This window comes from Muscardinus avellanarius (genome assembly GCF_963383645.1).
Source record: "Muscardinus avellanarius genome assembly, chromosome: X".
Taxonomy (NCBI): domain Eukaryota; kingdom Metazoa; phylum Chordata; class Mammalia; order Rodentia; family Gliridae; genus Muscardinus; species Muscardinus avellanarius.
Window position 1 is genome coordinate 93,281,420 of NC_137792.1, and position 72,089 is coordinate 93,353,508.

Genomic DNA, 72,089 nt, shown 5'->3' on the forward strand with positions numbered 1-72,089 from the left:
ATATTTTTTGTTTCCAATATAAAATATTTTGTTGCTATTAACCCTTTCTGGCCTGGAACAAATTGCGCTCTCTCTCTCTCTCTCTCTCTCTCTCTCTCTCTCTCTCTCTCTCTCTAAGAAATCCTATTATCCTTACTCTTCTCTCCTGGTTTCAAATGCTGACATGGGATTTCACCAATGGTCTGACATGGCTGAGAGATTCTCAAGCTTTTATAGCAAACAAAAGTGTTATTTTCCTTAATATCCTTATATCATTATAATCCTCCTTGGTAAAGCCTAAAAGTAGTGAAGTAGGAGATTTAGATTATATAAGTTATGGGCATGGTAAGGCACTTTGATGCTAAGGTAGAGAATGGACTCATAAGTTCCACTTTCTTGGCCCAAACTATGTTCTTTGTCGCATCTCCGTGAAGTGTACAAAGAGAGACACAAAGCGATAGCAGCGATAGCCTGTGACTTTAGAAACTGATAGTATAGCTGGGCGTGGTGGCGCACGCTTGTAATCCCCGTGCTTGGGAGGCTAAGACAGGAGAATCGCGCAGGTTCGGAGACAGCCTCACTGGCTTTAGAGAGCCTGTTTCCAAATAAAAATATAAAATTTGTCTGGGAGTGTAGCCCAGAGGTAGAAGAGTTTCCAGGAACCCCAGTACCACCAAGAAAAAGAAAAAAAGAAGAAACTGATAGTATACCAAGTGGTTATTGAGCTGTTTTGGAGGCAGCCACAAGGGATTATTTAGAAACATGATCATCTAAAGTGGGTAGAGTATGGTAGAAGAGCAAAAAAAGGCCATTTCTGGGTGTTAGTAACTAACCAGTGCTGGTCCAGCACCAAGGCTCCATTGTTTACTCTGCATTGTGGGGAGGATGACATGAGTTCCTATCTTTCTTCATCATGTGGCTACTGGAGCACTTATGTCAATCTATTTTCTTTACTCCACACACATCAAGTTCATTCCATCATCTGTGTCTATGGTTTGCTTTATTTTGAATGTCTCCTTCCTCGTTTCCTCTCTGCTAATCATAATTGTAGTTTGGTTCAAAATCAAGTCAGAAGCCAGGCATGATGGCACAAATCTGTAATCCCAGTACTTGGCAGGCTGACACAGAAAGACCACAGGTTGGAGGCCAGCCTATTCAACTTAGCAGGGCCTTCCACAAATTATCCAGATTCTGTTTCAAAACAAAAATAAAATAGGGCTGGGATGTAGCTTCATTGTAGAATGTTTCTGAGTTCAACCTCAAATATCCCCTTAAAAAATCAAATCAGAGTCCTCTCTCTTCTATATTGCACTATTGTCCTAGTATATGATAATTACCCTTTGCAAAAAGCTCACTTAAGTTCAATATTGCATAGTTATTTAAAATGTATGTTCTTTTTTTTGTGGTATTGGGGATTAAACCCAAGGTCATTCTACTTCCAATCTACACCATCAGCCCTATTTTTATTCTTAATTTTTGAAACAGGGTCTCACTAATTTGTGGAAGGCCTCACTAAGCAGCTGAGGCCATCCAGGGACTGCAATCCTACTGTCTCAGCCTCCCATGTACTACGATTACAAGCATGTACCACCATGCCCAGCTTTCTCTCTGTGTTTTGATGAGGAAATGTAAAACAACCATCCATCTCTCTAGTTTCTAGTGGGGATTAAATAAAATAACACAGGTAAAGTGTAAAGTTTAGGTTAGTACCTGAAATATACTAACTGCTCAATAAGTTATATCTGTTATTAACATGGGCATTGTAAAGCCCCAAGTTAAGACCAGAACACATTGCTTTTTTGGTACATAGCAATGATATCAAAGCAAACAAGCAGATGATCTGTCTCTTACAATATGTAAGGAATAATATTACTTTTTGTTGAGTTATAATTATGATTCAGGTGATGTTCTACTTGTTTTATTTAGTATGAAGTTGTTGAGTTCTCATGCATTGAAAAGATAAGGGTTACTGTTATTATCCCCATTGCTCAGATGAAGAAAGATACCCAGAGATGTTCAATAAGTGGCCAAAGGCCACATTATTAGCTATCAGACTTGGTTCTGAACCTAGGCATTGTGGCTCCAGAACCTGAAATCTACCACTCTGTTTACCCTATTGCAAACTGGAAGATTAAACCTTAGGGGAGGCTTTATGGAGCCAAGGGGCATTGGAAAAAAAGCAGATGGGAGATTAACTAGAAAGTGTCTAGACTTTTTGGAGAACCAGGACTTCAGGGTAGCCTACCTTTGTGGAGAAGGAGCAAGCCTTGCATGTAAATGGAGTGGGTTTGTGCTCTGCCTGCTCTATCTCCCAAACCAGTTTCAGCTGCACTCAAGAAGCACAGCCTGAGAATCTGTGGCTGTTTTAATGACTCAACTGTGAGGAAGGAGACCAAAGATAAGGAAAAGGGAGAGTGACATTTCCAAACTGGGGCACCAGAAGGGCCCCTGGCAAGTCCTGAGGCAGTAGCAGGAAAGCTGGGAGGGAGAAGCCTGCCAGCTGTTGCCTGGCCACTGAGGGCTCCCAGCATTTTCCAAAACTCAGCTACATAAATCAAGCCTTGAGGTCTTATCTCTTACTTCTTTCTTGGCTCCCTTTTGGCCACCCTCCTGCTTATCTGGAAGGAATTTCAAGTGCTACAGAAAACTGAAAGGGAACATAAATACTTGGTTTTCATGAAATAGTACTCAGAGAGGGATTGGCAAACCCCTACAAGCCAGAGCTGGTAAGAGCTTTTGCCAGGGCTCTCAGGCCTGAAGCTGAAGAGCTGGGGGCTAGGAAGCCTATCCTACCTCACTGTTCATAGTTCCATGGGGATCTTTAATTAACTGGCCCTTTGCTTCATGCTATTCTCAAATCTCTGGCAATTTCACCCGTATTTTAAGAGATTCAGTACCATCAGAAGAACTGCTTCCCAGGCTAATCTTTTTTTTTTTTTCTTTTTTTCTTTTCAGTACTAGGGATTGAATCCAGAGGAATTCTACCTCCACGTTACACCCTAAGCCCAATTTTTTTATTGTTCATTTTGAAACAGTCTCACTAAGTGATGGAGGGCCTCACTAAGTAGCTGAGGCTGTATGAGAACCTGCAATCCTCCTGTCTCAGCCCCTCCCAAATACTGGATACAGCACAACACCCAGCTAGGCTATTCTTATGGAGGGAAATTCACAGGTTTTTCAGTCCCCGGGGCTACTAGGCAAAGCTGTATTCATAAATATTGGCCTTCCTGACACTTATCATCTCATTATTGGCATCCAATGTCTTTGAATCTTGACCTCTTTTCCCCACCTTTAAGAATGCTCGCTTAATAACTAAAAGAACAAAAAAGGCACCTGAAGCTCATCTGATCCCCCCCCATCTAATTTCTATTAAAGTGTGAATGTCCTTTGATGCAGGCAGCATTTTTCAAATTAAACTGAGAATTATGGGCAAAGTCTATGCCAATTTTTATGTGAATGTCCTAATGTGGATGAATTTTTTACCCATTCCAAAGCACTAACCAGGGCAAATGTTAATACTTGGGAGCCAGGATGGAGCAGTGGAAGGCATGGGAGTGTAGAAAATCCTGGCTTTAGATTTGGGCTCTATCTCTTAGTATGTAGGTATATTTGAACAACGTGCTCATTCACTGTGAGCAACATCTATAAATTGGTGAAACTATAACAGTGTCCAACTTGAGATGGTATTGTGAAAATTCAATAAAATGAGGTAAGCAAAGTGCAAGGTGTTCAGTACTTATTAAGTAATTATTTTAACAAATCTTTTTTGAGTACCTAATCTATGCCATTCACTCTTCTATGTCTCAGAGATATGAACAGTGAGGGGAAAAATCTGTGCTCTCACAGAGCTTACATTCAAGTGCGTCATACTGTATGAATATTACTCCGTCCTGTACTAGTCATAAACCCATCCATTCATTCAACACATTTCTATTAAGTACCTGTTATATGTGAGTCACTGGGCTGGCAATGAGGTTAAGATGGAGATCAAGGCAGATGTGGCCTCTTTCCTCACACTTTGGTAGGAAAGACAGAACAACAACAACAAAAGCTAAAAAGTCAAATGAGCAAAATAATTAAAATTATAATAAATGACATGAAAGGAACAATGGAGACTGACAGAAAGAATAATGAGGATGGGGGATAAGGTATTTATTTTTAGCAAGATGGTGAGGGTAGGACCCTGGGAAATATTGACATTTAAGCTGAGACCTAAAACATGGAAAGGAGATAATGATGGAAAGGGAAGGATGGTATACAAGTTCTCTATTGCTGCTATAATATATTCACTATAAACTCTGTGAATTAAAAAAACACTAATTTATTATGTCACAGTTTCCATAGGGTAGCAGTCCAGGAAGAGTGTGCCTGAGGTAGGTTTTTTTGTTTAGGGTCTCCAGGGCCAAAACAAAAGTGAAGGCTTGGATTCATTCCTTACTGGAGTCTCTAGAGAAGAATCTACTTCCAAGTGTATTTCCTTTTTGCATTTTCCACGTGGCCTCTTCCGTTTTCAAGCCAGCAAAGAGTGTCTGGAGACCTTCACATGCTTCAAATCTCTCGGACTTATTTTTTTTCTGCCTAGCTCTGCTTTTAGGGACTCATGCAATTACACTGAACCTACATGGATAATCTAGGACAACCTTTCAATATTTAAGAAAGTTTATTAGCAACTTTCATTGCACCTGCACAGTTCCCTTTGCCATGTGATGTAATGTGGCACCAGGGGATAGAAAATAAGGGGCACAAATTTTGCCTAGCATAAAAACCTTTCAGGCAGAGGAAGTAGCAGAATGAATGAGTATACTGAGAAGGATTTGGATTGGCATATTTCAGAAGCTGAGAGGCCAGTGTACTGGAATGGTATGAGCAAGGTGGACCACAGAACAAGATGAGATTAGAAAGGTAGACTGGGGTCAGCACATGCAGGGCTCTTGGGTCATGGTCAAGAGCAAAAGGGCAATGGGAAGCCATTAGTGAGGTTAAAGCTGAGAAATGGCGTGATCTGGTTGACAGAGTTGAGTGATCTTGCTTGCTACTGTGTGGAGAATTATTTGGAAGTGTCAAAACTGGAAGTGAGCCGGGCATGGTGGCGCACGCTTTTCATCCCAGCATTCGGGATTCTGAGACTGGAGGATCGTGGTTCGCGGGCAGCCTCAGGTACTTAGTGAGGCTCTTTGCAACTCAGTGAGACCTTGTTTCAAAATAAAGAATAAAAAAATAGGGCAAGGGGTGTAGCTCGGAGGTTGAATGCCCCTGGATTCCATCTCCAGTACTGAAAAACAAAACAAAACAAAACAAAAAACAACAACAAAAATAAAGCTGGAAGTGAGAAAAAGCATCATGCAGAACAAAGATAACAATCCTAATCCTAATTCCAGAGCTTCTAAATTTGTTCCAGTGACACAGCACTGGAACTCATAGAGCTCTTTATGAAATCTCATGAAATATTCATATTTAAATCATAAAATATCTGCAAACATAATCGTATGCTAAGTCAGATGCTAACTTTTATATTCTAGTATGGGTGTATAGGAGCACGGAGCCAGGGGTTCTACAGAATTGGTGAGAGCACATTCTACCCGTTCACTTATTGCTTTTCCTTGGAAATTCTGAGAGAAAGAACTTTCATTTCATTATTTTATTTACTTTTTTGTGGCCAAATACTTGGCCACAGTATTCTGTGTTCACAGAACACAGTATTCTCTGAAAGGTCATTTGGAAAACTTTGTTAAGAGGAGAGAAATCTATGAGGGCATAGACACTGTTGTCAACTAGTTGCAAGACCAAGGTTCTCCCCATGTCCTTTCTGTCTTTTCTGCTCCTCTTTGCTGTGATATCCAGCCAGCTGTTTGAAACACATTGTTAGAGTGGGAAGAAAGTCAAAGTCCAAAGGCTACATAGAAGGGAAAATCCCAGGTACATGGTATACACTGAGTTATCAGTGGGAGGCAAGATCTTTTTGGCCTAAGTCCTAGGTAGGGCCCTCTGGTCCCACCTCGAAACTGTTCTGAGTCTACCTGGCAGAATTAGCAGACAAGGCTCTCAATCTGCCCTCCTAAAGCTCTTTGAGTACAGAGCCCCCATCCTCAGCTCCTAGCCCCCAGCCCCCAGAAATTTTCAACTCACCCTCCTCCTCTCACACTTTCCAGCTTTCAAGAATTCTTAATCCATGCTCCTTGTTGGCACTTAGACTTCGCTCTATTACTTTCTCATGTTGCCCCTCCGTTTACACACCTTTCATTGCATTTTCAATGTCCTTCTTTTCTAAATAACCCTTGTGTTTCCTTTCATTGTTTTTAGGTCCCCTCTTCCGAGCATTGCACATCTGGGACGCCAATGGCACTTGTACACTCCTGCCCTTCACATCCACTTTGTTCAGCTCATCCATGCTCAGGACATACATTTGCATATCTAAAGTCCCATTACTATTATGCTTATGCCTTCTCTATTCATCCTACAGTTTTCTCAACATCACATACATTGAGAAGAGGGAAAGAGTTTCTATAGGAGCCAGGATACAGTTGTCAGAATTGTGAGAGAGGCCTTAAAGGTGCCTCTGTTGGAGTCCAGAGAGTGTGAGCTGAAGTAGCTAGGAGTGGACTGAAGAGGCGCTGGAATGTCCACTTCAGGATTTGTGGGGGATTGTAGTATCTGAGAAACAAAAGCAACATTGTCATCTGCTTTGGACAACTCGACCCCACCTCAAGTGGAGCGGGGGCCTGGGTACTGCTGCATCTTTTTTTTATCTATTTGGTACATTGCATCGTTTTATCTTTTGGTAGTGGTGGGGGAGGAGGGGTGAGGGGAGAGGGATAGAGCGTGAGAGAGATTCAGAGGGCACTAAGGCAAGAGTGACATGAATGAAAGAAAATTCTTTTCAGTATTTAAAAATTATTTACTTAGTGCATTGCAATTTTACTTCAATGTGATACAAACATACATGCACATAGCTCTTGGTGTACTTTCTCTCCAAATCCCACCCTGCTCCCCTTCCTCCCTCTTTGTACTGGTTAATGAAATTTGTTGTGATACCTTTGTATATGAACATAGCATTATCTTAACTGCTTCCTTCCCTCGTTGTCCCTCTTCCCCTCCCTAACTCTCTCCCCTAACTCTCTTCAACTACTCTACAAATTTCTCTCTCTACATTATTTAAAGTACCGTACGTTTCCTATTTCCTTTTTAGCTTCCACATATGACAGAAAACATACCACCCTTGACTTTCTGGGACTGACTAATCTCACTTAACATAATATTCTCCAATTCCATCCATCAGTATTTTGAAAATGCTTTTGAAAAAGTGTAGTGTATGTACTAATCTCGTTCCAGCAATTAATCTGAATGATACACAACATTTCAGTAAAATGTAGCACAGTGGGTAGCTTTTTCTTCTACCAAATTATTACAGTAAGGTCTAACATTTATTGAGTGTCTTTTGCTAGGTGTTGGGCCCTGTGCCTGGCTGTAATTTACCTTAACTCATTTAATCCTCACAATAACATTACGAGATGGAAGCTATTATTCTGTTTGCATTACTAGTGAGAAATGTGAGTCATAGAAAAAGGAAGCAAGTAGTTCAAGGTCACATGTCTGGTGACAGAATCAGGAATGAAGGCCAGGTCTGGTCAAGTATAGTGTTTGTGTTCATGACCACTATGCTTTGTCAGCATTATTGCGGAGTTAGTAAATCATGGTGGAGGCTAGGAAGTTCCCTCTTACCCAACTCACGCTCTCCCCATTTTTTCTCCTTTCCCCTAGGGCTTCCTTTCTGGGGAAGCCAAAAACTTAAGGAATGGGTAATTTGTTTATTTTGGTACTGTGGATTATACCCAGGGGCATTCTACCTTTGAGCTACACCCCTAGCTCTTTTTATTTTTGAAATAGGGTCTTGCTAACTTGTTGAGACAGGCCTCAAACTTGCAATCCTCTTGACTCAACCTCCCAAGTACTAGGATTACAGGCATGTAGCCCAGTTGGGAATGGTGAAGATATGAAATGGGAATGTATTTAGTTCACAAAAGAAAAATACCCTTTGGTGTTTGTACTAAGGCATGCATGATGACTAAAGAATGCAAGCTTTTTTTTCACGTGAGCCAAATGCTCATTTTGTCTTTTTCACAGAGGAAATTAGAAATCTGTGCATTCCTCCCATGTCTACTCCAGGGTCAAGCATCTGCTAGATGTGTTAAAGCTCAACACTGTGTGCTGGATTTCTTCAGCTCAGTGTCCTTCACCCTGCCTTGCTCTCTTTGTCTCTGCTCAGTCTCCTGCCTTTTCTGTTCCTTTATCTATTTTTACTTCCCACTTACTCCCTTTTCATATTTACTTGCTAAGCCACAATCAGAGAGAGAGTTACATTTTTGCTTTCAGTGTGATTTGCTGGCTGTTCACATTCTCTTCTAGTGACTATTATATTATCTCAAAGCCACCCATATATGCAAGATTTAGAAAGGGAAACAGACCCACTCCTGCTCAGTACGGACAAAGCTGAAATAGAGTACCACCATCAAGAAACAATCCAATATGCCAATAAAAAATGCATGTATCTACATAAGCTTTTTATTCCATTTAGATGTATGACTACAATGAACCAATAAAAATTAATTTAACAAAAAAAGAAGAAGTAATAGACTCCAAAAAAATTACTAATGTCATTTGGTTAAATTATAACTTTTAGTTTCTTAGAATGTATTTTATTTTTCTTTTTTGGTACTGGGGTTCCTGAAAACCCTTCTACCTCCGGGCTACACTCCCAGACCTATATTATATTATTTTTTTCTGGAAACAGGGTCTCTTAAGCCAGAGAGTCTGTCTTCGAACCTGCGCGATCCTCCTGTCTCCGCCTCCCAAGAACGGGGATTACAAGTGTGCGCCATCACGCCTGGCTATTTTTCTCATTTTTTGATGTAACAAACCATAGTCAAGGTGTAGCCTGTGTAATGGAAAATTCAATTTTATTTTAATCTGTCTCTCTGTCTCTGTCTCTCTTCCTCCCTTTCTCCATCCCTTTACTCTGTTGGACTACAAATGTGAGGGGCAGACTATGCAAGTATGATTTATTCTAATTACCAATAGGCAAGTGACTTATAGTCATACTGCTTGAGAGAGACAAGGGTATAAGTCAAACTCAGTCATTCCATACTTAGTTCTAGATATATTTTCAATGGACTATACACAGGACACTGCTCCTCCCATCATGTGCTCTTAGACTACAGTTGGATGCAGATAGTGGATGGCATTCTTGTGTGATAGGAGATAAGATTTAGAGGCATAATGAAAGAATATGGCAGTAAAGGCATTACTACAGCCAGGCACAGTGGCACATGCCTCCAGTGACTCTGGAGGCTGAGGCAAGAGGATAGATACAAGTTTGAAGCTAGCTCAGGCAGCTTAGGAGGACCCTGCTTAAAATAAAAAAATAATAGTGATTGGGGATGTAGCTTTTAGTGGTAAGGCACCTTTGGTTTCAATTTTCAGAGAGAGAGAAAGAGAGAGAGAGAGAGAGAGAGAGAGAGAGAGAGAGAGAGAGAGAGAGAGAGAGAAGATGAAGGAGGAGGAGGAGGAGGAGATAAGAGAACAAGGAGGAAGAGAAGATGAAGAAGGAAGAAGAAGAAGGCAAAGAAGGAGAAATCAAATATGCAAACTCCTTCATTTTCAAGAGTACACATTTGGGCTAAATGCATTTGCAAGTTGTTGCTGATACTGCCAGCCTAGGGTGTCTAAGCCTCTGAGGTCTCCCTCTTGAATCAGCTTGGTCTTAGTAAATGTGCTGAAAGAAAGTTTAAAAGGCCATCTTATGCTGGGTGTGGTGGCACACGGTTGTAATACCAGTACTTGGGAGGCTGAGATAGGAGGATCACCGGTTCAAAACCAGTCTCAGCAACTTAGCAAGGCTTTCAGAAACTTAGTGAGCCCCTGTTACCAATTAAAGAAATAAAAAATTGGGCTGGAGGTTATAGCTTGTAGATAGAAGGCTTCTAGTTTCAATTACCAATACCAAACAAGAAGAACAACAACAAAAATAAAGCTTGTAGATAGAAGGCTTCTAGTTTCAATTACTAATAGCAAACAACAACAACAACAACAAGAACAACAACAACAAAAAAATAAAAGGCAGCCACGTGTGGTGTTGCACGCTTGTAATCCCAGAATTTGGGAGGCTGAGACAGGAGGATAGTGGTTCGTGGACAGCCTCAGCTACTCAGTGAGACCATTTGCAACTCAGTGAAACCCTCTTTCAAAATAAAGAATAAAAAAATAGGGCTGAAGGTGTAGCTCAGAGGTAGAATATTCCAGGGTTCCATTCCCAGTACTGAAAAAAAGGCCATTTTGTCCATTTCTCTGCCTTTTAGCACAAGAAGTTTCTTGATCAGATCAGGATATTTTAGGTTCAAGTCCCCTTTTTGGTTGCTCATTCCAACATTTCAAAGTCTTTTACAGCTGAAAATATTTTCATGCACTTTAAGATTTTTTCTTTGAAGAATTTTTTAATACAGTATTAGACTCTACTTAGTAGCTATTCATAGAAAGACTTGGAAATGAGAGCACCAGGTTAGAACTCTAGCTAATGAGCCAGATGAATGCCCATGCCATCTTGTACTCCATTAAGATGCATGACTACAATGCAGCAAAAAAAAATTTTTAGAAACCAATAGTTTCATATAAATTGTGTGCATAATGATATAGTACATAATTACAGCCAATTTAATATAATTGTATTTAGTTATCTAGTAAATTATATATAATACACAATATGTATACATTATTAAAATATTTTTATTGTTGCATTGTAATTATATATCATAGTGAGGTCAATGTGATATAAACATATATGTACATATTCATTGTGTTTCTCTCTGAAGAAACTAGTAGTGGTAACTTCATATATCGACATGACATTTGAACTATTTTCTTCATCAGTTTTCTTTTTTTTATCCACATCTCCCTCCCCCAATCCCTTTACACAATTATCCTGGTCTCTTTAATCATTGATCTGCTTTATTTTGTACCTTATTTTTCTCTACATTCTACATATGAGAAAAAATATTACCTCTGCTTTTTTTTTAAAAACTGGCTGATGTCACTTAACATGTACTCTAATTCTATCAATTTTCCTGCAAATGACATGATTTTGTTCTTCCTTGTGGCTGAGTAAAATTCCAGTTTGTGAGATATATATATATATATATATATATATATATATATAATCGTAGTGAGGTCAAAGTGATATAAACATACATGTACATATTCATTGTGTTTTTCTCTCTGAAGAAACTATATATATATATATATATATAGTTCCATATATATATAGTTTCATTTTCTATTCAACTGTTGATGAACACTTGGGCTAGTTTTATAATTTGGCTATTGTGAATTCTGCTGCTATACACATGGACATGCATGTATCAATATTGTATTCTTTGTTGTTTTTGGAAAAATACTGAGGAGCAGTATAGCTGGGTCATTTCTATTTTTGCTGCTTCTCCTTTCCTCCAAGTCCCTTCCTTTGAAATTCCATTGCCTTTATCTGCACTGAAACCTGTCAAGGCACTAGGGAAGTTGAAAGGTATTGAAGGAGGGAGGAGAAGCCTACTCTATGCTTCCAGGTCAGGGCTGGGATAGATTTTGTGTCCATGGAGAGTGGCTGGCTGCTTTTTCTGCTGACCTTGGAAATACCTTCTCTCTTGAGCTTCACACAGTCTCAGGTTTCTTCCTTCAGAATCTCAGGGCCTCTAAGGAGGGCAAGGAGCAGGCCAGCACCCCCTCCCATCCTCACTCCCTGTTCTCCCCCACCCCAAACACTCACTTCCTTTAGAGCAGCTGCAGCTGCTGGGTCAGCTTGGGAGCTGAGACCTCCTCCTCATGCCCCTTTCCCCCAGGTAAAAATAAATAAAATGTCAGTGAGCTGATTGCTTTTTGGATTGTACCTCACCTCTTTTCTTCCTGTTTTGAGCTTTCTGGTTTCTTAGTGAAAACTGCAAACCTTGCCTTGACTGGGAGTGATTTCCTTTTTTCTGGCTCCAGTCCCATTTGACCCCCACTCTTTCCTTCCCTAGCTTCACTCTCTTATCTTTCTAATTGGGATTTCTCACCAGCTAAGGGGTTTCATTTTCACCCAAATTAGTAGGTATCTGGAAGGAGGGTGGAACTAAATTTTCTGTAACCTGGAGATTGAAGCCAAGAAATGAAAACTTCTAAATCATCTTTTATCCAAGGCTCACTATGTGACCTTGAGCAATTTTTAGAGGTAGAGCCAATTGGCTCAGGAAAGCCAAATTCATCAAGTCACCTTAAAAAAGCTTACAAACAGCATGTTTGCTCTACAAACACACCTTCAAGACAAATTCCTCATTTGTTACCAGTCCCACCAAATGTCTTCATACAACTAGTAAAGGATATATGGAGGGAATGTGGGTTATTGACTCAAAATCCCATAGATTCAACCAATTGTGGCTTGAAAATATTTTTTTAACTCCAGAAAAGTTTCAAAAAGACATGCCTGAATTTATTGTGCACCATGAACACTACACTGCACCTACAGGAATGTAATGATGTGCAAGCACATTCTGCTGTAGCCTCCTGACATTTCACCCCCATCCTACCTCTCTTGACCAATAACTATCTGAGCATTGGCCTCTTCACCACTCTTTGTGTATTATATAGTTGGGCCCAAAATAGTTATACCTGTACAGAACATATAATTTTAATACTTATTTCCTCAAAATGCAATATAAAACTATTTACATGATATTTGCATCATATTATATATTATAAATAATCTAGAGATTAAAGTCTACAGAAAGATATGCACAGGCTATATGCAAAAATGCACTGTTCCATATAAAAGGGTTTGTACATTCACACTTTTTGATATCTGCAGAGGAGCCTGAAATAAATACCTTGTGACTACTAAGTCATTCTCCATTAGTATCCTGGATTTACTACAGTATCAAAACTCTGGAACTATTGCTGGTCATCAACTTTATATACTAATCTTTTTTCAAGATTGTAAGACATTATTAGTATTGAACATGCTTGGAATGGACTGGGATTTTTTGTCAAGTTTAGCTAGCATATGTAGGTCTTAGACTGTGGCCTGATGGATATAATCGAATAGCGACACATGTGGTGCATTTGCAGTTCTCTTTGTAATCTTATAAAATGATACTCAAAACAATGAATGAACATTGATTGAGATCCTTATGCAGTGAGAGTCAGTTTTTGTTCACTAGAAGTTTACTTGGACATCTTAGGTGGATCTGGAATGCATTAACGTCATTGAGGTAGAAGGAAGGGGTAAGTGGCAGCAGGAGGCAAGCTCAGAAACATAAGAGCCATTGTTTTAGGGAAAGGCACAACTGAAGGAGGACAGGTAAAGTGCTGGGTGTCTCAGCAGCATTACAGGCTGGAAATCCATATCACTATCTCCTGTTGAGAGCCAACCTGAGAGAGCCAGAGACTGTGAGTCTACTTTTTGAATGAGAGTGAGAATAGTCCAGGTCCTAGAGGAATTTGCACTTATTGGGGATGAGAACAGCATACACAGACTTTAGGAGCAAGGTCTTGGCATCATGCCATATGGATTCAGTCAGAACTTCCATTAACCAACTGTGCAACATTGGTCAAGTCAGTTCAGCCTCCGAAAACATTGTGCCCTCATTTAGAACACAAAAGCATCTTGTCATGGTGGCACATGCCCTTAATCCCAATACTTGAAAGGCTGATATAGGAGAATCACAGATTCTAGGACAGTCTCAGCAACATAGAAAGACCCTATTTCAAAATTAAAAATTACAAAACGAAAGACTAGGGATATAGCTCGGGGGTAAAAAGCCCCTGAGTTCAATCCTCAGTACAAAAGTCATAGAACATGGAGGCAATAGTTGTACCTATCATGTGAGGACAATAAAATGAAGTTTATAATGTAAAGTCCATGGCACATATTATATATTAAAAAGTCAACTAATTTTAGCTACTATTTATAAGGTGCTAACTATGTACCAGGCTTGGTGCTACATGATTTATGCGTGTTGTTTCCTCCTAACAACTACCCTAAAAGGTAGATATTTTCACCCTCTGTTTTCCAAATGAGTCTAAGAAAAGTAGATGATTATAATTGAGTGTAAAAATTATATAACAAGCTGGGTATAGTGGCATATGCTTATAATCCAGGTCTTGGGAGGTGGAGACAGTAAAATTGCAGGTTCAAAGCCAGCTTTAGAAACTTAGTGAGACTCTCAGCAACCTAGGGAGACCATATTACCAAATAAGAAATCAGGCTGGAAATATAGCTTGGAGGTAGAATGCCTCTGAGTTCAAGCCCTAGTAACCCCCCCACCAAAAAAAATGTTATAACATACAGGTGAGATAAGCATACAAACATATATATGTGTAACTCAGCCTGGGGAAACTTGGGGAAGGTACCACAGAGGAGGGCACATTTAAAGTGGACCTTAAAATTAAAATAAAGAATCATCAAAGGAGGTGGGGACTATGCAAAAACAAGTGTATGATAGTTCAGCATAGCCCAAGAAGAGGATGAGTATTGGTAGGAACTAGATCTGAAGGTTAGCTGTGACTAGCTTGTGTATGACACACCAAAGAGTTTGATCTTTACCCTCTAGAGGATCATTAAAGCTCTCTAGGTTCAAGTTGTATATGGGGACAGAGTTCAGATAAATGCTAATGAGGGTCTATACTAACTATATTTAGTTGAATAGTTGAAAAGTAATGCACTGCTATTCCTTCATTAGAAATTAAGTGATCTTGGCATGGTGCCATGTGCCTATAATTCAAATACTTGGGAGGCTGAGACAAGAAGTTAACAAGTTTAAGGCCATTCTCAAAAACTTAGTGAGACCCTCAATAACTTAGTGTGACCCGGTTTCACAATTTACAAAAATAAGAAAAAAAAATTGGGGATATAACTTGAAGGTAGAATGTCTCTGAGTTCAATACCCAGAGCCCCACCCCCAAAAGAAATTAATTGAATATATTGTGTCCCTGCTTAGAGGTTGTAATGCATTCTCTAACCTTTCCCTGAAGAGCTCACAGTACAATGCAGCAGACCCCCCACGTTAAAGGCTAACCAATGGTTTATAACACAATATGTGTTATAAACGTGTTACAATGTGGTATACTTTGTGGATGAGACATGCACAGGGTGCTGGAGGAGCACAGAGAATGAACAGTATTCTGAGAGAGTGGGTCAGGAAAGGCTATTCATAAGAGGGAGCCCTGGAACTAAGTTTTGACAGGTAAAGAAGAATTTTCAAGACAAATAAATTGCACTAAGGTTATACTTCCAGTAGTAGGAATCCCATGAGCAAAGGCTCAGAGTTATGCAACAGCATGAAACATGGAATGCATTACACATATTTCAATATTACTGGAGCAGAAAGTGTAGCAAGAGTAAGGGGCAGTAGAGTGGTAGAAGATGAATGGGGCTCCAGAGAATTGTAGAGACCAAGTTTAGAGCGCCTCTGGATGTCATGCCAAGCAGTTTCGACTTACTTTATTCAGTCTATTGAAATCATTGAATAAGTGGCCTATAGATGCAGAGATATAATTGTTAGATTGGTAGCAGCATGAAGATAAGACTGGAGGGGTAGGGATAAGAAGAGGCAAGACCAAAAGCAGAGAAACCTGGTAGGAGATCATGGATGCTAGAATAAGGCAAGTTAGGGAAGAGAGAGTAGGGATGTGATTGGAGAATAGAAGTGATGGGTAACTTGGTAACTTGGAACTTATTTGACATGGAAGTTGAAAAAAATGAGTTCAGAGAGATTCCCAAATTTTTTACCTCAAAGATGAATGAGTCCGAGTTTCACCAACCAAGATACAGAATGAAGAACAGATTCAAGAGGAAAAATGATGAGTGTAGTTTGAGCATCTTGAGTTATATATGGGTATGGGACATCCACATAGAGATGTTTTTTGGAAATTTTTTGATATATAAGTCTAGAGCTTCAGAAAGACATCATATGGGAGATTTAGATTTGGAAAGCATCACTACATAGATGGCAGTAAAAATCCTCAGGGGTTATGAGAACACCCAGAGAGAAGGTATTTAGTGAGAATAGAGGTAGGCCCAACAAAAACTCAGAGGATTGTCAGCATTCAGGAACAATAGAAAAGGAAAGTCCAGGAAAGGTTGGTGATTGCCCTGGACTACATCTTTTAGAAATTGTGAGACTGAACAAGAAACTACCAACATAGCAATTCCTATCTTTCCTCTTAACTTTATAAAACAATTTTGACCTATATAATTGAATATTTCTCATCAGAAACACCTTGGTATCAGCAGTATTTCTGACATTTTTATAATTTGTAATATTTACATACACATTATGAGAATCTTGAGGATGAGAGACAAGTCTCAACACTAGATTCATTTATGTTTCATATCTACCTTATTTACATAGCCTGAAGGTAATTTCATTCAATATTTTCTAGAGTCCCTGCAGTTCAACTGTGATCTGTCAGAGATCAAGTCAGGGACTTTTGTCAGAGGTCAGGTGCACAATGTAGCACCATTCCACTAGTAGCGTGATGTCAGCACTGCAAATGTTCCAGATTGTGGAGTACTTTAGATTTCAGGTTTTCCAATTAAGGATGCTCAAACTCTATGAATAAATTTTAGAACAGCAATTTTAGGACTTTCAATATAGTACCTTTTTCTGAGTAGTTGAGAATTGCTTTATCATGATATTCCTATTAAAGATTTGAGTTTCTTAGCTGAAAGCCTCTTTATGCAGAGAATTGTTTACTTTATTCCTCCCACTTACCTAAAATATTTTCAATGTATTATGTCCCTTTTTTGTCCAGTGTCAGTTTGAGATGCTTATAATACGTACCATAGACTGGGTGTCTCAAACAATGAATATTTTATTCTCACAGTTCTGCATGCTGGAGAGTCTAAGATCAAGGTGTTGGCTGATTACTGTTCTTGATGAGGGCTTTTGTTCTGATGGGAGACTGGCATATTTTCAGTATATCCTCATGTGGTAAAAAAAAAAAAAGAAAAGAGATCGTGGCTGTCATGTTTCTTCTAATAAGGACACTAATCCCATCATAAGAACTCCAACCTCATGACCTCATGACCTCACATAAATCTAATTGTTTCTGTAATGGCCCTTCTCCAAATGCCATCACATTGGGGATTGGGGCGTCAGGATATGATTTTAAAGGGGCACAGACTTTCAGCCCAGAATATCCAGAAAAACGTTTCCTTTTTCCTTTTTATTTTATCATCTATAAAGAACCAAGCATAGTGACTAGCTCATAGTAGGTCGGTAACAAAATTCAAGCAGTATTTCCTGAAATTATTGTTAATGCATAAATGTGCATATCCTATCCTGTAGCCACAGTCACATATGCAAGTAAGTTAAAGCTTTCTAAAATAGCAATCACTCAATTTGTCTTGCCTTTCAAGGTTTTGTTTTAATTCTTTGGCACCAAAGGGTAAATTAAAAAAGGGGGGAAATACTGGTTTGTAGATTCCAGGGCTGTTTCTCTTTAGATTATTACAGCACTTTAAAAACTGATCACAGTTGATATACAGCAGCTTGTCTGTGTCTCTACAACATGGACTAAAATGCAAAAATACCTGGTGATGGACGACTATGGGTAAAAACATACATGCATCAGATTTCTACATTGATAGATTCCAGACCTCATTTTAGTGGGTTTGGCTCTCAAGACAAACTCCATTTGACAGCACAGGAGTAGCACTGAGTCATACCCCCTCACTTGGCCTTCATTCAGCAGGCAGGCCTGACTAGCTGCTTACATCCTTTCCCTCCTAAGGGAGAATGGAAGTTAGAGAACTCCCTGGTGACTGCTGAATTGTGATCTGTGCACAAGGTTAACAGGGAAGAACAAGACCACTCTGCTTTCTTTCAAAGTCATTGTAATAAATCTCTGCTAGAGACTCTGGTTGTATTATGACAGGGAAAGGAGAAAGAGAGAAAGAGAGGGGGGAAGAGAAGAGAAGAGAAGAAAAAGGAGGTAGAGGAAGGGAAGGAGGAGAAAATAGAAGAAGACAGATAAAGGGAGTAGAGGCTTTGCTTTGATGCTGACATGCATTGTTTTTTGTGTGTGAGCTTTGTACTTTATAATATTTAATATCTCCATGCATCCTAAATCCATGAAACCATTTTATTTCCAATGACTAGTGGTAGAAGTCCAATCCAAATGTGACCTTGCTTTTTTCACGAGTAGAGGATAGAGATCTTTTTTTTTTTAAATATACCTTTCTTTGTAAGTACTCCATTGGTAGAGTTAAAACAAATTTAATGTTACAGTATCCTACCCCTCACCACCTACTCCTACAAAACTGCCATTCTTTGTTCATCCACAGATTTACTAACATCCAAGATGAGAGCTTAGCTGATGAGATCAGGTGATCTATTTCTATCCCCTTCCCACTCTATAGGACACCACACCCAACACATGAGCCTGCATCGGCACCAAGGGCACCAAGGACTGTAGCCATTTTCACTCTATTGACCTCTGTTATTAGGAGATGAAGATAGGAGAAATTGTTCTTTATACTCATTGGCAAAAGCAAAACGAGAAAGAAAGGTAAAAAATGAAAGAGTAAGAAAAGAAAATAGGGGAAGTGAAAAGGAAAATAAAGAAAATTCCTGAATCAATTGTCTCCAGGCTCCATGCCTGCTTCATGTGGCTTTCCCAGTTTCTCCACTCAGGAATTCATTAAGCAAGTGATGTTTCTTTGAGACAGCTTTTTCTTTCCTTACTGTGGTGTCAAGGAAAATATATGATATGATGAAGATAGGACAGGCTTTGAAATCATATCACCCTAGGCTCTCATTCCAGGATCTAGACCAATGTCTGACCTAAAATGTCAAATAAACTCCTTTACTTGAGAAACTTGTGTTTGAGTCCTCTGTAGTGATGGTAATGCTCTTGGGTTGCATTTATTATTCTATAGTTTTACTAGTGGCACTAGTAATATGTCACTCGATAGTCACTCTTTTCAAAATGTGTTTGGCTAAAAGGGAAAATAATGCTAGTTGACAGGTAAAGTATATTATTGCTTAACATTCACATATTAATATACATGCCTGTACACACACACTGTGTGCGTGATTAAAAATTCCAAGCCTAGCCAGGCGTGGTGGTGCATGCTTGTAATCCTAGCATTTGGGAGACTGAGAAAGGACCATCATGGTTGGAAGACATCCTCAGCTACTTAGTGAGGTACTTTGCAAAACAGTGAGACACTCTTTCAAAATAAAGAATAAAAAATAGGGCTGCAGGTGTAGCTTGGAGGTAGAATGACCCTAGATTCCAACGCCAGTACTGCAAAAAGAAATATCCAAGCTTAATTCCGTTACTTGGGAGGCTGAGACAGGAGGATCACAGGTTTGCAACTAGCCTCAGCTATTTAGTGAGACCCTTTGCAACTTAGTGAAATGCTGTTTCAAAATAAAGAATAACAAACAGAAACTGAAGGAATTTATGTCTTCAAAACCAGCTCTAGAGAAAATACTCAAAGAGATTAACTACAAAGAAGAATTAGGTAACACACACCAGAACCAGAGAAACAATATTTTCCATCCAACAGACAACTAAGACTAGTTATCTGTGGAGATTCATTATTTATGTTAGTCTTTACATATCTCTAAATTGTATTGTTTGCTTTGATTGTTGCTAATTTTTAGGATTTCTAGTTGGAATATTAATATATCTTCAGATATAGCATTTGGAAATATTTTATCCCATTCTATCAGTAACTTTTAACTCTGTTTACATTGTCTTTGGATATACAATTTTTTTTATTTTTTAGGGAGTTTGTTTACCCTTCTGTTGCCTGTGCCATTGAAATCCTATCCAAGAAATCACTGCCAATTTCAATGTTGTGAGGTTTAATGACCCAGATTTTCTCCTAAAAGTTTATAGTCTTAAGATTTATATTTAGGTCTTTTATCTATTTTGAGTTAATATTTGTATATGGTGTTAGGTAAGGGTCCAGTTTTATTCTTTTTCATGTAATTATTATTTTTCAACAATAGTCAAAAGATTATTATTTCCTCCACCAAATGTTTGTGGAAACCTTGTCAAAAATAACTTGACAATATATGGAAGAATTTAACTCTAGGCTTTTATTTAACTGCAATGGTTTATATATCTGCCTTTATAATAGTACTACACTGTTTCAATTATTGTAGCTTTATATGGTTTGAAATCAGAAAATATACATCTTCTAGCTTTGTTCTTTATCGAGATCATTTTGGGTATCTAGAGTCCATATTCCATATTAGGATAGATTTTTTTCTGAAAAATAAATAAATAAATGTATGATAGTTTCATCTACAAAAAAGAAAAAAAATATTCTCTGGTAAGAAAGAAAGCAAAAAGAAATATTGAAATGTTATCTTTAAAGTCATCAAAATCTTGGTATCAGACAAATGAAACTGTTCTGTGAGATTATCATTGTTAATTTTGGATAAATTGCTATAATACTAAATGTCAGCTACTAAGCCAAGCATGGGAAGGAGGCATGTGGAGGGAACGGGGTGGGAATCGGGTAGGGGTTAATTGGGCAATGTGTGCATGTATGTCTACAAAAGTTTTTTTTTTTTTTTTTTTTTATCCCATATAATGTATGAATACAGTGCACCAAAAAAAAAGAAAAATAATAAAATAAAAAATAAAAAATAAAAAAATAAAAAATAAAATCACCATTAAAGAAATTGAAAAAAAAGAATACAAAAATGGAACTGGGGGAGAACTTCCGGGAAGATGGCGACCGAGAAAAGCGGGGCTTAAGAGCCCAGCTAACAACAAATCTCCATTACCACAAAATCAGCGCCTTTCATAGCCAGAAAACACCATCACCAGTGAAACAAAAAATCACCAGGCTCCAGAGAGATAGCGGTCTGAGAACAGAGCCACAGAGGAGATACACCAGCCTCACGCCCGAGGACGCTGCAAACGCGGCAGCAGCGCCATACTGCCGGTGGCACCGGCAAATTCACAGGACGGCTACAGCAAGCCGAGGTGAGCCACTGCGGAACAGCCAGGCGGGATTTCTCCGCGCAGAGAGCATCTAAAGCTCCCAGTGGCCGAGCTCAGCACACGCTGCAGGGATTCAGAGTGTAAATCAAAACCAAGAAGAAAAACACCAGCCCCACAGCTGAGGGCATAGCAGCGGTGCCATATTGCCACCGGCGGCAGCAGCACCGAATTCAGCAAGGCCAGTACAGCTACATCTGCGTACTCAAGAACAGTGAGTCAAATTGCGGGCCACAGAGGAGAAATCCCAGTACTGTACTTCCTGGGTCTTGACCCAGTGGGGGAGGGGTGGTGGCAGAGATATCACACCATAGGAGAATGTGCAACCTGGTACACCCCACAGTCTAAAGCAGCCTCTATCGACTCTCTGGGTCGGAGACTCTGTGATAAAACCCAGTAAAGGAGGAGTGGAGTCTGAGATACTACTGACTCGAGATCCAGAGCACCTTAAGTGAAGTCATAGTGACCCAAGGGAAGAACCCAGAGAAGGCACAAACATTGGAAATCATGGGAAAGAGGAATAATGCTGGAGCAATTAATGCCCACAACCCCACAACATCAGAACCCGATAAAACTGAAAATCAGAGATTTCTAGAAGATCAAATCAGGAAAATAACTGTAGAAATAATAGAGGTGCTTCGAAAAGAACTCAGAGAGAGCCAAAAAGAGATAAAGGATGCAATTAATGAAGTAAAGGCCTCAATTCAAAGCACAAACAACCGATTAGAACACATGGAGAACAGAATCTCGCTCTTAGAAGATGAGCAATCCAAAAATGAACTCATAGTTTCTAATCTAGAAAAAAATATCCAACAGCAGGAATCTGATATTGAAGAAATATGGGCCCATTTTAAGAGAGCTAACCTAAGAATAATTGGAATAGAGGAGGGAAAAGAAAGTGAAACCAAAGGGATCAACAATCTCTTCAAGGAAGTAATAGCAGAAAATTTTCCAGACATAGAGCAAGAGGTCAATACACAGGTACAGGAAACTTATAGAACTCCCTTTAGACAGGATTGGAGAAGAGGATCCCCACGCCACATAATTGTCAAAATGACCAATGTGGAAGCCAAGCAGAGAATCTTAAAGGCAACAAAAACAAAGGGCCAACTGACATAGAGGCAAACCAATTAGAATCACTCCAGACTTCCCAAACCAAGTTATGAGAGCCAGAAGGGCTTGGAGTAACATATTCCAAACTCTGAAAGAAAACAACTTCCAGCCAAAAATTTCCTACCCAGCAAAACTTTCTATTAAATTAGATGGAGAAATAAGAAGCTTCCATGATAAACAGAAACTGAAGGAATTTATGTCTTCAAAACCAGCACTAGAGAAAATACTCAAAGAGATTAACTACAAAGAAGAAATAGGTAACACACTCCAGAACCAGAGAAACAAGATTTTCCATCCAACAGACAACTAAGATTGGTTATCTGTGGAGATTCATTATTTATGTTAGTCTTTTACCTATCTCTAAATGGTATTGTTTGCCTTTATTGTTGTTAATTTTTAGGATTTCTAGTTGGAATATTAATATACCTTCAGATATAGCAATTAGAAATATTTTTATCCCATTCTATTAGTAACTGTTAACTCTGTTTACATTGTCTTTGGATATACAATATTTTTTTTTTATTTTTTAGGGAGTTTGTATACTCCTCTGTTGCCTGTGCCATTGAAATCATAACCAAGAAATCACTGCCAATTTCAATGTTGTGAGGTATAATGACCCAGATTTTCTCCTAAAAGTTTATAGTCTTAAGATTTTTATTTAGGTCTATTATCTATTTTGAGTTAATATTTGTATATGGGATTAGGTAAGGGTCCAATTTTATTTTTTTCCATGTAATTATTATTTTTTAACAATATTTAGTTAAAAGATTAATATTTCCACCACCAAATGTTCGTGGAAACCTTGTCAAAAATAACTTGACAATATAGGGAAGAATTTAGCTCTAGGCTTTTATATAACTCCAATGGTTTATATATCTGCCTTTATAATAGTACTACACTGTTTCAATTATTGTAGCTTTATATGGTTTGAAATCAGAAAATATATATCTTCTAGCTATGTTCTATTTCAAGATCGTTTTGGGTACCTAGAGTCCATATTCCATATTAGGATATATTTTTTTCTGAAAAATAAATATATAAATATTTGATAGTTTTACCTAAAAAATAGAAAAAATATTCTCTGGTAAGAAAGAAAGCAAAAAGAAATATTGAAATGTTATCTTGAAGTCATCAAAAGCTTGGTATCAGACAAATGGAACTGTTATGTGAGATTATCATTTTTAATTTTAGATAAATTGCCATAATACTAGATGACAACCACTAAGCCAAGCATGGGAGGGAGGGATAGGTGAGAGAATGGGGTGGGGATTGGGTGGGGGCTGACTGGGAAAAGTGTGCATGTATGTCTACAAAAGTATGTATCCTACTATGATGTATGAATACAGTGCACCAATAAAATAAATTTTAAAAAAATGGAACTGGGGGTGTATCTCTGAGGTAGAATGCCCCTGGGTTCAATTCCAAGTACCACAAAAATCAAGAACAATAATAAATTCAAGCCTAGCTGGGTGTGGCAGTGCACACCTATAGTCTCAGTACTTGGGAGGCAGAGTCAGGAGGTAAAGAGGATCATATGTTTGAGATCAGCCATGGCAACTTAGCAATATTCTCAGCAAACTAGAGAAACCTTGTTTCCAAATAAAAATGAGCTAGTGGTGTACCTCAGAGGTACAATGTCCATGGGTTCAATTCTCAGTACTTCAAAAAACAAAACAAAACTCAATGCCTAACAAAAGGCATACAACAAAATGTCCTTACTTCCTCCACCTAAAAAAACTTTTAGTTCCTTATTGAAATGTAACCACTGGACCACTATTAACTGCCTTCATTTTTACAGGTGTGTATGCTTTATTGTGGAGAAGAGGTTGGTCTAGGTTCCTTCTGATTTGCATAGGTTGCATCTTACAGATTCAATACGATTTGGGTATTTCCCAAAGGTCCATGTGATGTGAGGCTTGGTCCCTGGGGTAGCACTATTAAGAGGTAGTGTAACCTTTCAGAAGTGGGCCCTGGGCCAGGGGAGTCTTTATGTCAATGGGAGCATTAGTAGTTCTCTTGACTTCTTGACATTTTTCATAGGTAGTATTATATAAGCCCAGCCCATCCTACTCTTTCTGCTTCCTGGTTTGAAATGTGATACCTTGTTCCTATGTGAACTTCTGCCATAATATGATGCCATGAGCTGCCCTCACCAGAGGCTGAACAATGGGGGCACCCAGTCTTGAAAAATGAAGCTTCAAAACTGCGAGATAAATAAATCTCTTTGCTTATTTTTATTTTGAGACAGGATTTTGCTGTTACCCAAACTGGCTTTGAACTCACAATTTTCCAGCCTCAGACTCTCAAGTAGCTCCTAAGATATTGCTCGCATGTACTACTATGCTTGGCAAAACTCTTTACTCTTAAAGTTAGCCTGTGTCAAGTATTTTGTTATAGTAATGTACATCTGACTAATACAATGCATAAGTGTATTCTCATGAGGATAATAACCCTGATGGCAGGTAAGATGAGAGAGAAACATCATCTGCTTTGTAAAGCAGATGTGACTTTTAGATGATGGAATACAAGGATTCTCTCAAGGGAACAATTGAGGACCAGAAAAGGAAGGTTACACACACACACACACACACACACACACACACACACACACAGAGAGCCTAGAGGCAGAGCTCAGATGCTATTCTCTAGGCCTCCAGCTTCCTAGGAGTTCATTTTCAAATTCCTCAGATGCTCCCCTACCATAATGAACCAGGCTATGACTTCTGCTTCTGAAACTTTGGACTGCTTTTCTACTTTCTGTGGCTATACTGTGAGCTTTACAGATCTTCTGGATCCTCAAAAGGAGTTTTTGTTTTCTTTCCTTATTTCAGTAGAGACATGAGAGCCTGGGGCCACAGACAGTTTTCAAACTTCAGAGTAAATCAGAGCCACCTGAGCTGATTGTGAAACGTGTCAGTCTTTCCCAGCACTTACTGAATCTCAATAAACTCTCTCTCCCTTTGGGATAGGTCTAAAATATTCGATGAAATTTTTTTGTGTTCACATGATGACTATCTTTCTACAGCAGCCATAAGTCTGGAAAAATATCCTTTTTTATTATGATGTTACTGTTTGATTGTAAAATTAGTACACATTTATCGACAAGAACAAATATTGTGGAAGAATATTAGGGAAAATATAGATCAGCAGAGGCTGCTTTTGAAGCTTTTATGCCAACCATTGAGAAAATCCCTCCTCTAGACACAAGAGGGAGCCTTTAACTAAAATGAAAAGTCAGTTGAATGTAGGATCTGCCATTGGTGATGGGAGGGGGAAGAGAAAAATTCTCTAATGTACATGATGTACATGCTCAAACATATCAAAGTCAATCACTAAGCTAAACATGAGAAGGAGGGAGAGGGAGGAAATGGGAGGGAATTGGGGAAGGGCTAATTGAGTGATTTGTGAAATGTATGCCTCTACCACCTTGTACCCCATTAAGAGGTATGAATACAATAAAAAATAAATAAATAAACTTTGTTATCTCTGAAAATACATAGTTAACTGTTCATGAAATGGCATTATACTAGAGCTGACCTTCTTTACAGTGGCTGAGAGAGTTGCCTACTCCTTTCTTTCCTGGCTTCTGAAATACCACTGTTCCCTGACTATGCTCCTAATTTTTACCATTTTATTTCCTTTTCTTTCTACATAAAGGTGGTGCTTTCCTGAGCCCTACAGCCCTCTTGTCTCATCATTTTTCTGTATATACACACTTCTCCCTGCTCATCTGATCCATTCCCATGGTTTCAGCTCCCACAATGTGCTGGTGAATAAGTCATCATGCATAGCTCCTGCTCTTAAGTCTCTTTTGAGCCTTTAATATGCATATTAGTTTGTCTATTGGACAATACCAATTATATAAAAGCTCCTTAGAGGAAATGCAACTAGCCTGACCTAAGGGATAGTGCCTTTATTTATTTATTTATTTATTTATTTATTTATTTATTTGCAGGTCTGGTGATAAAACCCAGGGACATTCGACCTCCGAGCTACACCCCCTGCCCAATTTTTTTATTCTTTATTTTGAAACAAGGTCTCACTGAGTTGCAGAGGGCCTCACTAAGTAGCTGAGGCTATCTGCGAACTGTGATCCTCCAGTTTCAGCCTCCCAAAAGCTGGGATTACAAGCGTGCGCCAGGCCGGGCGTGGTGGCGCACGCTTGTAATCCCCACGCTTGGGAGGCAGAGACAGGAGGATCGCGCAGGTTCGAAGCCAGCCGAGCGCGCTGGCTTAGGAGACCCTGTTTCTAAATAAAAATATAAAAATAGGTCTGGGAGTGTAGCCCAGAGGTAGAAGGGCTTCCAGGAACCCCAGTACCACCAAAAAAAAAAAAAAAACAACAACAACAAAAGAAAAACAAGCGTGCGCCACCATGCCCGGCTAGGGATAGTGCCTTTAAAGACCACATGACAATTTGGTTAGGGAATCTCTGAGTTTTCAGGGTCCACAAAATCTAACTTTGGATAACCATGTAAACGGTGATGTTGTTGAAATGGAAAACAAAACAACAACAACAAAAATCTAAATATTAGACAGTAACAAAATCCATCACTCAACTTGGGTTGTCCATTATAGCAGTACTAGGCACAAGCGGATTTCGAGCCTCTGAAATGTGTCTGGTTTGAGTTGAGATGTGCGGTAAAGAACATATTTGAAAGAAAGGATCTCATCAATACTTAGAGCAATTACACCTTCTAGTGCACGTGAAATGCTCAATAAATGTTAACTGCTGTATTACTAGATTTCTCAAATCTGCTCATTCCAATATTTTTGATGTTACCCAAAACTATAAGGCACTTTGAGGCATCTACCTTCATGAAAGCTTATTTTTTCTTACCTGGAATTCACTATCTTAAATTCACCACCTATTAAACTCCTAATATTATTCAAAATCTAGCTCAAACATTACCTGATTTTTGAAGACTTCCTCATTATCAGTGGTCATTTTCTCCTCCATGATACCTTGACATATCACTATTTCTTTTCTTTCTTTCTTTATTTGCAGTACTGGGGATCGAACCCAAGGACAGTCTACCTCTGACCTACACTCCCAGCCCTATTTTTAGTCCTTTTTATGTTTGAAACAGGGTCTCACTGGGTTGAGATGGCCCTGACTAAGTAGTAGCTGAGGCTGTCCACAAACCTCGAACCTCCCGTCTCTACCTCCCTAATGCTGGGATTACAAGTGTGTGCCACTACACCCGGCTACATACCAATATTATTGAACAAATGGTAGTAGTCATATACCAATGCGTGTTTGACTCTGGATGAAAGAGAAAAGTATCTGAACCTCATTTTGGATACTCCTCAGCAAGTAAGTTATTCTTATTCATTTACTTATTTTGGTACTGAAGATTGAAACCAGGAACATTCTACATCCAAGCTACACCTCTAGCCCTATTTAATTTTCTATTTTGAAACAAGAGCTCGCCAAGTTGCTGAGGGTTGCTATAAGTTACTGAGGCTGGCCTTTAACCTATGATCCTCCTGTTTCAGCCTCCCAAAAACTAGAATTAAAGGTGTGTGCCACCATGGACAGCTAGGACATTTATGTTTGAGTAAAGCTAGCAGTGTAGACCACAGCAACTTTCTTTATTCCATAGAGAATTAATGCTCTTTTGCGATGCCTTTTATTCAGTTTTAGATACAGCTGAACCTGAAGAAAGTCTATAAGACCAACACAAAATTTTTCCTCCAAACTATTACTATTATTCTTTTTTAAGACCCTAAAATCTGAAAAGATATAGGCTCTGGCAAAGGTTTTTAGATAATCTACTTCAAGCATCTTATGTTCATTTAAGGTGACTTCATGTGTGCATCACTGTAGGTCAAAAGCTCATCCAGACCACAATAACAGTTCCCAAAGGTGGAACCCTGATGAAATGTGTAAAGAATGATGATTTGCTTGATCTTTCAGTAAAATAATATTCTTCTTAGTATAAGCAGCAATGACTTTTTTTCAACCAAAAAGTAGGGCATGTATTCTAAGAACTTAGAGCCAGGGATTTTGAAATTGAGGCTATCTTGGGGAATTCATGACTTTTGGTTTCTAGAAAGTAGTTCTAGACTAGATATTTGGAGGTATGTATATGGGATTTTCATACCTCAGCCAGCTAGACTTTATTAGGTGCCTATGTGATCAATGCTGTGCACTGTGTACTATTAGATCAATGCTGTGCATGGTGTACTATCAGATCAGGCTTTCCATTATCTCTTTCCTCAGGAGGATAACAGATTGATTTAGTTCTAGAATGTTATAAGGAGCAGAGTTCTCCTTAAATATGAGTACACATGACAGATGGACCTACAGAGACTCCGATGACTAAACAAACTGTCTGAACAAGTAAAAATGCTCAGAGTAATTATAAGATATACCAAATTGTTCATACACACCAACTGAAAACTGATACATATTGAAAATATTTCCAAATAATGTCTTATATCGACACAGTGATGGATGGCAAAAGCTATGAGCTGGTAATCAAAAAAACCTAGACATCACCATTCACTAGCTTGATTACTTGACATGCAGGATACCAGAACAAGAACCACTAGATCTCAAGCCTCAGGCATGCCTCTTATCAGCAGATCCCCAAGGAGATATTACCATAGTCCACTCCCTAGAACGTGCATGTCCAGCCACATGTGTGTCCTGAAAGGGGTAAGACCAATTGGACAGTACCCATACCACTTGGCCCATGGAATAAGGAAAACCCTGGGCAGGAGTGGTCATGAGGACTGATGTGAGAGAAACATCAGAAATGTGAGAGAAACATCAGAAATGGGCTCAGAATGTGATTGACTAAAGGAGAGTTGAACAGAACTCCTCTTTTCTGGAAATGTCTTCAGGGATAGTGTACTAAAACAGATACTGGAGAAAAAGAGAGTCAGATATGTTTGTTTGAAGGATAACCAAACTGAGCTATCTTCCTCAAATTATTCTCTCAGAGCAATAATTTCTAGAAAAAAGTAATGTGCTAAAAAGGATAGTCTATTAGAGACACTTTCTGGATGGGGAGTGCTGTGGTTTGAATGTTTCTCTTCCAAAATTCAGAAGTTGAGGCCTAATGGCCAGTGTGATGGTGGTAACAGGTGGAAACTTCAAGAGGTGATTAGATCATAGGGGTTCCTCCTCCACGAATGGGATTAAGGCCCTTTCAAAAGGGGCTTTCTACAGCATTCATATTTTTTAGTCTTCTGCCTTCAACCATCTGAGGATGCAATAATAATAAGTTACCATATTAGAAACATAGAACAGCTATCAGCAGACAACCAAAGATGCTGGTATCTTTATTTTGGACTTTCTAGTCACTAGCACAGTGAGAAATAAACTTCTGTTCTTATTAATTATCCAGTTTTATGCATTGTATTATAATAGCGTAAGTGAATCAAGACAGGGAGAGATTGATTATCATATGTAATCAAGAGTCTCAAAGTATTAGATGATGGACCAGTTTATTAATATTGGGGATTGAACCCAGTGGCATTCTACCTCTGAACTACACCTCCAAGCCCCATTTTACATATTATTTTGAAACAAAGTCTCACTAAGTTGCTGGGGATCTCCCTAAGTTGCTGAGATGGCCTTGAACCTGTGATACTTCTGTCTCGATCTCCCATGTACTGAGATTACAGGCATTCTCCCATCATACCAGCCTACTAGTTGCTTTTATAATGTGGATTTTCTTCTTCTCTTATGTCAATCTTGGTGATTTTCAGCTCTTTTCTGATAGTAACTCACATTATAGGACCAGCTTCTTTGTATTTCCTCCTCCTCCTCTTCTTCCTCCTCCTCCTCCTCCTCCTCCTCCTCTTCCTCATTTTTTCCTTTTCCTTATCCTCCTTTTTATTCTGATTGAACTCAGTTGTATTCTACCACTGAACTACATCACCAGCCCTTTAAACAAAATCGAAACAGGTCTCATTAAGTTGGTATGCCCTGGCCTTGAACCTGTAATCTTCCTTTCTTAGAATCCCAAGTACTAGGTACCGGCTTGTGTCACCAGACCCAGATTCTTTTTTCTCTTTGAATTTTAAAGTACGGACTCTGTATTTCCCATTTGAAGATTAAAATGTATATGCCTCAAACACTAAGGAGTCATGTGGTCAAGCAATTTGGTATTTCAAGACAAAGAATCAGCACTTATAGGGGAAGAAAAGAGAAATAGTGTTCTAAAGGGAAAGAGCAAGAATGAAACAAAGAAGAGAGCAAGCTTGTGGTTGGTTGAGCCTGGGCAAAGAAACAGACAAAGCACCAAAGATCAGGGTTTAGAAACCAGGTGAGCACTCAAATTATTTCCAGTGATATTTGATCCTAGCAGAGAGAGCTGTGGGGTCTGGATAATATAATTAAATGTTTATTTAAAATATGAGGGGATTAAAAAGTCATTGCCAAAATTGCATCTGGCAAAGTTCATTTCTGTACTAGTTGTCTGATCCATAGCAGAAAATGGTTATTTGAAAGAGGGGGGCAGAAACCACCAAAATGCATCCCAGTGATGTTGGATTTTGGACAAATTAGTTTGAGATCTGATCCATGTAAGTATTCCCTTACCTGAAAAAGGAAAAAGAAGAAGAAAAATCAATTCTGAAATTACATGAAGTGATGGTTGTATCTAGCTTAGTTGTTTGTATTGTCTAATTCTTAGAAGCAGATGTTTATCTGAAGGAGGAGGGAGAAAAAAGGCAATGCCAAAATTAATTTTAGTAATATCAGGCCCTAGACAAGTTAGTTGTGGGGCCTGCTCAATGTAAATAACTGATAATTTAAAGATAGAGGGAAAATTTCTCATCCCCCAATAATTTTATATGTATATTTGTTTCTCTGCTAGTTGTTTGTGTTATGTTATCTGTTTAAGTAAAAGCTTATCTGAAGAAAGACAGGGACAAATGCTATTACAGACACCTGGTCAGATAAGCTGCAATAAACCTTAGGTTTCTTGGAAAGATTATGTGGGTGTGATTGGCATTGATTCTTGTCACAAAGTGCAATTTTGGCGAAGAAAAATATATAATTTCCCATCATGAGGAATATACTATAGCAGGGTAGAGGTGAACATAGACACAGGAGGTGTAAGTCTTGACTCAGAGTGAGCAGGGCACTCTAGAATAATGACAACAACTAGGTTTCATGGTTAAAAGTGGAAAAGAAAGTGGACAGTTAAAGCAAACAGGAAACTGCAACTACACTGGAGAGTAGATAAGAAACCTGTTAGTTGGTAGGAAATTCTGAATACAATAGAGAACAAAGCTGCTTTCATAGTGGAAAGGAAAGTCGGCAATTCCCAGCCAGAAAATCCAGACAGGGGAAGCAAAATGGGCAGCCTAGGAGAGTACCAGAGACTCCAGATAGTCAGGAACTGTCGATCGAGTCTCAAAATCGATGGATGTGAGTGCATTTAGAGGCCAGCCAATGACCATCTGCAAAGTTAGCCATATAGAAGCAGAAAATCTTGCAGATTTGACGGCTGGGCTCGAGAGAGAAATGACAGGGAGTTCTGGAATCCTCTACTCCAAACATCCCTAGTTAAAAGCAGCAACAGAAGGATTGGAAGTTGAATTGAAAGCTGAATTGAAAGCTGAAGCCTTTCTCCAGATGGGCAAGACACCAAAAAGTAAGATGAATTTGTTCTAATGATCTTAGTGAGGAGCTAGAGGAGGTTATAAATTGTGCTTCATTGTTCAGAGGAATACTGGCCAGTAAGATGTTAGTTGCAATGCACTGAAGGAGAGAGTTTAGAGTGGGCTTGGGCATGCTATGCTCCAGGCTTTTCTCATGGTGGTAGGAGTGTGTGTTTGGAACACAAATCATGCCGATTAACTACTAGTAAACATTCTCAATCCTGAGATATTTCTCCTACTAGAAATATTTTGACCTTTAGTGCTTTTGTAGAAATTATAGTGCTAATCATGTTTTGAGTATGAACCTTATTTCCAGAGGTGACTTGCTAATATCATGGGAAAATCTGGTCTCAAATTTATCACAAATGAAATTCTAGTTTAGTATAGTTGTTTGTTTGCAAATGCACATCTAGTTGAGCATTTCATTTTATCTAAAGTATTAGATTTTCCAGTTCTTCAGAGAACAATATCTCAGTGTATCTTCATAACTTTTAGGAAAAACTAATCTCACGAATGGCAGCTGCTTAGAATTCCAGTGATTGTATGTTTAGCTAAAATCTATAAAGTATTTCTTAAAGTGCTCATACATCTTAGCCTTGTTCCTCTTAGAGCATTTTCCCACTACAGTGGACTCCTTGTATACAGTATTTAAGCTTTATCTTCTAACTCCATAGAAAGAGAATGTTGCTCAAAATCAATTTGCTAAAGACTTAGAGATACAGAGCTTGAAGAAAATGTTGATATCACTCTCCTCTGAAGGGACAGGCTTAAAGTTTTAAGTGATTTGATTAAAGCTGTAGATAGGACTAGCCTAAATCTTCCTTCAGTGTCAATTCTCTTTCCATGATTAAACTTCAAAGTATAGCTCTAATTTCACAAACTTAAAGGTTAATAAGATGAAATTTCTAGACAGAGTTTTTGATTTTGTTGACTTTGATCTCCTATAGGCATGGTGATAACTGGTTGTAGAAGGGCAGCTATAAAGATGGAAACAAACTTTAGGAAGATATTAGGAGTTTTTACATAGGGCTTTTGATGGATTTGGTCTATAGGCAATAGTGTTAGCTGTGTTTGGCTGTTTTATGCATACTGTTTTCTACTCCCCCCTTCCTCCTCCTCCTCCTTCCTCTTTTACTGGGGACTGAGGATTGAACCTAGGGGCTTTCTCCATCTGAGCCACACCTTCAGTCCTTTTTATCTTTTACTTTGAAAAGAGTCTCACTAGTTTTGGAGGATCTTGCTCATTTGCTGAAACTGGCCACAAGTCTGCAATCCTCCTTTCATACCCTATAAAATACTAAGATTACAAGTGTGTGCCACCATGCTCAACTGTGTTTCCTTAAATAGTTTTATGTTGTTCCTGAAAAGCAGGAGGAAACTAAACTTATGATAGAAATAAAAACAATGATGAGATTTCAAGTAAACAATAAATAATGTAATGTGTTTTATACTCTGTCTCTCCTTTTTGACATTCTTCCCTCCCTTATATTCTTCTCTTTCTCTCTTTCTTTCTTTCTTTCTTTCTTTCTTTCTTTCCTTTCTCCCTCCCTCTTATTTTCTATAGTATTCTGAATATTCTCTAAGTTGAACTTTTTATCCTAAGCATATAGATAATTCTGTACCCACACAGCTCTGCTCATGTAATTTAATATATATATATATATATATATATATATATATATGTATATTTGCACTGAATATCAGTATATTGCTAGCTCTAACATTAAAAGTGAACTAATGTGAAATAATATAGAGCATTTTTAAAGGCACTTTTTATGTTAAAATCAAATGTTATAGGAAATTATATAAAACAAAGCTAACACCCTTCCAAGCACAACTAATTTAACAAATAGAATTTTACCATTCACTATCACAATGAAAGCCCTTTCCCTCCCTTCAAAAATAATCACAGTCCTGACCTTTGTAGTAATTACTTCTTTATTTTCCCTATAATTTTATCACACAAATGTTAATCTCTACTCAATAATTTAATTATGCTTCACCCCTTCATAAGTCTACTTTATCTATAGATTCTTTTCTCCCTGTAATTTATGTGTTAAAATGATACCTTTTGTCCTTTAAAACTTTCCCACACTCTTGATTTTGTTTGAAGACATCTCATGTTGTCATTTAATATGTTGTTGTGTACTGCACTGGCTGTAAATTGGTACTTGGTTCGACAGTCTAGATCATGTTTCTGCTGATTTTTTTCCCTTTTGGCTTCATTAATGGTATTGTGCTCTATTTGAAGGTTCAAAATGTTCAACTACCTCTTTTTGCTGTGATGTTAGTGGCCATTAATGATCAATACATCAGTTTTTAGGTTGACAATCTATCTCTGGATGGGATGTTTTGGTTTTTAGAAGGCCAGTCTCTAAAATAAAAAAAAGAACTTGGGGAAACCATATTTCCTGAGTTCTCACATGTTGATAAAGTTGTCGGTGCCCCAAATCAAACTAGGTATAAAATCTTTAGATTATATTTTCTTTCCTAGAATATAATGTATATGCTAAACCATTTTCAGTTGTCACAAAAGTTTGCTAAAGTCTGATGATAATTTGGTTTTCTCTCTTTTATAAGTTGACTACTTTAGTCCTTTACTGATTTTCCCCCTTAAAAAATTTTACAAAAATATGTTTCTGGATTCGTTGGTTTGGCTAGGCTAATTTCCTCTCTCAATATGAAATTTTCAATTTTGTTTCATGGAATTTTTCATGAATTATATTCTTAAGAGTTATTCTTTGTCTTCTCTTTGATTTTCTCCTTTGGGGATTGAGAAACCAAAAAATAAAAATAATAATTTTCAACAGCTGCTGAGGGGTATTGATATAAGGATGCATAGGGAATTGCAAATCAGTATTGAAGGTTAAACTGAGATTAAACAACTGAAATAATTATCAACATATTAATTGTGAAAATAAGTTAAAAACATATATGTATTTCTAGAAGAGTTCCAATGATATCTTTTATAGTGCTGGAGATTAAACCCAGGACCAATGCATTTCTGAGCCTAACTTTTCATTTACTTTATTTTTGCAGTACTGAGTATTAAACCCATGGGCATTATACCTCTGAGCTACACCCCCAGCCCTATTTTTTATTTTGAAACAAATCTCACTAAGTTGCAGAGGGCCTCAGTAAGTAGCTGAGGCTGGTTGAACACATGTGATCTTCCTGTCTCAACCTCCCAAGTACTGGGATTACAAGCATGAGCCCAGCTCCTATTTTATTTTGAAACAGTCTTTCCAAGTTACCAGATGCTGGCCTTAGATCTGCAATCCTCCTGCTTCAGCCTCCCAAGTACTAGGATTATAGGCTTTTGTGTCTGTGCTCAGTTGCTATTTTATTTTAAATAAAAATGTGAATGTATGATTAAATATGGCTTAATTTTTATTCATTAGTAAAAAATTTCATAGTACATTAATACATCAGAAAAAAGCTCATAATAAACCATCTGTTCTAATATATGACTTGACAAAAATAATTAATATCTATAAGTTATGATCCAGTGAAGGCCATTTAATTGGAAATTATCTTGTTAGTCATGTTGGCAGTGTTGGCAGGTTTCAGATGTCTCCAAAATATTTTTGCTAAATTTAAAGCTCATGGTGGTGAAGGTACTCTGCACTTAAACAATGAGCAAAGACCCTCTTTCTGAAGTGGAAATCTCAGTATTTTTTACATTCACACTCAGCTTAGGTTTATAGTAAACAAAATTGTGATGTTATAATATTATATCATTTAGTTAATCTCTCTCCATAGGAGAGGTAAAGATGTACCCTTAATCTAACCTCTTTTTTACTATACTTTAAGTTTCCCATGTTCTTTCATTCTGACACTATAAAAATCTGGTACTCTTACTGCCTAGGGATTGATCAACTTTCTTTACCAGTTTCCTCCATGTTCCTGTTAAACAGGGGGCAATTTAAGCAGTCAAGATGCTAATATTTGTCTCAGAAAAGTTGTTTATCTCCATATAATCATTCTTTGAATAGCAGGGTTGTTTAAGATACACCAAATTTTATCCATACAACTGAAAGAATTCTCCAGTCAACTTTGGAATATCCTATGAAGTTTTACTACTTCTAGAAACCCACCCCTTCCCTGCTCTTTCTGTTACTACAAAATTAATTCTTCTTTCTTGATATGCTTCCTTACTATTCTCCAGTCAATAGCCATTTGTCATCCTTGCCCCATTTCTTTCTTGTCTTGACTAGGATGGTGAAATGTAGTTCCAGTGCACTGGGATTGGCCAAATAGGGTCTTGATTTGAACTTCGTGAGTAGTTCACTCAGTATGTAGCCCTTGCAACAATCACTTTCTATAGGATTCCAGCCATTTTCTCACCCTCTCAACTTAAATGGCTTTTGCAGTCAGGCAGATTCAGGTTCAGGCTTATATACTTAGTGAGACTCTCAACAACTTAGTGAGACTCAGTCTCAAAATAAAAATAAATAAAATAGGGCTGGTTTTGTAACATGAAGGTAAAATGCCCCTGAGTTCAATCTCCAGTACTAAAAAGAAAAAAAAGAAAGAATTGAAGAACAAGTTCTCCACAGATGACTTCAGTCTCCACAGATGACTTCAGTATGCTGATGCTTATACCAATATAAAAATTATGTTGGGCCAAGACGACATTATAGATGTTTAATGCCTTTTTGAAACAATGCTCTTTTTGAGACTGTTTTTGAGTCTGAGTCTTTTGAGTCTTTTTGAGACTCTGCCTCTTCTCTGTCCTCAAACTCTGGTCTATTTGCTAAAACAATATTTTTGCCTTATTTTTTTCTCATGTGAGTCCCCCAGGAGTATCTTTAGATCCTAGTAAAATATAATCTGTAGCTTTATCTATTCTCCTGATAGTTCTTCAATGTATTGCAGAATCTCTGTTACATGCTTCCCCTCCTCATTTTCCCCATTATTTTTGTTTATTGTGTTTATTGTGCCTACCCCTACCCAATAATCAGTATGAGCAATTGGCACTCCTTTAAGTGAGGTCTTACATAATACTAAGGCATTGGGGAGTAAGAAATATGGAGCCATTTTGTCCTTGTCTATCAGTTGTAACTGTTTTCTTGCTCCTGTACCTACTGGTTATACATAGAACCAATCAGAGAGCTGCTAATAAGTGTTTGCTTGGGGCATGGTAGTTTTTCTACTGTTTCTATTCCACATTTAGTACACTGGTATAATTTATGAGATTTCTCATGGTCACGTATTAGACACACACCTCAGAGCCATTTTCTATCTAGGGTCATGAGACATCATTATCCACAGTACTAAGAATCAGAATGCCTGGCCTTTGCTTTTGTTACCCACCTACTTCTTTCTGTTTCCTTTGTTTCTTAACCCAGGGAAATATTCAGACTGTACAAAAAGCCCCAATTTCCCCATCACTAATGATACCTCAGAATTAGTTTAATTTCAACATATTTTTCCCATGTTTTTCAGCTGGGATGGGAGTGGGGTGAGGTTCACAAGAGTGGTTTAAATAACCTTTAGAAAACCTTGATGTGGGTGTCTAGCAGCTGCTTTATGCTTTTTTTAGTGTGTGTGTGTGTGTGTGTGTGTGTGTGTGTGTGTGTATGTGTAGTGGTAGCCCACTCTTATTATCTTCAGCTTTGGGATTTTTTAACTAAATTCTGAAAAAAAGGTCCCATTTTAAAAAGTTTGTAAATAAATGTCCATTAAATGTCAAAGGAATATGTACTTCCCTCTTTTGTCTTAGGAACATTCTTCGTCCAAGACTAAACAGGGTGCTCTCTAACATCCTAAAATATAGGTGGACTTAAAGTGACCTGGGATGGATAGGACTGTAGGACCTCCCCAGGAGGAGTGCTACCAAGGTAAGGAGGAAAAGAAAATGAGGGAGAATTTGAGGTTTTTCCTTCTCTCTCTCTCTCTCTCTCTCTCTCTCTCTCTCTCTCTCTGTGTGTGTGTGTGTGTGTGTGTGTGTTACTGGTGATAGAACCCAGGGGACTTCTACCTCTAGACAGCAGCCCCAGACCTGTTTTATATTTTATTTGGAAACAGGGTCTCATTAAGTTTCTGAGAGCCTCGCTAAGTAGCTGAGGCTGACTTCGAACCTGCCCAATACTCTTGACTCAGCCTCCCAAGTAATGGGATTACAAACGTGTGCCACCATGCCTGGCTCCAACCCCTATTTTTTATTCTTAATTTTTGAAACAGAGTCTCACTAAGTTGTGGAGGGCTTCACTAAACAGCTGAGGCTGGCTACAAACATGGCGATCCTCTTGAATCAGCCTCCCAAGTACTGGGATTACAAGCGTGTACCACTACACCTGGCTTTGAGTTATTGGATAATAGAGCAATAATATGTGCTTAAGTTTCTCTCATTTTTGCAGTCACCAGTGAGTCTAAATAAATTAGTTGTTAGCACAGAAATCCAGAGGAGAAAGCAATAGCTTCTGGAGCCCAGACATAAAAAATATCCTGTGGTCTTACTAGAGATAGGTAAAGAAGGGCAAGATAGTAGCATGATGAAGAATGCAAAGCACAGGTATGGTGTTGTACACTTGTAACCCAGTACTTTGGAGCCTGAGATAGGAGGATCACAGGTCCAAGGCCAGCCTCAGCAAATTATGAGACTTTCAACAATTTAGCAAGACCCTGATTCAAAACAAAAAAAAGTAAAATAGGCTTTGGAGTATAGTTCTGAGGTAGAATGCCCATGGGTTCAATCTCTAGTACTCCCTCCCCCCCAACAATGCAATGCAATAGACCACTTTGAGAACAGCTGTTTAATACTGTGGGTGCTCTGCATATTAGAAAGTGGTATTACTATAAAGGTACCATTTTTGATTCAACTTTGGGATGCCCTGAAGCACAGATGTTACAGGAAATATGCGAATCAAAATGTTTGGAATATGTGGAACAGAATTTATTGTTGAGAAGTGAACTCCAAGTATGACGTAGTTACTGGGGTTGGTGTGTATGTAACAATACTTTAGATTTCCAAAGCTATACAAGGAGACAACAATATATAAAATGCCACTCAGAGAAGAGACAGGTAGAAGAGGTATATTTTCCCTATCTCATAGTGACAATTCCAATTATTCTTCCCCCAACCCAATGGCAGACTTTCTCTAGAATCATCTAAAGTTATATGGTCATCCAAAGTGAAGAGTCCCTGAAATCTTTTAAACTTTTAATGCAGCCTTTGGGCTAAGCCAATTAACCTTCTTTTGGACATAATAGTTTTTGGAGCAATGCTAGAAAGAGAAAATGTTTAGGGTCTCAGGGGAGCCGTTAGCACAGTTGACTATGAAGAGTCATACCAGATCTGTCTTCAGATGATCTCAATTGTGCTAATGGTTATAGCACTCAAGACAAGGCCACAGCCTTAATGACAAATGGTTTTCAATTGTGTTTGTTCACAGGTGGTTAGAATCCGAACAATCGGAATTCCACGCTTGATAAGGAGCATGTATAAAATACCTTGAATTGGAATCATTTAACTACAGAAGTCCTGAAAAAAGTTCCAGATGGATAAACAATCCCAACAGTCCTTTTATCTTTGTGATTTCTCAAGATATTCAATAAAGTCTAATTGAATGGGATCTTCTTGAACATGATGAGTTATTCTATATCATTCCATATGTACGCTTTTAACATTTTCTTTTTCTTTTTCTTTTTCTTTTTCTTTTTTTTTTTTTTGCAGTACTGGGGATGGAATTCAGTGGCATTGTAACTCTAAGCTACACACCCAGCCCTAGGTTTTAGTCTTTTTATTTTTGAAACGAGGTCTCACTGAATTGTGAATGGCCTCGCTAAATAACTGAGGCTGTCCATGAACCACGATTCTCTAATCTCAACTTCCAGAATGCTGGGATTACAAGTGTGTGCACTATGCCTGGCACATTTAACATTTTCTGCAGTAGCCAGCATAGACTCTTCTTATGATCTGAAGATATTTTTCAGGTAGCATATACATGGCATACATAGAAATAGTTTCAGCTAACATCCAGGAAACCAGAATCATTCATTCTGATCCTTAAGATAAACCTATCATAACAGGTTAAATGACCAGTTCCAATGAATGCATTGGAACCCCAAAGGAGTTCCCTGTGCATTCTACTTCTGTGTGGCATAGGGAGTATTGCTATGGATGTATTGTGTTGTATTTTTGTTTAATTTTATGTTTTGGAGGGGTATTGTGTATTGAACCCAGGGCTGTTGTACCTCTGAGCTATACCCCAGCCTTTTTAATTTTTTTAATTCAAAGCAAAGTCTTGCTAAGCGGCTAAGTCTGTCCTTGAGCCTGAAATCTTTCTATCTCAGGCTCCCATGTCCTAGTATTAGAGGCATGCACACCAACCCAGACTAAGGAAATTTAAAACTTATATATGTGCTTCATAATTTTAATACCATTTGTATTTTTATATGATAGTACTTTTTTAGAAGGATGATACATAATGCTGACCATAGTCTTCTTTGATAGCCAGATAATTGACACATGACTTTACATTTCACATGCCTCAAGAAAGGGAGTTTATAGCTTTGGTTAGAAATACTGATCTCTGTGCTGGTTGGTACTCTTCAAAGAAGGGAGAGAACGGAAACAATTCTGGTTTCCAATGATAAAAAAATGAGCAAAGGACCTAGGAAGACATGATTACTATTCATTGGTTCATTGGTTAGAATGAAAATGGAAAATCAAGATTGATAGGAATAAGATATTTATAGCTGAATAATATGTATATAAATTAATGGAGAAATCTCTAACCCTCTTTTATACATTCCATGATTATACTACCTAACCATGACATGATGTGCTTTGTTGAAAGAAACCAATGTACTTGCCTCACTGAATAGGATTGTGATTAATAAAATGGTATATTAAGACACTGAACCCTTTCAAACATTTATACCTCCATGTAATTTACTTAATAGAAAATTTACTGAGGAAGTATTTTTATTTGCTCTATGGTAGATGCCTCAGAAATTGTTAGCCTAGGAGTACAAGGGCTGTTGATAGGAAGGTCAGTCAGTCTGACCCAGAGGAGGGTGTGCTGTTATTTAAAGAAGACAGAATGGCAGAAATTGGTGAGTACACCTCCAAGCTTTCAAAACCCACAGTACTTCACCTTGGCAGACCACACAATTTAATGGGTTATTGATGAAATAGAATCTGGAAACAAAATATATTTAAAGCTGTAAACAACAGCTGTTATTAAAATATGACATAACAGGAAGATGTTAGTGAAGGTATCTCTGACTTTCAAGATCCACATGGGTTCACCATTGTTGACCTCATAACTTAGAAGCTAATGCTTCTAAGAAAACAAAAGTAAATGATAAAAGCTTAATAAATATAAAATTTAATAGATCAAGAAAATATGTTTTAATGGGCAAAAACTTAAAAAAGGACACACCTCTTACATGTGGTTCTAGAACATATAAGATTTATGGCTCAAGTGGCTTCTGGAAGTTGGTAGGGGCACTTATTAGGAATATGGAAAAACTAGAATTACAAGTGGAATTGGAAAGAAAGGGACTAAGTCAAAAGACTCACTTTTTATGGAAATAAATTTTAAATGCAAACAACTTATGCAGAGGTAAGCTTTTGGTTAATAACATTCATTGGTTTGATTAATGGTGCAAGGAAGCAGTGTTTATAGATTAAAATACTTAGGCTACAAAACTTGGAGCCTTTAGTAAGGAAATTTCCCCACCTGTAAATGAATGATTAATATTTGTTCTAGTTAGCTGTAAAGGGATATTATTGTTTTAAAGATAAGAATTCCTGACTTCCGGGAAGATGGCGACAGAGGAAAGTGGCACTTACAAGTCCCGCTAACAATCCAACTCTACTACCACAAAACCAGTGCCTTTCAGAGCCAGAAAACACCACCAGCAAAGAAATAAAAACGGTAAATACAAGGGACAGAGAAAAAGGGCTGGAAAAACAAGACACCGGAAAAAAACCAGCCCGAAGTGCCGCACCCGCGCGGCGCAGAGCTCCCGGAGCAGCCGGAGCAGCCAGAGCTGCAGCGCGGATTGGGGGGAGCCGCGGAGCGGAGCAGCCTGAGCAGCTGGAGCAGCCAGAGCCGCGTCGTGGAACGGCCGGAGCGGCCGGAGTAGCCAGACCCACGGTGCAGAGCAGCCGAGCAGAGTGGCCAGAGCAGCCGAGCAGAGCAGCCAGAACAGCCGAAGCAGCCAGAGCCGCAGCGCGGATTGGCCGGAGCGGCGGCGTGGAGTGGCTGGAGCCGCGGAGCGAAACGGCTGGAGCAGCCGGAGCGGAGCGACCAGAACAGCTGAGCGGTGCTGCGAGAGCAGCCGAGCAGAGTGGCCAGAGCAGCCAGAGCGGAGCAGCCAGAACAGCCGGAACAGCCAGAGCCACGTCGCGGAACGGCCGGAGCGGCCGGAGTGGCCAGACCTGCGGTGCAGAGCAGCCAGAGCCGCAGTGCAGAGAGGCCGGAGCAGCCAGAGCGGCTAGAGCTGTGGTGCGGAACAGCCAGAGCTGCGGCGCAGAGCGGCCAGAGCGGCGTGGCCTACATCTCCCCTAGCAGCACCAGGCTCCAGAGAGGAGGGAGACTCAAAACAGAGCTCAAATCCAGAGAGGAGGTATTCTGGCCTCGCGGCCTAGGATGCAGAAGCAGCGTCTTACTGCTGGCGGCAGCGGCGAGTTCACCGGACGGCCCTAGACCAACCCACTCAACCAGCCACCAGGCGCCTGAGAGGAGGGGTGGACAGCGAGCCGAGGTGAGCAGGTGCTGAACAGCCGGGCGGCAGTCAGCAGTTTTGTTGGTGCAGGGAACATCTTAAGCTCCCAAGGGCCGGGCACAGCACAACTGGCAAGGACTCAGAGCGGAGTTCAAAACCAGAGAAGAAATACGCCGCATCACGGCCGAGGGCGTGGCAGTGGTGCCATATTGCCAGTGGCGGCAACAGCGAATCCACCGAGTTCACTACAGCTCCATCAGCGCACTCAACAACAGTGAGTCAAATTGCGGCCTCTAGGGGAGAAATCCCAGTACTGCACTCCCAGGGACTTGCGCAGATAGTCTCCCTGGGTCGGAGATTTTAGCAGTGCAGCCCAGTGGGGGAGTGGCAGTAGCTGAGATATCATACCATAGCACAACTCTCCACTGGAGAACGCCCAACTTGGCACCCCCCACGGTCTAAGCAGCCTTGATTGACTCCCTGGGTCTGAGACTTTGTGATACAACCCAGTAAAGGAGTAGGGGTGACTGAGATAACACAGACTCGAGATCCAGAGCATCTTAAGTGAACTCGTAGTGACTCAGGAAAGAACCCAGAGAAGGCACAAACTTGCAAAATCATGGGAAAGAGGAATAACAATGGAGCAGTGAATGCCAACAACCCCACAACATCAGAATCTGATAACACAGAAATCCAAAGATCTCTAGAAGATCAAATTAGGAAAATAACTTTAGAAATAATAGAGGACTTTCGAAAAGAATTTAGAGAGAGTCAAAAAGAGATAAAGGATGCAATTAATGAAGTAAAGGCCTCAATTGAAAGTATAAACAACAGATTAGACCACATGGAGAATAGAATCTCGCTTCTTGAAGATGATCATTCTAAAAATGAATGCATAGTTTCTAATTTAGAAAAAAAAAAAACCCAACAGCAGGAATCTGACATTGAAGAAATATGGGCCCATTTCAAGAGAGCTAACCTAAGAATAATTGGAATAGAGGAGGGAAAAGAAGGTGAAACCAAAGGGATCAACAATCTCTTCAAGGAAGTAATAACAGAAAATTTTCCAAACATAGAGCAAGAGGTCGATACACAGGTCCAGGAAACTTATAGAACTCCCTTTAGACAGGATCAGAGAAGAGGATCCCCACGCCACATAATTGTCAAAATGACTAATGTGGAAGCCAAGGAGAGAATCTTAAAGGCAACAAAAACAAAAGGCCACGTGACATACAGAGGCAAAACAATTAGAATCACTCCAGACTTCCCAAACCAAGTTATGAAAGCCAGAAGGGCTTGGAATAACATATTCCAAACTCTGAAAGAAAACAATTTCCAGCCAAAAATTTCCTACCCAGCAAAACTATCCATCAAATTAGATGGGGAAATAAGAAGCTTCCATGACAAACAGCAACTGAAGGAATTTATGTCTTCAAAACCAGCGCTAGAGAAAATACTCAAAGAGATTAACTGCAAAGAGGAAATGGGTAATACACGCCAGAACCAAAGAAACAAGAATTCCCATCCAGCAGACAACTAAGCAAAGAAGAATAAACAGTATCTCAAACAGAAATAAGATCTTAACATGTTGGGAATTAAAAATTATCTCTCTATAATCACACTGAATGGAAACGGCCTCAACTCCCCAATAAAAAGACATAAAGTGGCAAAATGGATTAAAAGCCAGAATCCATCCATCTGCTGCTTACAAGAAACACACCTTACAAGTAAAGATAGGAACAAACTCAAGGTAAAGGGTTGGAGTAAGGTAATCCATGCTAATGGTACTCGAAGACAAGCAGGAGTAGCAACTATGATATCAGACAAGTTAGACTTCAAACCAAACTTATTAGAAGAGACAAAGAAGGTCACATTTTACTGGTAAAAGGAATAGTCCAGCAAGAGGAAATAACAATAATCAACATCTATGCCCCAAACATAGGGGCAGCTACTTTCATAAATCAAACTCTTTGTGACATGAAGTCACACATAAATCCCAACACAATAATACTGGGAGACTTCAACACACCTCTCACAATATGAGACCGATCTTCCAGACAAAGGGTCAGTAAAGATGTCTCAGAACTAAAGAACACCATTAACCAAATGGACCTGTTGGACACATATAGAATATTTCACCCAACTACAACAGAGTTTACATTTTTCTCAGCTGCTCATGGAACCTTCTCCAAAATAGATCACATCCTGGGACACAAAATGAGCACTAGCAAATTTAAAAAATATTACATACTTCCCTGTGTCATTTCAGACCATAATGGAATAAAACTAGAAATCAACTATAAGAAGACCCAGAGAAACAACATAAACATGTGGAGACTGAACACCACACTTCTGAATGAAGAATGGGTCATAGAAGATGTAAGAGGTGAAATCAAGAAATTTCTAGAAACAAATGAAAATAAAGAAACAACATATCAAAACCTCTGGGACACTTTGAAGGCAGTATTAAGAGGAAAATTTATAGCACTGAGTGCTCACATAAGAAAAGCAGAAAATCTTCAAATAAATAGCCTTATGACACACCTCAAAGCCCTTGAAAAGCAGGAACAATTGAACCCCAAAGCCAGCAGAAGATGGGAAATTATTAAAATTAGAGCAGAAATTAATGAAATAGAGAATAAAAAAAATACAGAAAATCAACAAAACCAAAAGCTGGTTTCTTGAAAAAATTAACAAGATTGATAAACCACTAGCCAACCTAACTAAAAAAAAGAGAGAATCAACCCAAATTATGAAGATGAGGGATGAAAAAGAGACATTACTACTGACAGCGTAGAAATCCAGAGGATTATCAGAAACTACTTTGAAAAACTATACTCCAACAAAATGGAAAATCTGGAGGAAATCAACAACTTCCTAGATAAATACAACCTTCCTAAACTGAGTCAAGAAGATATAGAACACTTAAACCAACCAATAACAATCAAAGAGATTGAAATAGCAATAAAGAGCTTACCATCAAAGAAAAGCCCAGGACCAGATGGTTTCCCAAGTGAATTCTATAAAACCTTTATAGGAGAACTAATCCCAATACTACTTAAACTATTTCGGGAAATAGAAAAAACAGGGACTCTCCCAAATACATTCTATGAAGCCAACATCACACTAATACCCAAACCGAATAAAGACAGTTCAAGGAAGGAAAACTACAAGCCTATATCTCTGATGAACTTAGATTCAAAACTATTAAAAAAAATACTAGCAACACGCATTCAAAACCACATTGAGAAAATCATTCACCATGACCAGGTAGGGTTCATTCCAGGGATGCAAGGCTGGTTCAATGTATGAAAATCAATCCATGTAATTCATCATATAAACAGAATAAAAGACAAAAACCACATGATCATCTCAATAGATGCTGAAAAAGCATTTGATAAAATTCAACATCCATTTATGATAAAAACACTGCAGAGAATTGGAATAGAAGGAACATATCTCAACATTATTAAGGCAATCTACAATAAGCCCACTGCCAACATCATATTAAATGGGGAAAAATTTCAAGAATTCCCCCTAAAAACTGGAACGAGACAAGGATGTCCACTATCACTACTTCTCTTCAATATAGTACTAGAGACTCTAGCCAGAGCAATAAGGCAAGAAAAGGAAATCAAAGGAGTACAAATAGGAAAAGAAGAACTTAAGCTTTCACTATTTGCAGATGACATGATACTATATTTAGAAAACCCAACAAACTCAACCAAAAGGCTTATAGAACTGATCAACAAATTCAGCAAGGTATCTGGATACAAAATCAATCTTAAAAAATCAGAAGCTTTCCTGTACACCAACCATAAATCCACTGAAAAAGAAATTCAGAAAACACTTCCACTCAGAATCTCCCACAAAAAAATAAAATACCTAGGAATAAACTTGACCAAGGAGGTAAAAGATCTCTAAAAAGAAAATTATAAAACACTGAAAAAAGAAATCGAAGAAGATCTTAGAAAATGGAAAGACCTTCCATGTTCATGGATTGGCAGAATAAATATCATTAAAATGGCCATCCTCCCAAAAGTGATCTACAGATTTAATGCAATGCCCATTAAACTACCAAGCTCATTCCTCACAGACATAGAAAAATCAGTCCTTAAATTTATCTGGAATAACAAAAAGCCCAGAATAGCCACGGTAGTCCTCAGCAACAAAAACCACGCAGGAGGAATCACAATACCTGACTTTAAACTATACTACAAAGCCATTGTAATAAAAACAGCATGGTACTGGCAAAAGAACTGATATATAAACCACTGGAGCAGAATAGAAGACCCAGAAACAAGTCCACACACTTTCAGCCAATTGATTTTTGACAAAGAGGCCAAAAACATACACTGGAATAAAGATAGCCTCTTCAACAAATGTTGTTGGCAAAACTGGTTAACAATATGCAGAAAATTGGATGTTAATCCCACTTTTTCACCCTGTACAAAAGTCAACTCAGGATGGATCAAAGACTTGGAAATTAAACCAGAGACTTTGAAGCTCCTTGAAGAGGGCATAGGTCCAACACTACAACACATAGGCACAGACAAACATTTCCTCAACAAGACCCCAAAGGCACAATAAATTAAAAGGAGAATCAATAAATGGGATTGCATGAAACTGAAGAGCTTCTGTTCAGCAAAGGAAACTATCAAGAATCTCAATCGAGAGCCAACAGAATGGGAGAAGATTTTTGCCACCTACACCACTGATAGAGGACTAATATCTAGAATATACAGAGAACTCAAGAAACTCAACACTAAGAAATAAAAGCATCCAATAACAAAATGGGCAAATGAACTAAATAGACACTTCACAAAAGAAGAAATTCAAATGGCCAATAAATGCATGAAAAAATGCTCAACATCACTGGCAATCACAGAGATCCAAATCAAAACTACCCTGAGATTTCACCTAACTCCAACTAGAATGGCCATCATTCAAAACACAAACAACAACAGATGCTGGCGAGGATGTGGAGAAGTGGGAACTCTAAGACATTGCTGGTGGGATTGCAAATTAGTGCTACCACTTTGGAAAACAGTATGGAGAATCCTCAGAAGAATGGGAACAAATCTACCATTTGATCCAGCAATACCACTGTTGGGTATCTACCCAAAAGAAAAGAAACCAAACTACCAAACTAATGCATGTGTATCTATGTTCATAGCTGCACAATTCACCGTAGCCAAACTATGGAACCAGCCAAGATGTTCATCAACAGATGAATGGATTACAAAACTGTGGGATATGTACACAATGGAATTTTACTCAGCCATCAAAAAAAACTCAATTACATCATTTTCAGGGAAATGGATGGAACTGGAGGACATTATGCTAAGTGAGATTAGTCAGGCACAAAAAATAAGAAATCAGATGCTTTCCCTAATATGTGAGAGTTAGGGAGAAAAGAGGAGCAAACAAGACAACCAAAAGGAGGAGAAATGAGGGGGGAAGAGGAAAATCTCTAAAGCTCACAATATACTTAAACATATCGAAGTCAATCACTAAGCCAAGCAAGGGAGGGAGGGACGGGGAGGGAATGGGGTGGGATTTGGGTAGGGGTTAAATCAGCGATGAGTACATGTTTGTACACACAAGTTTTTTACCCCAATAAGTTGTATGAATATAATGTACCAATAAAAAAAATTAAAAAAAAGAATTCCTTCTTTTTGATACCAAAGAAAGAAAATTAAAAAACGTTGAGAAGGCATTCATATGATACCATCTCCATTATTTATAACTGTATGGAGGGAGGTTACATGGCCCAGAATATTAACTTTAGGTTATCTCTAAAGAGATAAGTTAGAAAAAGCAATCAACCATTCATTTAAGAAAAAGAAACAAAACCCATTTAAAAAGGAGTGAAGAGAGAAATGAATAATAATTTTAACATTTAAACTTTCTTGAACACAAGTAATTTTTTGTTTTTCTTTTTTTAAAATTTGATATGGAGAAAAAAAGAGAAAGAAGATCTTGAAGGAGAGGAAGGTCAGCTTTGTCAGACATAAAAGGAGAGCCCGTGTTACTATTTTGAACACTACAGACAATGGAGATTTCATGGAGGAAACAAACAAACAAAAAAAACTATAATAAAAAAATGCAATGACTCCTTCTGCCCATTCCCCTCATACAAAACGAAAACTACCCAGAAGTGTTGTTACATACAGTTTTTCCAGTCTTGTATACGTACATGCATGTGAAAGACTTTTAGAATTCCTTGAGGACTGGAGGCCAGGATCAGAGCCTGCCATGAGGCAAGGCTGCTACTGGGGCCTCCGAGACCGGGATAGGAGCCTGCTGTGAAGCAAGGCTGGTGCTGGGGTCTTCAAGGCCAGCATCGGAGCCTGATGAGGGGTTAGGCCGGTGCCGGGGCCAGCGAGGCCGGGATCGGAGCCTGCCGAGGGGTTAGGCTGGTGCCGGGGCCAGTGGCCAGCATCGGAGCCTGCTATGAGGCAAGGCCGCTGCTTGAGACAGCGAAGTCTGGATCAGTCCACTACTGATCACTACAGTAGTAGCCAGGCCACTACTGGGGCCGTCAAAGTGGGATCGGTATTTGCAACGTGGCATGCACAGAGAAATATCCCAAAAAATAAAAACCAGACGCTTCCTCTAATCAGCAATAACTAGGAGGAAAGGGGCAACAGGAAGAGGTCGAATTATAGAAAGGGCCCTATAGCAAAGCAATTAAGGTGACCAATCAGAAGGTATGGAATAGGGGAGGATGGAGCCTCTTTAAAACGCAGGAGGTACATAAAAAATGTATCAAAGTTAATCACCAAACAAGCATGGGATCGAGGGAGGGGGAGGGAATGGGATGGGGAGTAGATGAGGGATAATTGGATGATGTGTGCTTGTATATTCCCTCAAGTCTTGTATTCCAATGTGATATATGATTAAAATGCACTAATAAAAAAATTTAAAAAAAGTATTTCTCAAGGACACAATGTGTGTTTATTTGTGTGTTTGTTTTATTTGTGTGTGTGTGTTTGTGTGTGTGTGTGTTTGTGTGTGTGTGTGTGTTTGTGTGCGTATCAGGGGCTTCCAACCACTGATCTACACTCCAAAACGTTTTATTTTGAAACAAGCCTTCACCAAGTTGATGAGGCTGGTCTCCAAACTGTGATACTTCTGTCTCAGCCTCTCAAATCAGTGGGATGACAGGCATGCACCATCATGCCCAGATATTTATGTGTTTCTTTTGGGGCAAAGCCAAAAGTAAGATCTAAGCAGAAGGCAAGAAACAGAGAAAGGAAAGTAAGAAAAGTTTTTTGGCTAAATGGCTCAGTCTTACCTCATTCTGGAGACAGCACTTTATTGGTAATTTGTTACAGAATTCTGAGACATTGGAGAGGGAGTCTCCAAGTTGATATAATGAACCACCAGGTTTTACTTTGGCCGACCGTAAGACTGAAGGGACTCTTTTTCTAAATAGCAGAAGGAAAGAAACACAAATTTCCAAAAAGTGAAAATGAACTTATTATTGATAAATAATGCTTGAGATACATCACACAGTCCTTTAGCAGGTTCAAGCACCAGGATATTTAACAGATTATTACCTGGCTTTAAGTAACTGGAGGAAGGAGGCCTGGTGAGTTCATCATGGATGCTAATTTTTGTGTCAGTATGTGGGATCCAAGAAAGAAGCTTAGTCAAGAAACTGGCTACTAGTGAATGACAAAGCCAAATGTAAAGGACCTTTTGGAAAGTCAAGGCCCCTCCTTAGGGGATCCATTGGCTAGAAACAGGGTCAGGGGAACAATGTTTTCTGATTACAAAAGGGGCATATGTGTACCCAAGTTTTCTTTAACTATGAGTTATTGTCCTTCATTAAAAGACACAAATTCAGCCAAATATGTTGGTACACGCCTGTAATCCCAGTACTTGGGAGACTGTCACAGAAAGATAGTAGGTCCAAGGCCAGCTTCAGAAACTTAGCAAGCCCCTCAGGAATTTAGTGAAACCCTGTTTCAAAATAAAAAGGACTGAGCCAAGTGTGGTGCGCACTTGTAATCCACAGATTTTGGAGGCTAATACAGGAGGATTGAAGTTCATGGACAGCCTCAGCTATTTAGTGATGCCCTTTGCTACTCAGTGAGACTCTGTTTCAAAATAAAGAATAAAAAATAGGGCGGGGGGTATAGCACAGATATAGAATGCCTGTAGGTTCCATCCCCAGTACAGCAATAAATAAATAAATAAATAAATAAATAAATAAATAAATAAATAAGGCTGAGGCGTAGCTCAGATGTAGAATATCCCTGGGTTCAGTCCCCAGTGCCAAAAAAGACACAATTTTTCTTTAATTTAGAAATGAAAGCAAAACAAAAATGAAAGTCAAGAAAAATGGGGCACTGCCACATCCTATTCTGTTGGTCACTGATTCCTTCATTTCACTATATTTTTGTGTATGTGGTACTGGAGTATGGTGGCTCCTGGGAGTAGTATGGCTGCAGTGGGAGTCGGAGATTACCCTGGCCAGCTTGGTAATGTGAGTTCAAGGAGACTTTTGCCTTCCGGGCAAGGGCCAATAGCTGATGGGTTATTGCCTTTCCCAGGACCTGCTTTCAGGATTTGCCTTTTCTTTTAATAGTTCCTCATCTGTTAAAGTCTCCTTGAACACACATTACCAAGCTGTGCAGGGTAACCTCCAACTCTGCTGCAGCCATACTCCCACCTGCCCACTTCCAAAGGACTCAACCTATCTCGGGCAAGGGGCCCCTCTACGACACCCCCTGACAGCAGGAAGTAGCTTAGGACTTGGTCTCTTCCCATTATCACCAAAGGGCTGGGATAAGTCGGGTCCCTCCGCCCATATGTGATCTTGCAGCGGGAACAGAAGGTGGAATCCTGGAAGCCAGAAGCTGAGATATCATGAGAATCCAGGTGCCTTGAGACTCCAAACATCATGAAAGTACAGACATCACGAGAGAATTAGCATGCCTATAAAATATCGGTGCCTCCGATCCACCATGTGACACAGCCGGCCAATCAGGACTATGCACAACTCTGTAGATGCATGGCCCACTGTTCCCTTCCCCCACTGCTGGCTGACTTCCCCAAGGGTGCTGGATCAGGTCTGAATAAAGCAGCGGTCTCTAATAAACCTGGTTGGTGTTTTTTTTTATCTCCCTCCTAAACTCCCTAACTATTTTTATTCTTTCATTTAGGAAGCCTCAGGACAGGGTCTCAGTCACTGTTCCTCAGGCAAAGCAAAAAGGAAGTGTATGATGTGTGACTAGTACATGCTCCTTCAATGCTGATAGTGGGAAGAACTTCTGACTCAACAAGAACAGAAATAAAAACTGGGCAAAGGGTTACAAACACACAGGCAAATCTTTAATTAGGATTTCTACCTAAATGAGAGGGAAGATAGCACTGAGGGAAAGAAAGCAAGATGAATATACTCCCCCAAAATGGGAAGGGACAAGCCTTTTATTGGGTTCCTAGGGTGATCTAGAATTGGGTTGATTTTATCTCAGTTCTGGTTTGGCCAGGTGGCTCTAGAAAAGTCATTATTTAAAGGGGCAATCTGTTTTTTATGAGATGATTGTTCCTGCTTTGGAGGGGTAAACTTATCATACAGTGATCTGTTTTTAAGGCTCTGCTGTTCCTGAAATTGAAGGTGTCTGCAAGTGGAAGGCAATGACTAGAGATATCTTGCCTCCATTCCAGAGATCTGGAGTAGGGCATTGTAAAACCTGGCAGCTGAATATCCCTGTGCATCTTGAAAATACTTGTTATTCCTATCTTGGTGTCCTTAGTCTTTAAAGGGAATAAGATTAGTTAAACAAACTGAGGGAGAATGTTCAGTTTTAGATGGACAATCCTCAATTAATATGCCTATGTGCAGAATTAGCATGAATCTGACCCAAGGATTAAGGTAACAAAGGAAACAGAAAAAATGGAGACAGATACAAAATACAGGAAGAGATGCCAAGTCGTATCATCCTTTTAGTTGCCCACTGGGCATCTGCAGGCCCAAATGAAGAGTCAGTGTTTTTTCGCAAAGGCAGCCTCTCTAAGTCCCTGTTATAACTGAACCTTGTTCTTATCCAGTTTTTGTGATATATTAATGGGTGACAGGTGACAAGTTAAGGCTTCAAAAGGGTATCTGCCCTTTGTCTCTTCAGTGGTTTCTCACTGTCTCATTGCTTCCTGGGCTTTATTCCCCTGGGGTTTTTCTTTTTCTCCCTGACACTTTTTGGATATCATTTCTTCTCACAGTCCCCCATTGGTCTCTGTCAGATAAGTTAGGCCTGATTTGCATGAAAAAAAACAAACTATGTCTACGTATTTATTGCCCATGCCCTTCAGTCAGAGGGAGAAAGAGAGCTTCCATCAATGTGTCTGTGATGTGTCTCTTCTAGCTATCTCACAGGTTCAGAGCTGAAAACCCAAGGTGCTTCTGCTGTGTTCATATACTCACTCAGTACACCCAGAACACTTGTTATGTTTCCCCACACACCAAGCAGGTCTTCAGTGGATGCCAGTTGTGTATCCTACAATTCAACTCAATTCTAACATTACCTACCTGGAGGCTGGGTTGGATTCCACATGTTGAGGACTTAGACCTATAACACTGTCTCACATCTCAGATACCAGTTGAAAGTTATAGGTTGCTACCCATACTTCAGACCTATTAGTTACAAATTTGGATTCCTTAAATTGCCACCTTGGGTCAGATGGAGATCCTAGAGCAGTTCATAGAACGTAGAGAAACGCTTTATTTTTATCTACCCATTTATTGCAAATGGTATATATGAACAGTCTAATGGAAGAGACACAAAGGATAAGGTGTGGGGAGGCATGCAAATCCTCCTTTCCTGCATGTTTGGCAAGTAGAGAGCTCTATAACCTGTTCTTTTGGGATTTTTTTTATGTTGGATTCATTTATACAGACAATCTATTATGACCGCCAGCCTCTCTCCCCAAGGTTGGGTCAGAGGCTAAAAGACCCAACCTTCTTATCATGCTTTGGCTTTGTCTGTGAACAGCCTCCATCCCAAAGCCATTTAGGGGGCCCAGCAACAAGTCATGTCCTTAGCATACAAAAGACACTGTTATTACTCATGAGAGTCCAAGGATTTTAGAAGCTCTGTCCCAAGAAGAAGGGACAGAGACCAAATATCTCTGTCTTATTTTACCACATCATGATCTCTCTCTCTCTCTTTTATTTCTACAAGAAAGAGTTGTGAGCCTTATTGGTCTTTCATACCCCCCTATTGAATTAGTTTGACCTCACCCATTTCACATTCAGCCAGCAACTTGGAACCTTGTCATCTCCCTACCTAAGAGGTAGGAAGGTATCTTGCTGGTCAGTGTTATGCTAGGAGCTAGCTCTAAGCCTCCTTCTCAGGTTCATCTCAGAATATACTAAGGGCAAAGAATATTATCTTCTACCATCTGATGGGGAATTGGGCCTTCTTTTGAGATCTTGAGCTGGTGAGTAAGTGAGAAAAGTCAGTACAAAATATCACTGAATTTCCATGTAACTCAAGCCTCAGAAACGCCTCTTAGCATTTTCACTAACAAGCTACAGCGAGGGCTCCTTGCATATCTTCTATGACTTGCATTCTAAGTCACATATCTGCTCAGAAGGGAGAACTTTCCATAAACATAAAGTGGGACACAGGGGTAGCAATAACCTGTTATCTAACTATAACAAAACAGGAGGCTGAGACAGGAGGAACTCAGGTTCTAGGTCAGCCTTAGACACTTTAGCAAGACCATGTTTTAAAATTAAAAATAAAAAGGGCTGTATTTTACCTCAGTGGTAGAATGCCCATGGATTAAATATAAGTAAATAAATAAATAAATAACATAGAAATGCAAACAGAAATTAGTGAGGGAGAATCTCTTAAGACAAGTAATATTTTATTCACTTTGGCCAACAAAATCACTGAGGTCCTATTGTATAAACTAAATTTAAAAATGTAATATTTGAAATTATGGCAACTATTAGCATCTTTGTGAGCTAACATCTGAAGGCCACCATTCTTTTTTGTGGTGACAGAACACTTAGAAAAATATTTTATGGTTTAAATGAGTGAAGCCCAGGTGATCTGTTAGGAACACTTGTTCTTGTGGTGGTCCAAGCAAAAAGTCAGTCAAAGGCCTGGCTTTCAGTTAATTAAAAAGGCCAAAGTCTAGCCGGGCGTGGTGGCGCACGCTTGTAATCCCCACGCTTGGGAGGCGGAGACAGGAGGATCGTGCAGGTTCGAAGCCAGCCGCGCGCGCTGGCTTAGGAGACCCTGTTTCTAAATAAAAATATAAAAATAGGTCTGGGAGTGTAGCCCAGAGGTAGAAGGGCTTCCAGGAACCCCAGTACCACCAAAAAAAAAAAAAAAGGCCAAAGTCGAGCCAGGTGTGGAAATACATACCCATAATCTCAGTACCTGGGAGGCTGAGACAGGATTATCAAAAGGTTTGAAGCCAATATCATAAATTTACTGAGGCTCTCAGGACCTTAGTGAGACTGTTTCAAAATTAAAAAAAAATATGACTGAGGTGTAGCTTAGAGTTAGTTCAATCCTCAGTACCAAAATAAAATCCAAATTCAGACAGCTTTATGGAAAGGTAAACTCTTTATTCGGAAGGTCTATTGGCTAGACTTGATGTTAGGGTTTAAGATGGAGCCGAATGTTCAGATTCAAAGAGTTAAACTCAGAATATGCAGATGTCCAAGATAAATTGTCTACACATGAATAATACATGCTGAACATACTACACCAGCTATTTCAAAGATAAGAAATTGGTCCCTGTGGGGGAAAAAAAGAATAAAAATAGAGTATGTTATATTGATTCTTCCCAGTTACTCATACTTTAATTTGCAAAATCCAAGAGTATCAAGTCTGCCCCAAAGAGAGTCTCTTAGCCTGACGCTGGAGCGTGCTGTTACTTGAACACTAAAGAACAAATAAGAGGGTTGGTAATACAGTTCAGTGATACCACACACCTGGCATGTGCAAAGCTGTGGATTCCATCCTTAGCAAAGAAATGGTGACATTTTTAAAAAGAACGGGTCTAGACCTGTGAAAAGTTTTTTTTTTAAGTTTTTAGAACTTACAGGGATTCACTGTGTTCAATCACATAAAATACTGTTCATGAAACAAAAAATATATTAGGTCCAATTAATCAGCTTTTAAATTTGGCCTTTAAAGTTTTCAACAACAGATACAAGGCAGACACAATTAAGGACCAGAGGAAACAAATACAGACACAAAGACATCCCACTTAATTGCCCTCCCATTGGGTAATAAGTCCCTACCCCCTTAAAGATACACAAAGGTTTCCTCCGGAGAGAGGGAAAGGAGCTCAAGGCATGGAACCTACCATTATTGCAAAGACTCTGGGCATTGGGCAAGAACTTCCCTGAGTTGAGTCCATCTGCACATAGGATATGACCTCTCTTCAAAAAAGAAAAACGTTGGGAAGCATGATTTCCCTTATTTCTAAAGGGAAGTGAGGTCATCTTCCACCATCATGGCTGCCCTCAAAGACTGAGGATGCCTGAGGCTTGGCAAGGCTCCCTCTGATGCCCTCTAATCAACTGGATATCACACCAGAGGATCCTGAGTGACTCTTGTTGTGGCAGGTAAAGATATCAATTTTCTTCAGATATGGGGCTTAATTCTCTGCTCTCTTTGTCTCTCCTAGGATTATTTTCTAAAGAGATTGTATTAGACCTGGGGTTGACAGCATTCCAAAGCCTAAAAGATGTATAACGTCTTAAACTTTTAAAAAAATTAGTCCACCCCTGTATGCTAGTAGGCCTGATACTAAGGATCAGCCTCTAACTAAACCTGATGTAAAATAGTTTACTGATGGGAGCAGCTACATGAGGAAACTAAAAAAAAATATCAGGCTACACAATAGTAAGCCTTTAGGAGGTAAATAGAAGAAAAGCCACATCCTTCAAACATCTCAGAGACCTGGTTATGTTTACTGCCCATTAACCTACATGGCACAAGTATAACCAGATGATTATCCTACTCACCCTTAGAACAGCTTCTCCCAAAGTGGAAGGATTCTTTCCAAGTTCTTAGCACTTCTACACCTGTTAAACTATGGGACACAATTCCTGGATTCATATGTGTAGAATTAAACCTGTTCCTTTTGAGATTTTTTAAACAAAAGATGAAAACTAACCTTTTCAAAAGAGAAAATAAATGCCAACAAAACATATTTATTTTAGGGAATACATATGAAGGCCACTTCTTTTTTGTGTGATGTAAGAGCCATTAACTGTTTTTTGTGGGTACTAGGGATTGAATCTAGGGGATTTCTACTTTTGAGGTACACCACCAGCATTTTCTATTGTTTGTTTTGAAACAGGGTCTTGCCAAGTTGTTGAAGGTCTCACTAATTTGCTGAGGCTGGTCTTGAACTTATGATCTTCCTGACTCAGACTCTCAAGTATTGGGATTATAGGCATGTGCCACCATGCCAGTTTTAAACAGAAATTGTTGTTTCTCCAGTGTTTTTCACAGTGAGGCCTGGGAAATATCAAAAGTACTTAATCCTGTGTGCGTGGGATGGGATGGAGGAAAGGGGTTCATGGTAGAGGTCAGCTAAGAAGCTGGCAAAAGTAAAGACACAGAAGGTTTCCTGGGAAGGACAAATCCTTATTAGAGAGTCTGTTGGCTTTACTCAAGATCAGGGTCAGTGGTGGGCCCAGAATAGGCAACCATCAGTGAGGAAGTCTTTTGACATTTCTGATTCTTCCTGAATGCTCGCTTTAGGAAAGCAGAAGTGGTTATTTTCCATTAAAAGATAACAATAGCTTCCTCTCACTTAAAAGGAAAGGGAAGAAAGCCATTGAACAATAGAAACACCAACCAAAACGTAAATACCACCAAAAATATACCCCAAAATACTGAAATCTACCCAAGACATTTTTGTTTCCTGATATCTTTTGTTGGTTGATATCTTGTGTCAAGCTTATCAATGGTTCATTTTTGACAATATGTTTAATATGGGCCTTTCTTACCAAGGAGAACCATTTGAAATCTCCCATCCTTGCCTAAAGGGAGGAAGGAAAATAAATGACAGTAAGAAAATTCAAGGGGGATACCAAGGGCTTATAGTCAATACTGGTTCAATGAATACTGCATTTTGTTTATTATTATGTTGTGTATTGAAAGATTGAGTTCTATAGAAATTGTATGGACTAGGAATGAGAGTGCTTGGAGACTGGAAATTTGAAACTTCTACAAAGAAGGGGAAAGTAGGCTACCTGCATTAAGAATAAGCCTGAGAAACACAAAGAAAAGCTGGCATAATTCTCACTTAATGATGTACTTCATCTGGGAGTCAAACATGGGATTTACATTTTGTTCTGGGCTAAAATGGAAGCTCTGAAGGAGCAGCTGTTGCTTTAAACTGAGGCCAGTTGACCTTCAGTACAATTATCTCATTAATTAACGGAATGCCTCATGATTACTTGCTGTCATTCAGCTCTCTACTTTCACACAAAACTCTATTATTGAATTCTTTATCAAAGACCTAGAGGCACACAGCCAGCTATGGCCAACCTGAATATCTGCATTTATGGGAAGATGCCCCTCTGTAAAAGGAGAAGTTAGTGAGAACTGCAGCTAGTTATGTACTCAGGGAATATGAAAGCTAGAGTGTGTCATTTGCAAAGACAACTACAACAGTTAACTGGTTGTGTGGTCATTTCCATGCCTTGTAAGAGGTCTTTCCTATAGGCAGTACTTTGAAGAATTTCACTTTGCAGAAAACCCAAGAACAGCCTTGTAACTCAGGCACTTAGAAATGGGAAAAGGGCTTACTTTGAAGACAGAGTGTTTAGAGGATCTGTTTTTAGAGCAATTGGTTACCAATCTAATGAGAATCCTCATGTTCTACTTTTCTTTCCATGTCTCACAAAAAGACCCCAAGGGCCTTCCCCAGCCTTGACCACAACTAATTAAATTGTAAGGTCATAGAGCATTATTGGAAAATGCTAATAAATGTCCTCTTAGCTGTGATCCATTTCAGTGACAAGCCATATTGGAGACTCCTGGAGAAGGCTTCGAGTAGTTCATCTCATTGATGCCAGGTGTTTCCACAGGAAAGCTGGATGTTTTAAAGAACTGACCTCAGGAATATGTACATAAGACTCTATTATATTCTATAGACCCCTTCTCTGAGAAGGCTGTGTTTACTGGAGAAATAAAATATCTTAGCAGCACATTCCTAACTTTTAGAAGTAACTCAAATCTCCCTCTCTTATTCTATAAGAGAGAAGCATTAGAGGTCCAAAAAGGAGAGAGAAATACAGTGTGTGTGTGTGTGTGTGTGTGTGTGTGTGTGTGTGTGTGTGTGTGTAGTGGGGAAGGCTAAATGTAAGGGCTCTGCTGCAAATAAAAATCAAAAGAGTATAGGATATTTTGGGTATCTGTACTAATATCAGAATATAAAACAAAGGAATCTATGTGTATGTACTACTCAAGAGAGCAAGCTCCTCAACATTATTGATTGTCTTTAGATATGAATGATATATAATGATAAGACAGTGTTGGTCAGAACCAGAATATCCTAAATTACTTTGTGACTATGGGATTAAGGTCATCTTCACATGCCTCCTATCCACCCCTCATGAAATTTCCCTATAAAAGAAGAGTCCTTCACTCCCAAAGGGTTTCTCTCTCACCCTCTCGAGATGGCCCATATTCTCCCTTGAATGTGTACTTCCTACTTTCCTGAATAAACTTCTGTCCATGTTTCTGAAAAAATCAAACAAATAATAAAACTAGCTTAAGAAACAAAGAAGATACAGATATGGTAGCAAATACCTGTAATCTCAGTACTTGTGAGATTGAGACAGGAGGGTTTCAGGTTTGAAGCGAGTCTCAGCAATTTATGAAGATTCTCAGAAATCAAGAGAGACCTTATTTGAAAACGAAAATAAATTAAAAGGATCGGGGTATAGTTCAGAGGCAAAATGCCCCTGGGTTCAATTTTTGGGAGAGAAAGGAGGGGGGAGAGAGACAGAGAGACAAAGAGACAGAGAGATTGGTTATATGATGAAGAGGGTATCACCAAGAGGGTTAATTCACCAAGAAGACATAGTATGGCAATTATATTTATGCACTAAACTCAGAGCTACTAAGTATCTGAAGCAAGTTTAGAAAGAATTGAAAAGTGGAGCAGATAACATTATCAAAACATTGGAATATTTAAAAACTCCTTTTCAAGGGATTTAAATCAGAGAACTACATTAACATATGCATACCCATGTTCATAGCAGCATAGTTTGTAATAGCCAAAATATGGAACCAACCTAGATCTCCATCAACAGCTGAATGGATTGTAAAATTATAGGAAATACACACAAAAGAATTCTATTCAGCTATAAAGAAGAATAAAATAATAGCATTTGCAAGAAGACCGAAGGAACTGGAGAACATTATGTTAAGTGAGATTAGTCAAGCACAGAAAGAGAAGGGACATATATTTTCTCTAATATGCCCAAGCTAAGGAGTAGTGGTAATACCAGAGGGACTCCAGATGATGGAGGGGAAATCTCAGCAAAGCTTGAATGGAAGGATAGGAGAGGAAGAAAGCTGAGGTTGTTCAATGAAGGAGCTACATATGAGTATGTGTAATAGTATAAATATAACATGGTTAACCTGGACACTCTCTATTGGGAGGGGGAAGGGAAGGTCATGAAGCACAATGTAAATGTACACCACTTTCAATATGTTCCACTTATAAAAAATAAATAAATAAAAACTTTTTTAAGAAGAGGTTAAACAACTACACAGATGAACAACAGTAAACAAAGGACTTGAACTGCACTATAGAACAATTGTACCTAATAGATGTATACAGAATACTTTACCCAACATTAGCAGAATATACATTTCTCTCAAGTGTACATGAAACATTATCTAGAATAGAACACATGTTAGGCTACAAAATAAGTCCTAAGAAAAGAATACTAAAAACCATACAAAGTTCCTTTTCTGGCCACTGAAATGAAACTAGAAATCAGTAACAGAAAGAAAACTGGAAAATTCTCAAATGCATGTGTTATGGTCAGAAATAGAATAGCCCATTGAGGAGCTCATAAATCAATGTTTGGTGCTGATGTAACTGAATCATGAGGCCTATAATCCCAAATGTGAATAAATCCATAATGGATTTACCTGAGCGGTACCTGGTAGACCATTTGGGCGTGGCTGGAGGTGGGTCTCTGGGGTGCAGCCTTTTGAATTATATTAAGAGTTTCTCCTCCCCCTGATCTTTCTCTTGCTTCTGACCTCCATTATGTGAACACAGCCCATGTGCTCTCTTTGTTCCATGCCCTAGATCCATAGTCCCCAGATTCACAAGGATTGAGCCCCCAAACAATAAGAAATTAAATCTTCTTTTCTCTAAGTTATGTGTTCATATAACATGAAAATTAAAAACACACCCAAACAAAACATGAGTCAAAAAAGAAGTCAAAGAAAATTAGATAAGATCTTGGAACAAATGAACATACAAAAATATAAAAATTTATGAGATATATCAGAAGTAGTGCTAAGAGAAAAACTTATAGAAAGAGGAAAAATCTCAAATCAACAATCTAATTTTACACTTCAAGAAATTAGAAAAAACAAACTAAATCAAAACTTAATAGAAGGGAGTAATAAATATTACAACAGAGATAAATGAAATGGAGAAAAGAAAAGTCATCAAAACAGAGTTAGGTTTTTAAAAATATTTTTATTACTACATGTAATTATATATCATAGTGAGATTCAAAGTGATATAAACATACATGCATAAAGTACTTTGTTTGTTTCCTTTAGCATCCCACCAAATTATGCCCCTATACATATTAGTGAGATTGGTATAATACCTTCATATATAGACAAAAGATTATTTGAGCTCCTTCCTTCATCAGTTCTTCTTTTTTCTGTCCTCAGCAACCTTTCTCAATGCCCTTCCATTAGTTTATTGGTCTCTCTCCTCATTTGACAGAAGTCCCCTATGTTTCATATTTTCTCTCGAACTTGCACGTGTGAGAGAAAATATAGAACACTTGATTTTCTGAGACTGGTTGATTTCAAATACCATAATATTATCTATTTTCAACCATTTTCCTGCAAATGCTATAACTTTCTTCTTCTTTATGACTGAGTGAAATTCCGTTGTGTATACATCACATTTTTATTATCTATTTATCTATTAATGGATACCTAAAAACCAACACAATGGACAAACTTTTAACTAAAGTACAAAAAGAGAAGAAAATCACAGGAGTAAAATAAAAAATGAAAGATGAGACATTGCAACTGTTGTCACAAAAATATAAAGTAATTACAATAGAATACTACGAACTATTCTATAGTTGACAAAATTGTTAAACTCAGAAAATGGATAAATTTCTAGAAACACACAATTTACTACAGATGAATCATGAAGAAATGAGAGATTTGAACATACCAATAACAAGCAAGGAGAATCATTAACAAAATCTGCTCAACAAAAAAACTTCTAAGACCAGATGTCTTCTCTGCACAATTACATCAAACATTTAAAGATGATCACACATATTCCTGAAACTTTTAAAAAAATCAACAGGATATAATACTTTCAAATTTATTTTACAATATCAGTATTACAGTGGTGTCAAAGCCAATCATCATGAGAAGAAAAAACTGCTGACAAAAATACTTAATGAAGCTGGGCGTGGTGGTGCACGCTTGTAATCCCAGCATTCGGGAGCCTGAGACCGGAGGATCACAGTTTGTGGACAGTCTCAGCTACTTAGTGAGGCCCTCCGCAACTCAGTGAGACCCAGTTTCAAAATAAATAATAAAAAATAAGGCAGGGGCTGTAGCTCAGAAGTCAAATGCCTCTGGGTTCCATCTTGAGACCTGCAAAGGAAAAAAAAACTGATGAATATTGACACAGAATCTTCAATGAAGTGCTCCCAAATGGAATAAAACAGAACACTAAAATGGGTATAGGTCATGTTCCCTGCAATTTGTTCCTGGAATTCAAGGATGGTTCAACGAATAAAGAAACAATCAATGTAATAAACTGCCTTAACAGGATGATGGACAAAACCCATATGATCATCTCAACTGATGCAGAAACATATTTGACAGGATTCAATACTTTTTCATGACAAAAAACACTGAACTAGGAACAGACTGGAACTGCTTCAGCTTAATAATACCATATATGAAAATTCCACACTAAAATCATGCTCATTGTCATGATGAAAGATTTTCTTCTTACATGAGGAATAATACAAAGATGATCACTTTTTTTGGTGGTACTGGGGTTCCTGGAAGCCCTTCTACCTTAGGGCTACACTCCTAGACCTATTTTATATTTTTATTTGGAAACAGGGTCTCTTAAGCCAGCTGAGGCTGGCTTCGAACCTGCATGATCCTCCTGTCTTCTCCTCCCAAGCGTGGCCGATGATCACATTTTTTTAGTGTTACTAGTGATGGAACCCAGGGGCTTTCTACCTCCAGGCTATACTGCCTGACCTATTTTATAATTTATTTGGAAACAGGGTGTCACTAAATTGCTGAGAGCTTCACTAAGCAGCTGAGGCTGGCTTTGAATCTCTGTGATCCTCCTGTCTCAGCTTCCTAAGTGCTGAGTTTACAAGTGTGCATCACCATGCCCGGCAAAGATGATCATTTTTACTACTACTATTCAAGCATAGTATGGACAGTCCTAGCCAGATTGGTGTTGGAAAGAATGTGGTATAATTAGAATTCTTTTGCACTCTTGCTGGGATTAACAATATCAAATGAAATAATGTATGGAAAGTCACTTACCATAGCTCTTACTAGACAGTGAGTGATTACTATTTGTTAGGTATGATTGCTAGGTAAAATATCTTTAGGCTATAATTCAAGAGTAATTTTTTTTCCTGTGATGAGGGAAACAAAGCTGGAATTTAAAGCTGGTGATGAACATACTCTTTCTCTCGTCTTTCAAGGACCTCAGATGTGTCAGAGAAGTGGCCTTAAGAAAGAGTACAATTCGTATGATTCTGATACTCGGCCTGTCTCCTCAAAGGTAGTCACATACATCCCTTATTTTTCCAAAATTTGTCTCTAGAACACTAAATGTACCAGATAAAGAATAAAAGGTCTTAGGAGCAGACTTCTAACTTCTAGAAAAATCTAAAACCTCCCTTTCCAACTTCACAGAAGAGGAACACTACTTGAGGTCAAAAGAGGCAGAGAAGTATGTTGCCATGCTTAGGAAGCAAGTTTAACTGGACAGAACATGGATACACTTTGAGAATTACATATTCTTCGAGTGTCTCACATTTATATATCTAATACACATGTTAACAAACTTCTGTTTGTTTTTCTCTTGTTAGTATATGTCTTTTATCACAAGGATTTGTCCCAACTAGAATTTATGAAGGTTAAATAAAATTCTCTTCCTCGGAACTTTCTATTTGCTTTTTCCTAGACAGGCAACCACTAGTCCTTTTATTTCTGTAGATTTGCCTCTTCTGGATATTGTATATAAAGGGAATAATAGCCTTTTGTCTGACTTATTTCACTTAGTATATTTTCATGGTTCATTTATGCTGTAGCCTTCATTTATTTTTATGGTTGAATAATATGCCACTGTATGGATATGATATTTTATCTATTCATTGATTAATGAACAATTTGCTTGTTTCTATCTTTCAGCTACTTTGAAAATAGCTGCTATGAACACTTATGCATGAGTTTTTATTTGAATACTATTTCTTAAAATTTTTGGTGGGATATATACCTAGAAGTTGAATTACTGGTTCATAAGACTAGTCTATGACATGATTTTAACTCTAATAGTTAGATATTTGGTTCATTTTGAATTTTTTGTCTATAGTGTGAGATGAGGTACAGATCAAGCCTTATGCTTTTGTGTGTAGATATCCAGTTGTTTTTCTTTCTTTTTTTTTGTACTGGAGATGGAATCCAGGGGCATTCTACCTCCAAGCTACATCCCGGTCCTATTTTTTAGTATATATATATATATATATATATATATATATATATATATATATATATATATATATTTTTTTTTTTTTTTTCTTATGGTACTGGGGTGCCTGGCCTAGTCTTTATATTTTTTGGAACAGGGTCTTACTGAGTTGTGAAGGGCCTCGCTAAGTAGCTGAGGCTGTCAGGGAACAAGATCCTCTGGTCTCCGCCTCCCGAATGCTGGGATTACAATCATGTGCCACCATGCCCGGCCTCCGGTTGGTTTTAACTTAATTTTTATTCCTTAAGCACTCCAATCAGTTTTATAACTTGAGGCCTCTTTATTGGCTGTTTTCTTCTGCCTGAATTTTTCTTTAGCTCTTTGTATGGCTCTTTCTTTCTTTCTTTCTTCTTTCTTTCTTTCTTTCTTTCTTTCTTTCTTTCTTTTTTTTTTTTTTTTGGCGGGTCTGGGGATGGAACCCAGGGGTATTCGACCTCCGAGCTACACCCCCTGCCCTATTTTTTATTCTTTTTTGTTTTGTTCTGTTTTGTTTTGTTGGTACTGGGGGTAGAACCCAGGGGCTTTCTACCTCCAGGCTACACTCCCAGACCTATTTTATATTTTATTTGGAAACAGGGTCTTACTATGTTGCTGAGAGCCTCACTTAGTAGCTGAGGCTGGCTTCAAACCTGTGCGATCCTCCTGTCTCAGCCTCCCAAGCGTGGGGATTACAAGCGTGTGTCACCACGCCTGGCTCCCTATTTTTTATTCTTAATTTGAAACTGGGTCTCACTGAGTTGCAGAGGGCCTCACTCAGTAGCTGAGGCTGTCCGTGAACCGCGATCCTCCAGTCTCAGCCTTCCAAATGCTGAGATTACAAGCGTGTGCCACCATGACTGGCTTGTATGGCTGCTGCTTTCTGATCTTTTAGGTTACGTGTCAAATATCATCTCTGAGTCTCCCTTAAACACTTAATTAATCTAAAATTGTCTAAAGTTCCACTCCAACATCCTATTCTAAGACCAAGTTTATTTTTGTTTAAGAACTTATGACTCTACTACACAATTTTTCACTTGTTTTATTTGATTTTTGCCCTATAAGAAGGTAATCTCTTTGAGAGCAGAAGCCTTGTCTATCCTTGTATCACTGTGTTCTCTAGTGCTTGATGCATAATAGGTAATCAACAAATCAGTGTAGAATGAATTTAGTAGTCCTATAAGTAGTAGTAATACAACAGTGTAATAGTATTAATAAAAATTAATAATATTAAACTAATTAACAACACTAATACTAATTAATAGTCACAAATTTATATATAAGTAATATTAATAATACTAATAACAATGTCCTCAAAATAATTTTTCAATTAAATGAATAATCTGTTATCACAGTATACAAGGATATTTTTTAATTTCCAGTATATCAGGATGAATACTGGGAATTTCTGCAGATAGGAAAATTAAGCTCTGGACAAGGTTAAAGTGATTGCTCTAGGTCAAACAGGGAGTCTTTGATTTGTAGAGCCATTTCCACGGCATCAATTTAGCTTGTGGCATCCCACAAGATTGAAGGACAAAAACTCAAGGTTCTGAGGGTGTGGAAGTACTCAAGGCCACATTCAAGGTACTTGAACTTGAGTCTAATCTCCCCATCATTTCTTAAAATTTGTCTATCGTCAAGAAAGAAGACAAGATGCTACTAAATCTGATGCCACTTTGCCAAGTACAGCAAGTGTCAGCTACTGAGTGGCCCCTTAGAGCTCCTTCGAAATTAAAAAAAAAAAAGACTTGTTAAACAAACTGGAAATGCAGTTGCATTTCTTAGTGAGATTTTTCTCATAGCTCATCCTTGGTTATCTCTGGACAGTGTTTGGTCGATAAAGCACTTAGAAAGGAAGCATTTGTAACCACTCTGCCTCCATCAACCCACTAACTCCATATCCCCACACCCTCCCTCAGCCAATTCTTCCTGAACCAGCTTTTGCTTAAGAGGCTGTGGTATAAGAGGAGGACTGACCAATCATCATCTCCTTCACAAGTTCTTGTTCCTTTACCCTTCCCTCAAGCATGAGTGTTTCTCAGTGTTGCTCCTGTCCTTAGTCCTCATATTTGACAAGTTCTTTGGTCATATCCTCTACCCATAGTATTCAGAACTTGCCCCTGAGCTCTGGACCTATAGAACTACATGCTTATTATGCATCAATACTGAGATGTTTCACAGGTGCTATGAACCTATTAATCAGACCCAACTCAATTATTTACTAGTTTTCATAGTCCCTCATCAATGAGAAGAGGCAGAATGCAGGGGCACTGCTATGTGCCTTTATTCTTATCTTAAAGATATCTCTCGGTACCTATTTTCTAAAAACAGAAATTTAAGATTCATACTGCATTTCTCCTTTTTCAACATAACCCTCTTAGCCTCTGCCTTCTGTTTCCATTTATTCTATCTTCAGCCTCCAAGTCCTTTTCTGAATCCATCACTTAGTAGACCTCAGAAGCTCTGGAGACATAAAGTAACTTGGCTAAGCCTTAGTTTTCTCTGAAAATGGGGATTCCATAAAGTTGGTGTGAGAATCAACTTTACTATTTAAACCCAAGGAATGACTATTCCCTAAAAGTCAAGTCCTATTGGCAAAGATTAGGCAAAATTTGCCTACAAGTTCCAGTGAATATTCTTCTTCTTCTTCTTCTTCTTCTTCTTCTTCTTCTTCTTCTTCTTCTTCTTCTTCTTCTTCTTCTTCTTCTTCTTTTGGATACTGGGGATTGAACCCAGGGACATCCTACCTCTACAGTATGCTCCCAGTCCTTTTCATTATTTATATTTATACTGGGTCTCACTAAGTTTCTGTGGACCTCACTGTGTTGCTAAAGTTGGCTGTGAACCTGTGGAACTCTTGTTTCCGCCTCCTAAGTACTGGGATTACATGTATGCGCCACCAAGCCCAGCTTCCAGTGAATACTCTTGATGACAATCTTCTGGGAACATCTTCTAAGCATAAGACATCTTAGATCTAGGCATAGTGGCACATGCTTTTAGTCCCAGCATTTGAGAGGTTGAGACAGGAGGATCTCAGTTCATGGCCAACCTCAGCTACTACTTGGTGAGGTCCTCCATAATTCAGTGAGACCCTGTTTCAAAATAAAAATAAAAAATAGGTCTGGGGTATAGCTTGGAGGTAGAAATCCCCTGGGTTTCATCTCCAGTACCACAAAATAAATAAATAAATAAATAAATAAATAAATAAATAAATAACAACTTAGAGTCATTAGTGCAACTATAAAGTTCTCAAAAAGCGGAATTGCATCCCAGGAATGGGTGAAATAATTTTTTTGACTGTCAATTGGTTTACTCATCATTGCCAAGAAAATGTGGTTTATATTGCAGGTCACTAGACAAATTGCCCAAATGTGCCCAAGGATGGCCTTAATCCATTATCCAAATATTTTCCCAGAGAATGAAGCTGTGGTGCATTGAATATGACTTTTCTTATTGTGTGGTCTTTGTTTCTGGCAACTGTTGCTTCATGGCATTTTGTGGTCAAGTAGTCTGGCTTATCTCCACTGGCCAGCCACTGGCCCTATCAGATTATATTTGTGGAAAAGGCTGTTGTATATTTCTTGAGTTCTACATCTCATTTCCTGAGCATTTTTGGGTCATCTTGTATCCTTCACTTTTCCTCCAACCTCTAAGCTAGTGCTGAAGAGAAGAAATACACATCGTTTAATCTCTTTTAGTATTCTTCTGTGGTGCAGCTATCTATGTTTTTTGAGCATCCTGGCCTGATACACTATTTAGCAAAGCCAGAAATATGTAGTAATTCTATAAGAACCAATTGAATGTCTAGAAACCAAAGTCTATGTGAGTGAGGTGTTCCAATTCACAAAGATCTGTAACTCATTTCAGAAGATAAAGGAAAACATAATAATTTTTTGGTTCTGAAATGCTGCTTCTCTTTTTGATAGAATTTTTAGTATTAACCTTAATTGTCCCTTGGGAAATGAATTGGGGTATGCTACAAGTGGCCCACTACCCTACATGGTTTGGCTGAATAAGAAGATAGGGGTGGTAGTGTTAGAAAGGCTTCAAAAGACACTGGTGTCTTTGAGTTGAGAGAGGTAGAATAGAAAAGAATGACTATACTGTGAATATATTGTTGAGAGAGACAGGAGACCATTTGATGTGTCAGCTCTCTGCACCATCATTTAGGTCACTGCTCTAGAAATAGAATTCTACTCACAGAAGTATTGGCAGATTCGATGTCAGCCATAGCCACTTAGGTAGACTCTCAGAAACTTAGTGGAATACTGTTTCAAAATAAACAAGGCTGGGGGTGTATCTTGGAGATAGAATTCTTGATTACATCCTCAGTATCTACTCAAATCTCAATTAAGTGGAGCATGAAAGAATGGACTTTCTGCTTCTGGGCAAATCAAATTCATAATTAGTTCAGTCCTGGGGTACCGTAAATGTCGAAGCCAAGAGAGAAAGGAAAGTGAATGTGAAATGATCACTGACAGGAGTCTTTAAAAAAATCTTGGGGCATGCAAATTTCAATAGTAAAAATTTCTACATTTTATAAGAAGATGATTTCCAGATAAAACTTTTATAATATTTTAAACCAATCACTGGTTTCCCTTTGGTCTTAACTAGGCCAGACCTGAAGGTTTGGTGCAGTGTCAAATACTGGGAGGAATCACAACTCAAAGGGTGGCCTTTGCCTTGGTTTATTGCTAATCAGATATGTGAATGATGATTCCTAGGAGATTCAGAGACAAAAAGACAAGCTGAGGGACACCGTTTACCATAGTTACTTCTCTTTTCATAGAGATATATCTGATACGGTGTGGTCTTAGTGGTCTTGAGGCTGGGGACAAGTGCTATCAGCAGCCTAGCATCTATCCATTTTTGCCACTACTACCTATCAGTACAGCCCTCTTTTGTATGTTTTTCACACCAAGCAAACAGCTGTCAGTTTTTCCATAAGCTGCCACTGCAACTAAAAGGAAATCTTACAAATGTCTGCCTAATCTTCCCTCCTTCTACCTCTGAGGTCTTTAGCAGTACCACTCTCTAACTTACTGTACTCTAGCCCCTGTTGACCTTTGAGTTTCTCAGCATGTCAAGATCCTTCCCTTGTCAGAGCCTTTAAATTTGTGGTCTTCTCTCAGCTTCTCCCAGCTCTTCCCTGCTTCTCATCTTTTTTTCTTTCTTAGCTCCATGCCACAACGAAGAAGTCTTTCTGATTGCTCCCTTTGAGACAGGTCTCCTTCCCTCTGACTCTATCACATCACCATTTTTTAAATCACTCAGATCTCTTAATATCTGCCATTGTAGTGTTTGTTTGCTTGTTTAATCCTTTCCATATCACCTCATGAGGTCACAGTACCTGTCTATATTCTTAGCTCTATGTTTCTAGAACTTAACCCAGTGCCTGGCATATGATAAAGATTAGTAAAATACTTACTGTGTTTTTATTGCTATAACTAAATTTTAGATATTGAGTAATTTATGTAGAACAGAAATGTATTTGCTCACAGTTTTGGAGGCTGAAAAGCTGGAGATCAAGGTGCCAGTAGAGTTGGTTATCTGGTAAGCACTTCCCTCCACTTACAAGATGATACCTTTTTGCTGAAACCTCAGAGGAGCACTGTGTTTTCACATAGCTTAAGTCAGAGGAGTGAGATCTGAATGCTTTGTGAAGCCTTTTTTAAAAAATAAAGTCCTTAGTCTTGCTCACAAGACTCCATAGACTGAGAGCTTCCTTAAAACCTGACCTCTTAATGCTGTCACATTGGCAAACACTTGAATGCTGGAGAGGGCACATTCAAACCATAGTGATAAAAATTATTAATTGGTTGCCTTTCTCCAAGAAATATTAAGAATCAGCACACATGATAGATCCCTGCACTGGTATATAGGACTTTTTAAGGAGTCTCATTTAACATCTTGCTGGAAATGTTCTCTAGATTTGAGTTTTAAGTGTATTTTAATATAAATATGCATACAAATCTATACTCAAAGTGGTTAATATAATATTTTTTTTTGGTGGTACTGGAAATGGAACCCTTCTACCTCCAGGCTACATTCCCAGACCTATTTTATATTTATTTATTTATTTGAAAACAGGCTCTCTTTAAACACACACACACACACACACACACATACACACACACACACACACACACACACATATATATATATATATATATATATATATATATATATATATGCATTTTAGTCATGCTTCAAAATGGAATACAAGACTTGTGAGGATATACAAGTTCACATCATCCAATTAGCCTTTATCCAATCCCCATCCCATTCCCTCCCCTTCCCTCGATCCCATGCTTGATTGGTGATTAACTTTGATACATTTGTTTACATACATCATGAGTTTTAAAGAGATTCCATCCTCCCCCATCCCATTTCCTCTGATTGGTCACCCAGTGCCGAGACCAAAGAGGCCGGGATCAGGGCCTACCATGAGGCAAGGCTGGTGCCGGGGCCACCAAGGCCAGGATTGGAGCCTGCTGTGAGGCAAGGCTGTTTCTGGGGCCTCCGAGGCCTGGACCAGAGCCTGCTGAGGGGTTGGGCTGGTGCCTGTACCACTGAGGCCGGGATCAGAGCCTGCCAAGGGGTTAGGCCTGTGCAGTGACCAGGGAGGCTGGGATCGGAGCCTGTCGTGAGGCAAGGCCAGTGCTGGGGCCTCCAAGACCGGAATTGGAGCCTGCTGAGGGGTGAGGCAGGTGCCGGGGCCAGTGAGGCCAGGATCAGAGCCCACCATGAAGCAAGCTGGTGCTGGGGCCTCCGAGGCCAGGTTCAGAACCAGCCGAGGGTTGAGGCCAGTGCTGGGGCCAGCAAGGCTGGTGCCGGGGCCAGCGAGGCCTGGATCGGGGTCTGCTAGGTGGCCAGGCCAGTACCGAGGTGTCAAGAGTGGGATCAGATCTTGCCCTATAGAGGAAACAGTGTCTCTTAAGCCAGCGTGGCTGGCTTCAAACCTGTGGGATCCTCTTGTCTCCACCTCCCAAGCACAGGGATTACAAGAGTGTGCCATCATGCCCAGCTGAAATTTAATTTAACTTTCTCTAGATAATTTGGACCAAAAGTTTGATATGTGTTTTTTTTTAAAGGATTTCTGGTTTGTTTTTATCTGTTATAAATATAATTAAGACCCTACTTTAAAAGCTGTTAGAGCAGGCAGCCAGATCTGTGCACAATTTATTTTGGGATTACTTCTGAATAACATACAAATTGCACTGTAAGAATTTAAAAGTTGGTGCTTAGTAAAACATTTTTGATGAAATGCTTTAGTGCCAGCAAACATTTAGTGTATTGTGGGAAAGAAGTCTGTATAACATATGAAATAACTGTGACAATTATCCTATTTTGGTTAATATTGTATACATCTTAAAATCTACATAGACCACACCTAAATGCAATTCTTTGAATCTAAGTTCCAAGAGTATGTAAGAGATAGCTCATACTAGCTTGTGAGAATCAGTTGTGGATATTTCTTCCCAAGTCCGCTTTTGTTGACATTGAGTTGGTTACTTGAAACTGGACACAGTAGGATATTTATACTGTGAGAATCACAAATGTCACAAATTGGGGATATCTTGCATTCCCTCTGCATTTGAAGCCTGTTATTGAACATTTACTGATCCACCATGTCATCAATTAACACC